This window comes from Lactuca virosa, chromosome 5 (genome assembly GCF_052849685.1).
Source record: "Lactuca virosa cultivar CGN04683 chromosome 5, Lactuca_virosa_CGN04683_v6, whole genome shotgun sequence".
In the NCBI taxonomy this organism is placed as follows: domain Eukaryota; kingdom Viridiplantae; phylum Streptophyta; class Magnoliopsida; order Asterales; family Asteraceae; genus Lactuca; species Lactuca virosa.
In genome coordinates this window covers 462,971,597-463,043,685 of record NC_136430.1, presented here as the reverse complement: position 1 = coordinate 463,043,685, position 72,089 = coordinate 462,971,597, and the positions used below count along the sequence as shown (strand labels likewise).

The 72,089-nt window shown below is 38.4% G+C and overlaps 2 protein-coding genes and 2 long non-coding RNA genes across 7 annotated transcripts; 2 read left to right on the top strand and 2 right to left on the bottom strand.

The window, feature by feature from the left end:
• Positions 1-2,471: 2,471 nt before the first annotated feature.
• Positions 2,472-4,464, bottom strand: LOC145114625 (uncharacterized). Its single transcript, XR_013711123.1, has 3 exons — positions 4,085-4,464; positions 3,500-3,969; positions 2,472-2,877 (listed from the first exon to the last, which is right to left on the bottom strand). It is a non-coding gene; the product is annotated as an uncharacterized LOC145114625 (long non-coding RNA).
• A 34,069-nt stretch (positions 4,465-38,533) lies between these two features.
• Positions 38,534-39,990, top strand: ATOEP16-4 (Mitochondrial import inner membrane translocase subunit Tim17/Tim22/Tim23 family protein). 2 transcript variants are annotated; one of them, XM_079050675.1, is made up of 6 exons: positions 38,534-38,707; positions 38,796-38,847; positions 39,062-39,093; positions 39,304-39,337; positions 39,430-39,497; positions 39,578-39,990. In XM_079050675.1, the coding sequence occupies exons 1-6, from the start codon at positions 38,636-38,638 to the stop codon at positions 39,722-39,724; spliced, it is 405 nt and encodes a 134-aa protein (XP_078906801.1). In that variant the 5' UTR covers positions 38,534-38,635; the 3' UTR covers positions 39,725-39,990. The 2 variants fall into 2 exon arrangements, with proteins under 2 accessions (XP_078906801.1, XP_078906802.1); XM_079050676.1 differs by having other exon boundaries at positions 38,542-38,707; positions 39,587-39,990.
• A 1,611-nt stretch (positions 39,991-41,601) lies between these two features.
• On the top strand, positions 41,602-44,753 carry LOC145114622 (caffeoylshikimate esterase-like). The gene is made up of 8 exons (XM_079050674.1): positions 41,602-41,913; positions 41,998-42,088; positions 42,172-42,204; positions 43,556-43,702; positions 43,920-44,050; positions 44,116-44,253; positions 44,343-44,441; positions 44,499-44,753. Exons 1-8 carry the CDS (start codon positions 41,893-41,895, stop codon positions 44,751-44,753), a joined length of 915 nt encoding a protein of 304 aa, XP_078906800.1. The 5' UTR covers positions 41,602-41,892.
• On the bottom strand, positions 43,890-47,108 carry LOC145114623 (uncharacterized). Of its 3 annotated transcripts, none has more exons than XR_013711121.1 (3): positions 46,965-47,070; positions 45,916-46,157; positions 43,890-44,908 (listed from the first exon to the last, which is right to left on the bottom strand). It is a non-coding gene; the product is annotated as an uncharacterized LOC145114623 (long non-coding RNA). The 3 variants fall into 3 exon arrangements; XR_013711122.1 differs by lacking the exon at positions 46,965-47,070 and having other exon boundaries at positions 43,890-44,513; positions 44,613-44,908; positions 45,916-46,232; XR_013711120.1 differs by having other exon boundaries at positions 45,916-47,108.
• Positions 47,109-72,089: the final 24,981 nt, after the last annotated feature.

The following is a 72,089-nucleotide window of genomic DNA, read 5'->3' as shown; positions in this document are numbered from 1 at the left end:
TGCGTTTAGTTACGGAAAAACAGTTTTCATTTTCCATTTTTCGTTTTCCCTTTCCAGTTTTCGTTTTCTGTTTTCACTTTTCATTGAAAAATTTGGAAAATGCGTTTAATTAAAAATTATTTATTTTTCATTTCCAGTTTTAGAAAATTAGAAAACGTGTTTAGATGTGTATTTTTCTATCGGTTTTCAATTTTAGAAAACGGTAGCGATGGTAGGGTGGGGGCGGCGGCGGTGGTGTTGATGACAGGCGGTGGTGGTGGCGGCGACAATTGTGGCAGTGATGGTGACGACGGTGGTGATGGTGATGGTGATGGCAGGTCGATGATTGTGGTAGTGGTGTTGGGTGGGTGGGTGTGTTTATGTGTGTTTGTGGGGGTGGGGTGGGTGTGTGTTTGTGGGTGTGTATGTGTGTTTGTGGGGGGTGGGGGTGGGTGTGTGTGTGTATGTGTGTGTGTGTGGGGGGGGGGGGAGGGGTTATCGGTTTTCCAAAAATTTCAAACTTCATTGTAATTTTAGAAAACGGAAAATTTTCATTTTCCATGAAAAATTTAGAAAAATAGACGAACTAAACGCGTTTTCAAAATTCTCATTTTTATTGTAAAATATTTCCGAAAAACGGCCAATTTTTTCACAACTAAATACAACCTAAATTTTTTGGTATTTACCCACACCTTCATGAAAATATCTTTCTTAGGAAAGATCGCGAAAATACCCAAAAATTTCATTTTTTTTTTAAGTTCCGCATGTGTTTAAATTTAATTGTCTTAGATCTAAGATGTTTTTTCCTTAGACTTAACATTTGCACAACAAAGACAAAAAAAATTCCCTTTTTTACAATAAATCTTTGTAAATACCAATAATAATAACAATAATAATAATAATATGATTTTCTTCTTTTTCTTTCGTATGTATCTATCCTAGATCCAAGATGATTTTGTTGTAGATCTAAGTATCTAACATTTACATATAAATATTATGAAAACACAACTTATTCTAGTGAAAATGAAATTTTATTTTATTCGTTTTGAAAATGGTTTAATAAAATTTTAAGTTGGACTTTTTGTAAAATGAAGTTAAAATATAAAAAGATTAGGGGTGGGTTTGGTTGTGGAAAATTTTTCAGCTTTCTAGGAAAATTTTCCAAGAAAAATGGAAACTTTGAAAACGCGTTTGGTTCGTTCAATTTTCCAAAGTTTTCTAAGAAAATGAAAATTTTCAGTTTTCCAAATTGTATGTAAGTTAGAAAAGCGAGTTTTACAGTTTTCCAAAGCTTTCCAAATTTCTAAGGTGGAAAATGAAAACTTCACCGCTCCCAACCAAACGCGTTTTTAAAATTTTCATTGAAAACTAAAAATGAAAACTCAACTTTATTTTCTGAAAACATTTTCTAAGAAAATGAAAACAGTTTTCCACAACCAAACGCATCCTAGGTTTTTACGAAAAGGTTGTGTGCCTTTTTATTTTGAATTTTACAAACCATATAGATAAATTAGGTAGACTGGTTGATAGCTTTTCTTATCATACAAATTTAGACAAACCATATAGACCAGTGGTGAGTTTTGTTTATCTCCTATTAGGAAGCCTTTCTCATTTAGAAATTAAAAGGGAACAAATTTAAAATCTAAAAGTATTTCTCATTTTAGAAATTAAAAGGTAACAAAATCTAAAAACTAATGAAATAGAAGAATCCAAAGGGGGGAGGAGAAAGATATTTGTTGTCCCTGAAAATCAAAAGTATGTTATTCTCGTCGGACCCACTGACCCTGATAGGTGTGCCCAACTCGTGTTACATGTTCAGAAAACTACCCATTATTATAATATTAATTAATATTATCAAAAACAAAATCATTAAAGATCGTAAATAAGTGTTTATATCGTATAATGGACTTTATTATATTACTTTTTCTATAACACGAAACGTGAGCAACCTATTCTATAAATAAAGAAAGAAAAATATTTCATATGTTTAAAGAATTTAAAATAAAAACATAAAACACCTCATCTAAACGGCACATATTGCACTCGTCCTAGTTTTGGATGTCTGATATTCTAATGTTAAACTTTCTATATAGAATTTCACATCTCGACCGTTCGACTTTTATCTTATCCTGTATATAATTATTTATGAGTTTGGTAGTAAAAAAAAACTATTCATAAAACAGTTTTGTAAAGTCCATTCAACGAAACAAGTGGTTCTTTTTATGATAAATGATCTAATCATTTCATAACATAGCACCATCAGTTTTAGTATTTTAGTGGTTAACCTTGTTAAATAATAAGAGATACATAATTTAAGTTAAACGCGTTGCGGGGATTAGATGAGTGTTGGACGCTTTCGCAGTATTTCATAGAAACGATAGAAAACTAACAACCTATATGAAGTCAACAGAAGTAACAAATTAGAAGGAAACAACTGAAAAAGAACCTCAATTGAAGCTAATGCAATAGTTTCTTTATGAGTGGAAACTCAATAAAACCCAAGAATCAAATTCCATTAACAAATTGAAAACCCAAATCCGAATTAACATCGCTACACATTCCAAGGTAATAATGTGTATTCACTGTTTTAATCTAAAGTCGATTTCGTGAACACATCCGCTGCAATTGTTTTTCCAAATCTAGTAAAATTACCTAAGAAGACATTTGCTACAATTGTCGACATCAGGTAGCAAAATACTATCTTCATCATAATACACGAACCAAAATAAGCAGCTCCATGGAAACAAAGAAAAAAAAACCTCATATAAATGAGAAAAATCTATATCTATATTGTCTAATAAAGCAGGCGGTGGGAACGCAAGGTGGAGATGCCAACAGAAAAATGGGCGAACAATCATCAGATGGTTGCGGTGAGTAATCCGATGCTCTCATTAATTTCTGCAAACGAAACAAAAAGAGGCAGAACTTTCAATGAAAGTAACAACATGCTACAATAAACAAACAGACGAAGTAGATTGGTAAATATGACAGAGTTTTATCTCAATGACCAACATGAAGGAACTCTAAAATACATGGAATCGAATTACAAAGCTGGAAATAGTTGCGAAGGAAAAAAGTTACAGAACAGGGGCATTTTCGGAATTACACTTACAAATGCTGAAAATAGAAGTGTATTAGGTAAATTTTATGTATTTGTGTTACATTAACAGAAATGGCAACTTACTTTCATTTATTTGTTTATTATAGCAATATACTTTTAATTCCTTCTATTATAGAATTGTAATTCCAATTAGGTAATTCTTTAAAGATGACAGTTTTGCCCCTGCCTGTTCGTCAAATAATGAGCTTCGTTGTGATAAAGCAAAAGATGTAGACAACAATGATAATCACTTGGTGATGACTGATTAAGAAATGATGCTTACCGAATTCTTAATTAACAATCAGACAATTAAGCATCCTTTCATGTTTGTTTAATTCTTAATCAGTTTCAACTCAATTTTTTTTGTCTTTTGGTGATTCTAATCAATTTATATCAGCCTGCAGAGAATCAAGATCTTACAGAATCTGGAATAGACAGAGCATAAGAAAGAAGAAGCCACTGTAATTTTGAAAAATAACAAACTTCAATAAAACACCAGACTCCTCGTTGTTGATAGATCCAAATAGATATATTCGGTTGATGACCTAGATCAGAAAACCGACAGAATGAAAAAACAAATTGAACAACAATGCATCTTTAGAATAAACCAAATATACAAATACACAAGGGTAAAGTAGTCATTTTCTCATATTCATATAGAGTGCATTATAATTTAACAAAATTCAGAAAACGTACCTTGTATTGTTTACAGATAGAAAGGCTATGATCATTATTTACTTGTAATTGAAACATATAAATACACAGAGTCAAAGACAAATACATACAAATACATAAATACATATAAATACATACACATATACATAGAAATAACTATAAAAATCTACCAATGCAAAAACACTGACCTTGTAATTAACCGACCTTGTAATCAACTGCAGTAAAATTGATCAGATGTAGGGTAAAAAACAACATCAAGAAGATGAAAATCAGATATCATAAGTAATGGTGGTTGTCCAAATGTGGATATGAAGAAGGGTGATGTCATACCTGTAGGAGTCACCTGACATATCGGTGTAGACGGCGTCGAGAAGATGATCAACAGTGTGACGTTGAGGAAAGCTGATATGGGGGATTCACTTCATCACATCGACAGCTGCCCTCATCTTCTTTTGTTCGTTTGACCACACAACAACACAAGGGAATCGAGAACCCTTGTGCTTCTTTTACGACAGTGTAATTGAAAACAGATAAGGCAATAAAACGGTGGTAATAACCCCCACATAACAAACGCAACAGGTTTTGCAGACCTCTTGCTTTGGCCTTTTTGTTGAATCATGTCGCTTACCTGATGTTATGGAAAATCAACAAATTACATCGATAAACAAATCAAAAAGCAAAATCAGAAGAAACCTAACAAATGACATGAAGTACAGTTGAATAATCATTGAATGTTTCAATAGAAGGAATTAAGGGAATAATCATTGAATGTTTCAATAGAAGGAATTAAGGGCGTCCACAATGCATTAAACTTGTTAGAGTTTAATGGATTGACGCATCATCATTTTACTTGCTATACAACTCTATATTAATTTCCCTACAATGCATTGAACTCAATAGAGTTCAATGGAATATATATTTAATAGTTAAAAGGTTTCCTTTTTCCCATTGAAGAGTTCAATGGTCATTGAACTCCATATCCATTAAATGCCAACATGACATCACAATGGTAGAGTTTAATCCACTGAATGCCAATTAGACATGCCACCTCATTCAACTCTCTCATTGAACTATGCATTGTTGATGCTCTAAGTGGTGATTATGATTGAATATGTATTTAATGGATTATGAGTGATGTTGTATAGATGTTAATGGATGATATGACAATCCATTAAACTCTATAAAGTTCAATGGATTGTGGATGTCGTAATGCCAATAGATATTAGGAGGTCTGCTAATGAGTTTGGCATTTATTTTGCTACGGTGGCAATTTTTATGTTGAGGTGAGATCTATTATATATGGTATCTACTTCCCAATAAGAAAAACGCATTATAGCAGACATCATGAAGAACCATGATTTCTCCCACATCTCTTTGTCTTCGTCCCTAAATTCACACATCTTCGTCCCAAACCAGCCTCCATCACCCTCCCAACACAGAGAAACCCTAGATTGAAACCCTAAACCATTATTGAGTGTTCTTGAAGCTTGTTGGTGACCTTTTGTGCATTTGAAGTTGGAAGAAAAGAAGAAAGCCTAGGAGTTGAAGGGGAAGCTAATAGATCCAGAGGTTTTGCTTCATTCTCAGTTCATTCAAGGTAAAAAGCTTGAACCTTGACCATCTATCTCCTAGATCTTGTTTTGGAGCTATTTTCTACCTTTTCTAAGCTTTTGAGAGGCTATGTTCAGATTTGATTGTATAAGTGGGTTTGTGCTTCAGATCTGGAACCATTGAGGGTTCCCATGGCATAAAGGTGCCAACTTTATGGCCATGGGAAGCCCATGCACCATATAAACCCCATTTTATAGCCTTTTGAGCCAAAAACCCCATGCATGGACATCAAGTTTGAAGCTTTACGTATAAAATGGGCCCTAGGAGGCCAGAACTATGGGTTTGACGCGTTAAGACCCATTATTATCGACTATAGAGTATTGGACAAAGAGGGACGCGGCGAGTCACTTGGGTGACTCGGCGAGTCGGGACGCTTTTTTCCCCCAAAGTGTCTCCTGGAAATGGTTTTGGTTGAGTGGAAGGAACACTCAGCCTGTTAGGGGTTTGTTTTGGACCTGGAAATCATGGGACTCGACGAGTGTATGAACAGACTCGGCGAGTCCAAGGCAATCTCCCAACCCTTGAAGACGGACTCGACGAGTTGTTCATACAACTCGGTGAGTCATAGACTGAACACGTTCGTATGATGGAGATGAACTCGACGAGTTCAAATGGAACTCGACGAGTCGGTTGAAGATGGTCGTGATGCTATGGATGAAGGCGAACTCGTCGAGTTCTTGCTAGAATCGACGAGTAGAGTCGGGGTTGTATCACTTGAAAGGATAGGGACTCGACGAGTTGGTGGACCAACTCGGCGAGTCAAGTTAACTGGATGTTGACTTTGACCAGGGTTTGACCTTGACTTTGACTTGGATTTGGATGACCCTTGTAAGGGTTATGAGTATGCAATAGTAATCGGAAAATGGTTGTTATGTAGGGATTGGGGAGTAGAGACGAGTCGATTCCCGTGCCGAGGACCTTACAGATACTACACGACATCGAGGTGAGTTGCCTTCCAGTAGGAGTGGGTCTACGGCCACAATGCCGGCCCACTAGTAGGAGTTGTTTGTTAGATGATTGTCTTTGTGATAATTATCTGGTGTGTTGTTATCTGATATGCTTTATGTGCTAGGATGCTATGACATATGTGTTAGTAGTGGTAGGGGTGATATAGCCACTAGTTACCGGTTGAAAGATACCGAAGGGGTAGATAGTACCCATGCATGCCTAGCAGTATGATTATGATATGTTATTATGTGGTAGTGGTAGGGGTGAAATAATCCCCGGTTACCGGTTGAAAGATACCGAAGGGGAAGTTAGCTCCCGATTACCGGTTGAAAGATACCTAAGGGGAGGTTAGCTCCCGGTTACCGGTTGAAAGATACCGAAGGGGAGGTTAGTTCCCGGTTACCGGTTGAAAGATACCGAAGGGGAGGAGATTCCCGGTTACCGGTTGAAAGATATTGAAGGGGAGCCCAGCTCCCAGTTATGCCATATAGATACCGGTTGAAAGATACCGATGAATATGCATTATGTGGTATGTGGTATGATGGGGGAACTCACTAAGCTTCGTGCTTACAGTTTTCATTTTTGTTTCAGGTACCTCTTCAACGAAGGGGAAGGAGCCGGCGTGGTAGCGGCACATCACACTCACGCATGATTTCCGCATTGAGTTTTCTGGGATTGTACTCTGATTATTATTATTATTATTATTATTATTATTATTATTATTATTATTATTATTATTATTATTATTATTATTATCCGATGATATGTTTTTGAGACACGACGTAATGGTTTTATGAATTAATATAATATTAGCAATGTTTGATAAATGATTTTACATGTTACTTAATTAAAAATGAAATTTTTAGCCTTGAAAATTGGGATGTTACAAGTTGGTATCAGAGCCTTAGTTTGAGGGATTCAGATACACTCTCGGGTGTGTCTGAACTCAAACTGAGGACTTGATATGAAATTTTTCAAAAAGAAAATCATTTATGAAAAGAAGTTTGAAAAGAGAAAAAGGAACTTTGAAAAGAACAAGATGTATGATGTGCGCGACCGACCGAGCTCAAGTAAGTTTTCCCCAAGATACCCACACATGTTATGTTATGATTATGAGAACTGCAGGCTAGATTAGGCTAGCGGATCTAGGAAGGATGCCTTATATGCCTACTGTATATGTATGAGAAATGCATGCTAGATTAGGGCTAAGGATCTAGGAAGATGCCTGATATGCATGCTATATGTGTTTTTGAGCTGCAAGATGTTACTGATTAGTTAGTTATATGATAGCTTGGATAGAGTATGATTGGATTGGGTTACTCAATGCCCGAATGTTGTTTCTTTGTGCTTCGGGAGTCCTAGTTATCTTTAGCTAACTAGTAAACGAATACGTTGAGTTACATATTGCGAGGACAAAATAATTCCAGAAGGTTAGGTCTAGCCCTACTGCGCAACTCTTGTTTGAGTCCAACCGTTATGGGGTAGGACCTTTCATTCGAAGAATTATCTGGTCTTAGTAACATGTAATGGTGTTCGCAAGCTAGTTAGGTAAAGGTAGTAGGGGTTCCTTATGCAGCTGATGGCGGAGGGTAGGCCGGAGAGTTACCCTAGGGTAAGCCTAGGATGGGATTGGCAAAGAGAGAAGCAGTAGTAGAAGGGACTTGGTGAAGTCGAAGCAATCCTTGAGGAAAGTACGGATAGATGTGGAAGGTAGTATGGGCCCGTACTACTGAAAGCAGAGGATCCGTACTCGAGTCAAGGAGGGCCGAGATGGAACCAGGAAACTTGTAGAGTGTGTGAAACCTCCCGAGGTTTATGTATGATTCTGACGATTATGTGTTATGTTTCAGAATGGTGATGATTACACGTCATGGAGGGGGAGGTTCAGGATCAGGATCCGGTTCAAGATCGGGTTCGGGGGCAGGTTCCGAGCCAGTGGATGAGGGACTACGTGAGTTCATCGCGTCTGAGATCACAAGAGGTATCCTTGAGTCGACCCCGGTGATTTTCAGGTCGATCAAGGAAGGGATCATTAAGCTGATGGAGGATCGTCTCAGGGCATTCAGGAGCGATATGACACTCGGTCAGTCAGGATCACGCACACTGTCCTTCAAGGACTTCAGGGGCAGTGGTGCGTCGGATTTCCATGGGGATAAGGACCCCATCGTAGCCAAGAGATGGATTGCAGACATTGAGTCTGCACAGCTAACGAGCTTCTGCCCTGAGGGGTCGAAGGTGCAATATGCCGCAGGTTGTTTGAGAGATAGGGCCAGGGATTGGTGGGAGTCGGCTGGTGACTCGTTGGGAGCCTCGGCTATTGAGGCTATGACTTGGTCGGACTTTGTGACCAGGTTCGGGACTGAGTTTGCGCCAGCTGTGGAGCTTCTGCAGTTGGCCATGGATTTCCTTTATATGAGGCAGACGACAGAGACGGTGGCGGAGATTACCGCCAAGTTCCGGGAGAGGGCATTGTTGGTGCCCCAGTATGCGGGAGATGAGGATATGTGCAGGACCCGCTATCACAACATGTTGAGAGCTGATATTCGGGAGCATGTCAGCTTCTCAGCATGTCCGACCCTGGATTCCATGATTGCCAGGGCGAGGGAGAAAGAGATAGACTTAGAGCACATCAGGAAGAGGAAGGCGGAGGAGGGACAGGTTACTGGGGCTTCGGGGAAGAAGCCCAAGGGATTCAACTCTAGGTCGAATGGGCCAGCATGGCCGGGGCCACTGTGGGAAATGTGGCAGGTCACACGAGGGGGTTTGCCGCACTGGGACGGGATCAGGCTGCTATAAGTGCGGCAAGACTGGGCACTTTCGTAGGGATTGTACTGCCCCTGCCCCCACCTTTCATACATCAGACTTGATTTGCTTTCATTGCAATCAGAAGGGCCATAAAAGGGCCAATTGCCCTCAGTTGACAGCAGCAGCGCCAGTGAAGGCGCCAGCTCCAGCGACTCTGCGGATTACTGATGGCCGGCAGGCCATCACAGAGGCTCCAGTGGTGAGGAGCCGAGCCTTCCAGTTGACTACCGAGGAGGCACGCGCCGCACCCGATGTGGTGACGGGTAAGATTTCTTCTCCCTAGCTTTTATTTTATGCCGCTTATGATAATGATGTGCCATATGATATGTCTTGTCTATGATCGTTCCATGTGAACAGTATTCCAGTTCAGGTGTTGTTTGATTCGGGTGCTACCCGATCATTTGTCTCTCTTGCGCTTAGCAATAGGTTCCCTGAGTCTTCAGGCATGTTGGATTGCCTTCTAGAGGTCGAGATTGCAGATGATCGATCAGTGCGAGCTTCAACGGTTTTCAGAGATTGTGTTTAGAGGTTATTCGAGGAGCGCTACCTGGTAGACTTGGTTCCCATTCCGTTGCATGGGAACAAGGTGATTATAGGCATGGATTGGTTGAGCCACAACGGGGCAGTGATCGACTGTGCGCAGTAGTTGGTTCGGATCAGAACCCCGAGTGGGGGAAAGCTGGTGATTCAGGGCGAGAGACCACAACGCGGACCAGCACTGTGTTCAGCAGCAAGGGCTAGGCGCTATCTTCAGCAGGGTTGCGCTGGGTATGTCGCCTATGTTATGGATACCCAGGAGGCGGGTAAGACGACGGTGACAGATGTTCCGGTAGTGCGAGATTACGCGGATGTATTCCCAGAGGAGCTGCCTGGGATACCTCCAGAGCGACAGGTGGAGTTCGGGATCGACCTACTCCCTGGTGCGGCTCCGATAGCCAAGGCGCCATATCGGTTGGCTCCTCCCGAGATGCAGGAGTTGTCTACACAGCTGCAGGAGCTGTTAGGCATGGGATTTATCAGGCCCGAGTAGTTCGCCTTGGGGAGCCCTGATCCTGTTTGTCAAGAAGAAGGACGGGTCGCATCGCATGTGCATAGATTACCGGGAGTTGAACAAGGTAACGGTGAAGAACCGTTGCCCACTCTCGAGGATAGATGACTTGTTCGACCAGCTTCAGGGAGCATCTTGGTTTTCCAAGATTGACTTGCGGTCGGGCTACCATCAGATGAGGGTCAGGGATGAGGATATACAGAAGACTGATTCCCGGACTCGCTATGGTCACTACGAGTTCGTGGTGATGCCCTTCGGGCTCACCAATGTTCCTGCCGCGTTCATGGACCTCATGAACCGCGTGTGCAGACCGATGCTAGATCGGTCTGTGATAGTTTTCATTGATGACATCTTGGTTTACTCCAAGACGCAGGAGCAGCATGAGGAGCATCTGTGAGAGGTTTTGGATACCTTGAGGAGGGAGAGCTTGTATGCCAAGTTCTCCAAGTGCGAGTTCTGGTTGCGCGAGGTGCAGTTTCTTGGGCACCTTGTCAACCAGAACGGGATATTGGTTGACCCGGCCAAGGTGGAGGCCGTGATGAGATGGGAGGTTCCGAAATCTCCATCTGAGATTTGGAGTTTCCTCGGACTGGCAGACTATTATCGAAGATTCATTCAGGACTTCTCCAAAATAGTCGTACCCTTGACCCGACTGACGAAGAAAGCCGTTGTTTTTCGCCGGGGGCCTGAGCAGCAGAGACGTTGAGACAGAGAATGTGCGAGGCGCCGATCCTCGCCCTGTCCGAGGGCGTGGAGGATTTTGTGGTATATTGTGATGCGTCCATCTCAGGGTTGGGCGCAATATTGATGCAGAGAGGGCACGTTATCGCTTACGCTTCGAGGCAGCTGAAGCCTCACGAAGCGAACTACCCGACGCATGATTTGGAGTTGGGGGCGGTCGTCTTCGCCCTCAAGATTTGGCGACACTACCTCTATGGGGTCCGTAGTACCATCTACACGGACCACAAGAGTTTGAGATACCTCATGGATCAGCCGAATCTGAACGTGAGGCAACGTCGGTGGTTAGATGTGGTGAAGGATTACGATTGCGAGATCCTTTACCACCCGAGGAAGGCCAATGTCGTGGCTGATGCGCGTAGCCGCAAGGCAGCGCCGATCTCGGACATCTGCATGAGGATGACCGTGGTGACTCCGCTTTTGGAGCAGATCCAAGAGGCCCAGCTGGAGGCCATGAAGGAGGAACATTGGAAGAGCGAGCGTATTGTGGGTCAGGTTTCCTCCTTCGACTACGACAGCCGAGGGTTATTGACCCTACATCGTAGGGTATGGGTTCCCTATCATGGGGGTGTGTACCAGGTTCTGATGGAGGAGGTGCACAAATCTCGATTCTCGATTCATCCCGGGGCGACGAAGATGTACAGGGATCTTCGACCCGATTACTGGTGGCCCTGCATGAAGCGGGATGTGGCCTGGTACGTACAGCGGTGCTTGACCTGTAGGAAGGTTAAGGCCGAGCACCAGAGGCCACACGGTAAGATGCAACCGTTAGACATTCCCATGTGGAAATGGGAAGATATTACTATGGATTTCATCACCAAGCTTCCCAGGATGACACGGGGAGTGGATTCGATTTGGGTCATCGTGGATCGGTTGACCAAGAGTGCCCAATTTATACCGATCCAGGAGAGCATCTCAGCCGAGAAGCTGGCCGATATCTACATTCGAGAGGTAGTAGCTCGGCACGGAGTGCCAGTTTCGGTGATTTCAGACTGAGACGTGCAGTTTACTTCCAGGTTCTGGAAGAAGTTTCACGACGAGTTGGGTACTCGTCTGCACTTCAGCACCGCGTTCCACCCGCAGACGGATGGTCAGAGTGAGCAGACCATCCAGACTTTGGAGGATATGTTGCGGGCCTGCGTTCTAGACTTTGGTGGTAGCTGGGATACCTACCTTCTATTAGCTGAGTTCTCCTACAACAACAACTATCACGCGAGTATCGATCGTCCTCCCTTCGAGATGTTGTACGGGAGGAAGTGCAGGACCCCGGTATGTTGGGGCGAAGTCGGACAGAGGTTCATGTGGAGCACTGAAGTGGTGCTCAAGACGACAGAGAGGATTCAGCAGTTTAGGAGGAGGCTTCAGACTGCTTAGAGTCGGTAGAAAAGTTTCGTCGACAAGCGCCGATCAGACCTGGAGTTCCAGGTCGGGGATATGGTCCTCCTGAAGGTATCGCCTTGGAAAGGCGTCATCCGATTCAGGAAGCGGGGCAAGTTGGGCCCCAGGTACATTGGACCTTTCAAGGTTGTATCTCGGGTGGGCAAGGTGGCATGTAGGCTGGACTTGCCAGCCGAATTCAGTCAGATTCACAGTACGTTTCACGTCTCCCAGTTATGGAAGTGCCTGGTGCACGACTCGGCAGTGGTACCCTTGGAGGATATTCAGGTGGATGACAGCCTGAATTACATCGAGCGGCCAGTAGCGATCCTCGACAGGAAGTCGAAGGACCTGAGGAACAAGAGAGTGGAGCTGGTTAAGGTGCAATGGCAGCACCGCAAGGGATCGGAATGGACTTGGGAGCCGGAGGAAGAGATGAGGGAGCACTACCCCGAGCTTTTTCTAGAATCAGCAGCAGACTTCGAGGACGAAGTCTAAAATAAGTGGGGGAGATTTGTAGCACCCGATTCCTGGTACGTATTTAATTTCATTGATCGGGGGTTTAAGTGACCTACTCGACTTATGATCGGGGGTTTAAGTGACCTACTCGACGAGTCGGAAGACCGACTCGACGAGTAGGAGCTGTCTGGACAAAACCCTAATATTTAGGGTTTGCACCCTATTTAAACACTTTATCTCGTCCCAAACCAGCCTCCATCACCCTCCCAACACAAATAAACCTTAGATTGAAACCCTAAACCATTATTGAGTGTTCTTGAAGCTTGTTGGTGACCTTTTGTGCATTTGAAGTTGGAAGAGAAGAAGAAAGCCTAGGAGTTGAAGGGGAAGCTAATAGATCTAGAGGTTTTGCTTCATTCTCAGTTCATTCAAGGTAAAAAGCTTGAACCTTGACCATCTATCTCCTAGATCTTGTTTTGGGGCTATTTTCTACCTTTTCTAAGCTTTTGAGAGGCTATGTTCAGATTTGATTGTATAAGTGGGTTTGTGCTTCAGATCTGGAACCATTGAGGGTTCCCATGGCATAAAGGTGCCAACTTTATGGCCATGGGAAGCCCATGCACCATATAAACCCCATTTTATAGCCTTTTGAGCCAAAAACCCCATGCATAGACATCAAGTTTGAAGCTTTACGTATAAAATAGGCCCTAGGAGGCCAGAACTATGGGTTTGACGCGTTAAGACCCATTATATACGACTATAGAGTATTGGACAAAGAGGGACTCGGCGAGTCACTTGGGTGACTCGGCGAGTCGGGACGCTTTTTTCCCCCAAAGCGTCTCCTGGAAATGGTTTTGGTTGAGTGGAAGGAACACTCAGCCTGTTAGGGGTTTGTTTTGGACCTGGAAATCATGGGACTCGACGAGTGTATGAACAGACTCGGCGAGTCCAAGGCAATCTCCCAACCCTTGAAGACGGACTCGACGAGTTGTTCATACAACTCGGCGAGTCATAGACTGAACACGTTCGTACGAGGGAGATGAACTCGACGAGTTCAAATGGAACTCGACGAGTCGGTTGAAGATGGTCTTGATGATATGGATGAAGGCGAACTCGTCGAGTTCTTGCTAGACTCGACGAGTAGAGTCGGGGGTTGTATCACTTGAAAGGATAAGGACTTGACGAGTTGGTGGACCAACTCGACGAGTCAAGTCAACTGGATGTTGACTTTGACCAGGGTTTGACCTTGACTTTGACTTGGATTTGGATTGACCCTTATAAGGGTTATGAGTATGCAATAGTAATCGGAAAAGGGTTGTTGTGTAGGGATTGGGGAGTAGAGACGAGTCGATTCTCGTGCCGAGGACCGTGCAGATACTACACGACATCGAGGTGAGTTACCTTCCAGTAGGAGTGGGTCTACGGCCACAATGCCGACCCACTAGTAGGAGTTGCTTGTTAGATGATTGTCTTTGTGATAATTATCTGGTGTGTTGTTATCTGATATGCTTTATGTGCTAGGATGCTATGACATATGTGTTAGTAGTGGTAGGGGTGATATAGCCCCTAGTTACCGATTGAAAGATACTGAAGGGGTAGATAGTACCCATGCATGCCTAGCAGTATGATTATGATATGTTATTATGTGGTAGTGGTAGGGGTGAAATAGTCCTCGGTTACCGGTTGAAAGATACCGAAGGGGAGGTTAGTTCCCGGTTACCGGTTGAAAGATACCGAAGGGGAGGAGATTCCCAGTTACCGGTTGACAGATACCGAAGGGGAGCCCAACTCCCAGTTATGCCATACAGATACCAGTTGAAAGATACCGAGGAATAGGCATTATGTGGTATGTGGTATGATGGGGGAACTCACTAAGCTTCGTGCTTACTGTTTTCAGTTTTGTTTCAGGTACCTCTTCAGCGAAGGGGAAGTAGCCAGCGTGGTAGCGGCACATCACACTCACGCATGATTTCCGCATTGAGTTTTTTGGGATTGTACTCTGATTATTTTTATTATTATTATTATTATTATTATTATTATTATTATTATTATTATTATTATTATTATTATTATTATTATTATTATTATTATTATCCGATGATATGTTTTTGAGACACGACGTAATGGTTTTATGAATTAATATAATATTAGCAATGTTTGATAAATGATTTTACATGTTACTTAATTAAAAATGAAATTTTTAGCCTTGAAAATTGGGATGTTACACAGCAGCACCCGAGACTGTGATACAGATGGGGACAGAGGAGCTAGATGCCAGGATTCGAGAGATCTTGCATGATGAGGTTGCCGCTATGTTTCGGGCACAGCTACCAGAGATGTCTGGGTCTATCAAGACTGCCATGGTCGAGTACTTTGACGAGCGCTATGCAGTCCTTGCGGAGGCGGATGTCGCGGCAGCTACTGCAGCTGTATCAGCAGCAGGGGTAGGAGCCAGTCGGGCTTTTCAATATCGGGCCTTCGATAACACGAAGCCCCTGACTTTCGATGGGATTCAGGACCCTATCATAGCCATGAGGTGGCTATCGGACATCGAGGGATGCTTTTTCACATGTTCCTACCCGGCTGACCAGAAGGTCAGGTGTGCCCTGAACATGTTGAGGTCCAGGGCGAAGGACTGGTGGAGGTTGATGACGGGGTCTTATTCAGATGAGCAGAGAGCTGCAGTTTCTTGGGATCGGTTTAGGGAGATGTTCTACTCCTGTTACATTCCACGAGTCGAGCGTGAACGGCTAACTCAGGAGTTCTTGGAGTTGAGAGAGGGTACAGAGTCGGTGACGGAGATCACCCGTATGTTCACTGAGAGGGCGATGTTCTGCCCGGAGTTTACTTCCGAGTAGGCTTAGATAACGCGTTATCTGAGCATGCTCAAGATTGACATTAGACAGTTTGTTGCTACCCAACGATGTGATACGTTGCTGGATTTGCAGGAGGCCGCTAGGCGGCGTGAGCTGGATATTGAGTTACAGTTGCGAGAGCAGAGGCAGGCCCCGATGCAGTCGCAGTCGGTGCCAAAGCGGTCCAAGACCGCTGATTCTAGGTTTGGAGGCCAGAGCGACCGCACATGTAAGAAGTGCAGGAAAGGTCACTTCGGAGTTTGTAGGTCTGATGGTGTGTGTCGCAAGTGCGGAAAAGAGGGGAATTATGCGAGGGATTGTCGCCAGTTGGCCCCGATTCAGGACATGAGGATTTGTTATCACTGCCATCAGGTTGGTCACGTGAAGACCAACTGTCTATAGCTGGTTGCTAGACTGGTGCAGGCTCCAGCGTCAGCTACATTGAGGATTACTGACGGGGGTTAGGGTAGAGCAGAGCCCCCAAGGGCTCAGGGACGTGCCTTCCAGCTTACAGCAGAGGAGGCCAGGACAGCGCCAGATGCAATTGCTGGTATGTTTTCTACCTCTTATCTTACTGTTGTAATTATATTGTGAATTTTCCATCTCCTTCAGCATATGACATTAGGACATAGGAGGGTTGAGGAATTTAGTAGTGAGGGGTTGTAGACGGTTAGGATCCAGGGATGTTTGAGAACGGGAAGTTAGGATATAGGCTCACTATTCTAGGGCCAAAAACTGTGAACTGGAGATGTGAAAGTGTCAACTGGGATTCGGGTTTCTTCTGAAGTTCGGTTGCTCCATGCCAGGAGGGTTGTTTTGCGGAGATTATTCGTTTCAGGATTCATCGTTCTATGGTGAAGTGTGGAAATTCTTGGTTTGGATGGTTAAGTAGTGTTTTGATTTCGTCACTACTAGGTAGTGGTTAGTGTCCCAAGTGGGGGAGAATTAGGAATTCTCAGATTGAGCATCAGTCGTTGAGGGCTTTGTTAGCTGCCAGGGTTCGGCAGTATATTCAGCACGAGTATGCGGGTTATTTAGCGTGTGTGGTAGATACGCGGGTCAGGGAGCAGACCACGGTTTTCCGAGAGGGTGAACGATCGTCATGAGGCCTAGGGATAGGTCGGGGGTATAGTCCGCAGTATAGATCATGAGTTTAGATCCCCAAGTGGGAGAGAACAGGCTGCATAGGAGAGAGCATTAGGAGGGGTGGTCCAGGTAGATGCTCAACAGCTTAGAGCGGTCCGGATAGACTGATGGCCGGTGGGGCGTACCAGTCAGGCCGAAGGCTCGGAGAACGGTCCAGACATGTTGAAGGCCCAAAGAGGCGGTCCAGACATGCTGAAGGTTCTGAAAGTGGTCCAGATAGGCTGAAGGCCTGGTAAGGCGATCCAGTCATGCTGAAGACTTAGTATGTGTTTGTAGATCTATATTCGGGTGTTGAGTAGGCTGCTATGCTATAACAATCAGTAGGTCTGTTCCAAATATTGAACCTGTTGCTGGAGTAGGCGGAAGACTCCGGTGTATTTTGGTTGATCGGAAGTTGTTATTAGAGATCGGATGGAGTACAAAGTGTTGGGTTTTGAGCATTCTAACACTCCTAAGGTGTTCATGCAACCCTAAATACCTTGGATCTATGTTTTCACTAATTATACATGCAATGGTGTTTCCAAGGTATTAAACCTATGACTAGCATACAATTGTCATATGCCACACAAGAATCTAGTTAGGATAACATACCGTATAGTGGAGATTGAAGTCTTGATGTATCTAGCCTTAAGAGCTTAACCCCAATAGTGTGGAAGCCTCAAGTGGAATCACAAATCACCATCAACAACTTGGAAGAACTTGAGAGAATATGGAGCTCGCTAAAATCGGCCACTTCTTCATTTTCACACACACTAGTGCCAATTTTGTGAGCCAAGGACCCATTTATATATTATGGAGGATTAGGGTTACATACATGTAAACCCTAATACCCATGACCTTTCATTTACATAGGATCCATGGGTTAAAAGCTCCATGGACTATCCATGGACTTCCACACACTCTTAGTCCATCCTAAATAAACCTTGGCCCATTCTATATATATATATATATATATATATATATATATATATATATATATATATATATATAAGAGTCCATATTTAGTTAGCCTCTTTTGATCACTAAATTAATTCCAAATTAATTCTTGATCAATACTAATTAAATAATATGATTTCATATTAATATATTATAACTTATAATATATTAATAAATCATAAATATCCTTTTCTCATAAATCTATCCATACAAATTGTTCCGGTGAAGTGCAACCCAAATGGACCATGCCGGGTCGGGTCAAGTCATACTAATTATAGTTATGGACTTAGACACTAATCCAACAGTCTCCCACTTAGATAAGTCTAATAACTATTATTTCAAGTACGACTTCATAACCCGACTAGCAATCGTAGCTCTTAAAGCCGCTGTCGAACTCTGAACAAATCAAATGACGCGTCCATTAGATAAGTGATCATATATTCCTTCATTCTAGATATCATATGGAGTAAGACATGGATTATAATCATTCTCTCTATCCATTTGTTGTTTCCCGATTTTCGATTTATGACAAATGACTAATTGAACAAATCAAATCAGTCCAGGCTTGGCCAAACACTTAGGGGTGTCATCACTAAATCATCGAGGGGCCCACAAATATCGCTTTTATCCTTATGAGATAAAAGGAATGGATAAACTTTGACTCATATGCTTGTACTAACTACTTGTTGAATCATACACAAAGGCACGTTTTATAACATCAAGTTACTAATGCGTTTTCGTACAATCAATGTATAACCAACTCATAGTCAACAACTCATATCTCCAGGTTTGAAGAATATAAGATATTATCGTCTCATGATTCACTCGTGATAAAATCCATGAAGTGATTCAAATGAGCGTGGGTTTAATCTAATACTCGAATCTTATTCCAGGAGCACTCATGAACACTGCAGCTAAGTCTATCCACCTAGACAAACTACAGACCCATTCATGACAGTCTTGCCTGAATACCTACTTCCAAAGTATGATTGACTATGGACGGTTTGAATATCCTAGTTATTCGGGAAGTCAAAACATGCAAAAATGAAACACAAGAATAATACTAATCCTATATGGCCCCAACAATTTGAGAGTAAATAAAAAATACCTTTTATCTAAGCACCATATTGATTACTCATTATTCATGTAATGTTTCGAATCATCAACTTAATACTTAAATTAAAACAATAGTCATGCCATGCTTCAAGCATGCACACTATGTTTACCTATGGTCCTTTCTTTTGTGAAATAGATCAATTGAACACGACTCCAATGATGCTCATTTCACAATCCCAATCCCTTTTGTAAATGTAAGAATACCAAACTCTTGCCATTTACTGTAATCTGTTAGATTCTAAACTTATATGCAATGATTCTCTTGTAATGACTGTGCACAAAAGTCACAAAGACTTGGCAACAAATATTACAAAGTATTCCAATGGAGATCAATTCCATGGAAACGAAGTCTCATGTTCAAAGTACATTCCTTTGAACATCCTTCTTTGCATTAAGTTTTCTAATCTTACACAGATTCAGAGAATAACTTCCACCTATGAAGACAATTCCATATTACCATTTTGACTATCACTTCTGAACAAGAGTTACCTCTTTTCAAAATATGTCAATATGGTCCTTTCCGAATTTACATTATACTTCCAATTGTCCACGAGCAACCAATCTTTGGTAAACCTCAGATTGTCCTCGACAATTGTTTAATCATTTTAGTCACATCCGGTTCTATTCTTTTTTCCCTCTTAATGCCCTAAGCATTTGGAAAATTTAGAATGGACCGAAGCAAACTTTTTTATTTGCCATGTTCTCACAATTCGAACTATGAAAAGGGATGCCGTAATCATAATCGAATTTTGAGAACGCAACATATATAGAATTTCATTATGTTGAACCATTCCAACATAACATTCATATATATCCTTGACTAAAGTTGATTAAAATCTCAATCTAAGCTTGTATAATTGGAATGAAGTATAAAATCATCTCCCTTAATTATAGCAAAACAACTTTTCAAAGCGAATTGAAACTTTTGTTTTCTATAATTAACATTGCTAACTTGCAACACTTAACATAATAATTATGCTCCCACTAACATGATAATTATAATTTAAATAGCATAACACTTTATGCTCCCACTAGCTTTGACATGTACCCAGAAACCAGCTGGACTTCTAGAAATCAATACTTTATTGACTTTCTTACCAAAGTTTAGTTTTTCTGATACGAGATGCTTTGATAAGACTTTATCAAAATCATACACCTTTCCTTAGATAGCTCACATGTGTGTCTAAACAATTATGAAGAGGGGTGTCGTAATCATAATGTTTAGACCTTTTGCCATTCTCACAAGTCCATGTTAGTGTGCCGGTTAACCACACGCGCTCCACTAATGACTTTGAGAATGCAAATTATCATAATTGCTATCTACTTAAAATCTACTTAGTGAAAGAGTTTCCTCACCATCATTTTCATGAATCGGAGAGAGGCCTTATGACACTTAGATTTTATGGTGTATGTGTTCCTATCCATGTGAATTTGTCATAACCATAATCAATAGACAAGGTTGGTGACAAATCCAAACTCATATGGACTGAACTTGCCTTAATCTTAATTTCTTGCCACCTGGCAGCACAGGGCCTACCATTGCTTCCAGGTTGTTATGCAAACAATTGAGAACTCATAGAACTCACAAGCATAGTCAACTTTTAACTAGAATAGACACATAAATAAGAATAAGTCAACACGATAGGTTACAAACCTCAAGTCGTGGGCTAGTGATTAACAATACTCTTGATCGGTTCTTGAACCTATCTCAAGATCTTTTAAGACTCCCACTGACCTCTTGACATATAAGATTCTCTTGTCAAGAACCATTCCTTGACAAAACAAATATTCAAGAGTTAGTGTGGATTCTTATCAAGATAAACACTTCTCACAATTGGTCTTAATTGGTTTTTGTCTTTTCCAAAACATCACAACTTACCAATCTCAAATGTACAAGAGTAAGAAACATGTTACTCTACATTTGATAAGTGTTATAAACCTTTCTTAAAATTATGTCACTCAAGTTACAATCTTAGAGTATGACTCTAAGACTTGTTTTGGAACGAAGTATGATTTATCTTTTGATTTGACCATTTCCACACTTCATGATTCCTCTCCTTAGCCAAACAAATGTACTAAGGTTTTCTTAGAGGATCAATTGTGATATGGTTCCATAACCACTAAGATAATCATAAAACAAGATACTCAAGTACTCTCCTATCTCTTCAGATTGGAGAAACTTTTATCTTTCTGCCTATTTTGATTCTTCTTATTCATTATGCCAATCATTGAAACCTTTCCAATGTTTCAGAATTACACTTAAACTTGTAAGCATAACCATATTTACTAAACTTTAGTAAATCATAATGAATAACCTTATTAGCCTTTGTGGTGGACCTGAACAGCGCACAACCTAATGTACTCGATCCTTTATTCCTTCACTTGACTCACATGTACATGTGAACAAGGAATCAGTCTTAATTTACAAAAAAAAAAACAGAAATTCTCATTCATCATACAATACAAGTTGCATGATTCCAAGTTTCTATCCAACTGAAACTTGGGTGATGAGAATCTTTCTTTATTTGGTAAATTATGACACTACCAAAAATGAAAGAATCAAATCCATTTTCCAATATTGTTATCAATGAAATCATATAAACGACAATTTTTCACAAATGCCATTGTAAGGATACTTAAAATAAATAAAATCAAAACTTTTCTTTTATTTTAAAACTTGCGGAAAAAACTTATCCCTACAATGAAAATACATATGAAAAAACATGTTGTTATCTATTCCTAAGCAATCTATCATAACTCTTTAAGCAGCAACTCAAAATTCTGATCACCGAACCATGCGATTGAAATCCATCTTCGCGATCAGAATCAGCATACCCCTTTTTTTCTTTGATTCTTCCAAAACATCAAAATGTAATTACATTACATCATGTATTAAGAATCTCCAAAAGAGACTTCATAGAGTTAGATAATGGACTTTACCTGAAGTAGAGTCAAACTTTTTGACTTTACCATCCTTATGATATTTCAGGTAAATTAGGCAGCTTCGCAATCAATGTCCCTTCTCTTGGACTCTTTGGAAATGGTACACGAGGCTATCTCAGACTTAGCCTTTCTCTTTATCATTAGGTCAAACGACTTGATCATGGCTGATCCCTTTCCATTGGGAAGAGAAAGCTTTTCTGCACTTTCAATGTTACCATTACCAATGTCCATGGAAGCATGGGAAGTAGATCTTCCAATCAAATTTGCTTTACCATTGCTCCAAATGATTGTTGATTCAGTAGCATCGAGCAAATATGTAAGATCATTAAGGGTCATGTCATGGTCTGTCACATAGCAGTCCTTAAAGAACTCACTATATGACTTGGGAAGTAATTGAAGAACCCAGTCAACAGTCAACTTCCTTAAGACTTTGACACCCAACTCTCCCGGCTTGCCAATATGTTACTTAAGTGACCTTGAACTTGTGGGTCAGGGAGAATTATTTGAGGAGGTGGAGGAAGTGAAGCTCTATCCAAAAGGATAAGGAAGACCATAGTTGTCTGAACTTAGACATCTATGAGGGAGAAATTCAAGTTTCAGTTGATTTAAGTCCTTAACATAACACCCAATATGAAATATTAAGGCTAGGACCCAACAAAATATTTTATAACTTGGAAGAGGTATGCCGTAATCCAAGCTACAAAATATTTGAAGGTAGGTAAATGACGATTTACCAATTTCCAGCATGAAAAACAAAATAAATTATTAAGTTTTAATTGGATTGAAACTCCTAGATCTTTTTGAGATTCATTGAACTTTCGATGACATGTTTCAATCTCGATTGTGCCCTCTCAAGTTTGTGACTGGGATGCCGAGGATCACAAACAAGGTGTGAATAACCATGCAAATTGACTTGGTACCCTTAATTTTATCACCCAATCGATGTGCCGGTTAACCACACGCGCTCCACCGATCTATGATAAAACTTAAGTCACCCTTTGCCATACATTGTCAGTCCCATGTTAGTGTGTCGGTTAACCACACACGCTCCACTAACGACTTAACAAGGGTGCAAAGTGTAATTTCATGGGTTAGCACCATTTCACATTTTCCTAAGTAACTAAGATTGGGAATTTATAAGTGTTTAGCTACTTAGTATTTATCATTATACTTTTAATGAAAGGAGAATTAGAGTCCTATCCTACCCGTTCGGCTAACGACCCTCCACCAGTCAAGGAAGCGGTGGGTGAGAGTGGACACCCATTAAACTGCCATTTTATAGGCAGTAACCTTGTACCCTTATACCCCCCTTAGAGACCGGCTTCGTGAATGAGGCCTACTAACGGTAAGACTGACTTTGTTCTTATATATATATATAAGTATTAACTTTTAATATTATAATAGTATAAGGGTGTATTTTACACATTTAAAATACTTGGTGGTTTAATCTTATTAATTAAACTATACTCTTAATTTAATTAAACTTAAACCATGTCATTATGGAACTATTAAATCTTTTAATTAAACACTTTAATTAATTTAATGAAGTCCATAAAGTTTGAATTTTAACTTTTAAAATTCTAGGGTTTGGAATTAAAGCATTAATGTGTGTGAGACTTTACAAATTCCAAAACTTGAGGGCAAGTATTGAAACTTTTCAAAACTCTTGGATTTTCATAACTTATGAGTTTAATTAAAGTTTTAAAGACTTTAATGAAGAGACTCTTGAACATACATAACTTGAGGACAAGTTATGGAGTTCATAAAACTATTTATGAGAAAAAGACTCTTCATTTTGTAACCTATGACACTTTTATGAGTTTTAAGATTCATAAATGTGACTTTTCATATAACTTGAGGACAAGTTACAAAAACACATATTATGAACAACTTTTAGATTAATTTGGATTGAAAACATATTATCACATAACTTTTCTATTAATCTAAATCAACTCATAAGAACAAGATAATTCAAATCAAACACTTTTCATGAAATTAGCCTAACCATTAAAATAATACAAAACATGAATCTATTGACAATTATCATTTATTTGGATGAGAATAAACATTACCATAACATTAAAATCAAGTTTTATGAACAAAAACACTTTGTGGTAATGATTCTAATCCAAAACATGCCAAAAAACTAATTTTTTTTTCACTGAACAGTCACCACCTCGTGGTAAATTTTACCACCTCGTGGTGAACTGGCAGATTCCAAAAAAAAAACGATTTTCCTTGCAAATAGCATCAAGTATAATTGAAAACAAGCCTAGTCTATGATACCACTGTTGGGTTTTGAGCATTCTAACACTCCTAAGGTGTTCATGCAACCCTAAATACCTTGGATCTATGTTTTCACTAATTATACATGCAATGGTGTTTCCAAGGTATTAAACCTATGACTAGCATACAATTGTCATATGCCACACAAGAATCTTGTTAGGATAACATACCTTATAGTGGAGATTGAAGTCTTGATGTATCTAGCCTTAAGACCTTATCCCCAATAGTGTGGAAGCCTCAAGTGGAATCACAAATCACCATCAACAACTTGGAAGAACTTGAGAGAATATGGAGCTTACTAAAATCGGCCACTTCTTCATTTTCACAGACACTAGTGCCAATTTTGTGAGCCAATGACCCATTTATATATTATGGAGGATTAGGGTTACATCCATGTAAACCCTAATACCTATGACCTTTCATTTACATAGGATCCATGGGTTAAAAGCTCCATGGACTATCCATGGACTTCCACACACTCTTAGCCCATCCTAAATAAACATTGGCCCATTCCATATATATATATATATATATATATATATATATATATATATATATATATATATATATCCCCTCTTATAATAAAATAATCCTTTTTTGTCAACGTGTCATCTTCTTAGCCTAAAAATTTACAAAGTAAACTTCCGAATTTGCCCTTCTAACCTTTAAAATCAGCGTTTACGATCTAGTTTATTTGAATTTCGACTCTCTAAAGTAAAACCTAACGCTTCCCCTCGCTTCCACCATCACACACCTCCCTTAAGAATCCTAGATATGTACTTCTCTATCGCTCCACCTGTTGTTGGGGATTCGTCCAATCTTTGACAAATCCTTTTTGATTTTGCATATTCAAATGAAGAAGAACCGGTAAGTTGGTAAGCATCTTTGTGTCGTTTTTTTTACTTTTCTTTTCTTTTCTCATTTATTCTTTTCTTGATTTCTAAGTTCGAGCTTTTGTATTTTGATTTCCCATAAACCATTCTCCCTCTCTAACTGTTTATACATGTTTGTTTTGTTTTACATGTCCTGAAATTGATTGACGATTTCATCTTCATCATTGGAGATATGGTTACAGGTATATCATACGTTTCATTGTTCTTTTTTCACTGATTTGTATCTTGATTTTGTTTTGAAATATAACATCAATTTATTGCAGTTACATTTAATGAAGAACATAGGGTTGTTTCTTAACTCTAAATCTATATGAATTGTTATGTTTTGGTTTTAGAAACACAAAATTACCTTTATATCAATTTATGGTCGTTGTTTATCAGGGGACAACTTTGATATACATATTGTTTTTATGCAATCGTTCAACAACTTGATAAACCCTATCAATTTCATCTTATCCATTGCTTTTAAAATTTCTAATTTGTCTAACTCCTCCATGGTTTTGCTTTGATGTTCCTCTTAAATGCTTCTATTTTTAATGAGGTTTCTATGTACATTATTGATTGCTCCAATAAAGGTTAAAGACCATGTTTAATAGTCTTTGTGTTGTTGTACTATTGTTGTAGGTTTTCATCGATCCCATTAATGTAACTAGATTCTTTTACAAAGCAACAGATTATGAGTTGCCAATAGAAACAACAGTCCAACTGGATAGAAGGAAGTATGCATCAACCAGTAGCATCAACTTTGATATTATTCTGTTTGTAGTTTGTAAATCCAATTCTTTGATTATAACATTTTAATCTCACAAGCAAGAAATTTTATCTACTATTTGTTCAAAATGACATCTTTTTCAAGGTATTCATTACTTTACAGTTTACAGCTTTCTATTCATGGGATGGTTTGAGAATTTTGAATTCCGGAAAATGAATTAAGATGGCACTGAGACAGGAGACCCGATAGATGAAGACATGTGGACAAATTATTTTAAACGCAATAAAGGTTAGAGACCATGTTTAAAAAGATTATTTATTATTTAAAACCAAAATCCTTAGAATATGAATGAACATATGTTTTTTTTGGTATGACAAGTAAAAGCAACTTGAGGTGACTCGAGCACTAATAGACTTTGTTTTGCCCACAGTAGGAAACTGACCCAATTTCAATCGGGCAGGGATAGGAAGTTGTATCATGTATGTATGTTAAGCGAGTTTATCTTTTAGCCTTTTCCATTTCACCTTCAAATTGGTATTTTTTAGATCGTTATTATTACTACTAACACGTATAATATTTTAATTAATGAAGAAATATTGAATTTGATCTTTTGGCTAAATGTTTTGTGATGGAACCTTGAGTTTTGAAGCTATTTGTGGGGTTCTCATTATGATTGCTACTAACACATATAATATTATAATCAAGGCTTTCATCTCATTTGGGGGTTTCTTTTATGTGTATTAATGGCTTAAAAACAATATTGATCGGGTATAAGTTGATAAAGATTTGTCAGAATTTTGCACGGGTATTTGATAGATCTTATATAATACACATTTCTTTTTAGGGGACATAGGAATTTCGATGCTCTGTCATATGGTTTGCATCCACCAAGGTAAAACAAATAGCTTTAAGATCTAAAATCTTACTTCTTTTCTCTGATTTTTTCCATTGACTTATTTTGCAAATTTCCATCTAGAAAATGCATGGAACTCATGGTAGATATTGGTTTCATGAATCTTTGTAATCCTTTTTTTTTTCTGGGTCATCTATGAGCCACTACAATTTATAGCTCTTCATATCCAAATTTTTGTTTGTCATATTATATTTTTTCAAGAGAAAGGTAATTTAACTTTTGTTTAGCTTCCATAGGAGGTATTTGATCAGCTTGGAAAGAACTTAGCATGTGAATGGGGAAAAACAATCTTTGATGGTGTGGGAATGCCAAAGATATGAGAGTAAAAAAAAATTGTTTGCTTTATATTTGCTCCAATGACTATGTTTCACTTGGACTCTTAATTTTTTTTTATAGTTTTTCATTGTATTCTAAAAGATTGTTTTTTTGTTTTGTATGTATTTCACTTGGAATCTCAATGGATTTTATTTTCAGTTTGACCTATAAATAGTAAAACATACATATTAGAAGGTTAATGAGTTTGATGTATAAATAGTAAAGCATCAATTCATTATCCACCTATTTTAAAAATTTTGTACTTTAGCTTTTAAAAATGATCTTATAAAATAAATATGGGATTGAAACTTTTCAAAAAAAAGTCTGTTAGAAGGTTAATGAGTTTGATGTATAAATAGTAACGCATCGATTCATTATCCACTCATTTTAAGATTTTTTTGTACTTCAGCTTTTAAAAATGATCTTATAAAATAAATATGGGATTCGAACTTTTCAAGAAAATACAAATAAAAAATTGGTTGCATTTAGATGCTAAGTTATATTAATTGTTATTTATGATGGTTTTTGAAAGTTAAGTAACTAAACTAATTTTGATTGTTCAATAAGAAAAATAGAAGGGATCTGTATTTATAATAAATTGTTAAATAAAGAGCATTTTTAGCGTGTATTTATAATAAGTTGTTAAATAAAGAGCATTTTTAGCGTGATTTTTTTTTGTTGAATACATAGTTTAATTTAGCACATGGTGTCATTTCTAAAAAAAAGGTTGTATTGTGTTTGTATCTCTTTCATCTCAACTAGAATGGAACAAAATCTGTATTCAAATTTTATATAATCAATATAAAAGTCTAAACAAAACTTATATTATTAGTTTAATAAAATTTTATAAATATTTTACCCGTGGTTTCTACGGGTTGTAACCTAGTGTGTGTGTGTGTGTATATATATATATATATATATATATATATATAAGAGTCCATATTTAATTAGCTATTTTGATCACTAAATTAATTCCAAATTAATTCTTGATCAATACTAATTAAATAATATGATTTCATATTAATATATTATAACTTATAATATATTAATAAATCATAAATATCCTTTTCTCATAAATCTATCCATACAAATTGTTCTGGTGAAGTGCAACCCAAATGGACCATCCCGGGTCGGGTCAAGTCATACCAATTATAGTTATGGACTTAGACACTAATCCAACACAAAGGATCTGGGTGATCTCATCAGTTCAGATTGTCTCCGAGGTTTCGTCTTCTTGAATCGGCTAATACTCCAGTTGGGAACTGGGAGTAGATCCGAATGGGTATTCATCAGCTTTAGGAAGGTTTGAGATTAGAAGGTCCTGCTCTGTGCAGTAAGCTAAGATACCAGGTGCGGGCCGACTGAAAGTCGTAGGCACGGAGGCTCAAGGGGAGCGGTAGGGTTGAGGCGGTAGGCCAACAAACACTGAGAATTTCAACGTGATGGTTGAATTGACTTGACATATTGGTATTCCAACCCGAAGGGGGTGATATGGACTAGTTATGAGTATCGTACTGGTTGACCAGTAGAGGTAGGTATGTTGTTGGTGGTAACCGCTTGCGGGACTGTATTCTATGGAAGTGACGGGCAAACGGTAAGTTGTGGGCACATGGGGTTAGCATAATATGACCCATGGTTCTATTTATGGGTAGAAACCTCAGGTTCCCAGGGCTGAGTAGTTCGTTAGTAGTAATGGGAAGGGAACTAGCACGGGTTGGTATGTGTGGTCTGTTAGGGAGACGGACTGAATCCAGGTTTCTAGATTACAGGTTTTAGGTGGTGAAGGATTGTGTGCCGCATGGGATTGTGGAATCGTCTTCTCTGGAATGAAAAGATTCCCATTGGGTTTTGTCTCCTTCGAAATTCGTCGGATGTCATGGTTGTGGAGGTGCCCCTCAGGATGTCGGGTTACCAGGGATGGTAAGGAATGATTTAGAGGACAAAATCGAATTTAAGTAGGGGAGAGTTGTAACATCCCAAGTTTTGTCATTTGTAGTCCCTGGGGATGGAAGGGTAAATCCATGAAGAGCCTAAGGGCTAAATTGTAATTTTGGGACCAGGATGAGTACGTTGCGCGTACATAAGGGTACGCTGAGCGTACACTTGTGTACGCTGCGCATACTCATAACAGAAGGAAACCCTAATATCTCGGGTTGGGGGCTATATAAACATCCTTATGGCTCATTTTCTCTCCTCCTTCTCAGCCTCCATCTTCCAGAAACGTCCCCAAACCCTAGTTCTTGTGTGTGAGAGTGAGTTGGTGGGTATTTTGAGCTCTTGAAGGTGAAGCCATTGCATCAAACAGTTGAAGAAGGAGATTGGCTTGTAGATATGAAGTTGTGTTGTGCCCTAGAAGCTACAGAAGGTAAAAAGCTTCAAACTTTATGCTTGTAGGTCATAGATCTAGCCTTTCTAGCATTATGGAACCATCTCTTGTCCCAAAAACTCCATTATGGTGCATGATGCATTTTGGACGAGATAAGTTGTCCTTTCTGGACCTTGAAGATGTCTTAAGTGATAAAAATGAGGTCCCAATGGCTTAAGATGTCCCATGCATGTAGTAGAAGGGTCTTAATGGATTAAGACCTTGGATTAAGAGCTTTCTGGACGTCCAAAGTGATAAAGTTCGAGACTTTATGAGCCCTAGGAACATTTGGTCACTGGATCTGGAGTTTGGGCTTAAGTGCTTAAGTCATTAAGCACTTATTAGGGTTTTGGTGAAACCCTGCGTACGCACAGCGTAAGGTTTTGTACGCCCAGCGTACTGAGTCAATGACCCCGTTTTCCAGTCAATGCGAGACTCGTGTACGCCCCGCGTAGCCTTGGGGTACGCCCAACGTACGCCTTCTGTGGCCTTTTGGTGATTTGGGCTACTTTTTGGGCTAGTAGGGTTTGGGCCTTGCTGGACTTTCTGAGTAGATATGTTTTGGACCAGTCTTGGTGATAGTGGATCATGGGGTTAAGCCCAATAAGGAAGTTGGGCCCAATTTAGTAAATTAGGCCAATAATGGGCCTTGCATAAAGACTGTCAAGGTTATGGACTTAGAATTGGGCCTTGGCCCAATAAAAGAGAATGGACATGATGGATTGAGTGGACCTTTAGCTAAGACTGTTATGTTGTGTATTGACTCGGCATATATTATGTGATAGTTCGGGTCTTCCGGTGAGACAACGATTAGAGGTTTTCGGTGCAACAACACTACTTGTGAGGTGAGTTATCCTCACTATATCAACAGGGTCTAAGGCACCAAGGCCGGCCCTTTCTCGGATTGTATACTGGTTTGTTGGATATGTTTATTGATCTGTTAGATCGGCGTTCTGGTAATTAGGACGGTATTATGTTTAGTGACCTGGTTTAGGTCGGTATCCTGGTATATAGGATGATGCTATGTTTAGTGACCTGGTTTAGGTCGGTATCCTGGTATATAGGATGATGTTATGTTAGTGACCAGTTAGGTCGGTATCCTGGTTGTAAGATGTTGCTATGCTATATGATCTGTTAGATCAGTTTGTTTGTCTATAGACTGTTATGTGATTATCTGTTATATGTGCACATGGTTGTTTGATTGGGGGTTGGGTTGAGGCGGGTCCTGCTTTGTGCTGTAGGCCAACATACCCAGGGCAGGCCGGATAGACTGCAGACCCGGGAGGGCACATAGTCAGACCGAAGGCCCGACGAGCGGTCCGGATAGGCTGAAGGCCCCGATAGGGTGGTCTAGACGTGCCGAGGCTCGGAGAGTGGGGCAGATATACTGAAGGCCTGGTGCGGGCGGTCCAGTCATACTGTAGACTCAGAGAGTGGACCAGGTGGAATGAAGGCCCGGTGCGGGCGGACCAGTCACACTGTAGACTCAAGATGCATGGTTGTTCTATATTTGTCGATATGATATGATTATGGTTATATGAGGTTGGTATTTTGAGGGTAACTCACTAAACCTTCGAGCTTACAGTTTCAGTTTATTGTTTTAGGTTCAGCGGACGACCGCGGGAAGGCGAAGGCGTGACCGTACACTTCCTCGATTGATGATTATGATTCTGGGAACTCTGATGCTTAACTATTTTGAAAACACTATGTAATAATTAATGGTATTTTGGATATTTAAAAAGTTTTAAATTGGATTGATTTTTTTTATGGATGTTACACTACAACCAGCATACCAATCGAAAACCTAAAAGTCGCCGCACCCATCAGAAATCTAAAACAATCATCAATCCCACCAGAAACTAAAGTACTCATCACACCCATCATCCTTTTTAATATGCAATTCGAGAACATAAGGAAGAAGGGGCTACGATTTGAATCTGTACAGATGAGAAGAAAGGCGTACAGGAAAAAAAGGGCATCTCAGTCTCGATCTTCGAAAGTGATGGGTGGGTCTAGTTTTCTTGAGGTGTACCTGGTGCTCGATTCACACGAGTTTAAATATGATATGGGCATCTCTCTTTCTCTCTTGTTCTTCATATACTGCAAAAGTGATTATGATTATCAATTTTTAGTTCACTGAAATATGCCCACAAAGTGTTTGTTAAAATGCCAAGGAGAGTTTTTAGTTGTTATGATCCATATTTTCCTTAAACCCTTTTTTGTTATTATGTGAATTTGTGATTTCGTTAATATTTAGGTAAATTTAAAGATAATATTATGCATAAATTAAAGAAGAAAACATAGATTGGTTTATAGGTGGGTGCCGATATGGTCAAAGTTGTGATTTTAACATGGTTCTCAGTTTTAGAAACTATATACTGTATTTGATTTGATTGTGTGTTGTAAACCAATGTGTGATCAGAATTTACTTTCAGTTAAGAATGATATGCTTGGAGAGAAAGATAGAGAGAGAGAGGGAGAAAGAGAAAGAGAGAGAGTGGGACCCCCTTTGCATATTATTTCATTTTTTTTCTTTTCTTTTTAAATAAGTGAAAACATCATAAATGGTCCATGTAGTAGTGAAATGAGAAAATGCCCTTCATTTAACAGAAAAAACTTAACGGAGTTAGCAATAAGGACCAATCGTCAAAAGTTTTGAAAGCACAGGGACCATCTATGATGTTTTTAAACCACGGGGACTAAACTTCAGATCTGAGGAAGCCACAGGGACCATTTATGATGTTTTTTCTTTTTTTTTTATTTTAAAATAATAAAACATTCAATGTATTTTTCATAAAAGATCATCATTGTCAACAATGTTTCAAAAACAACATCAGAGTATCAGCAATTCATAAATGTGAATCTCCAGTGGATGCGACACAATCATGCCATGCCCTTCCCTTTCGAACTGGAAGTATCTGAAAATGTTAAACCACAAAACCGTAAGCACAAAGTTTAGCGAGTTTTCCCAAAATACCACATGCCATACAAATCAGTGGGGCTAGTCCTAGGGTATACTCCAACTTAACATACAATAATGGGCCCAACCTTGGGGTATATTGCAACCCAACACATCATAATGGGCCCAACCCTAGGGTTTATCTCAACACAGACATACAATAATGGGCCAACCCTGGGGTGTATTTCAACCCAATCATACATGCAAGAGCTACAAAGACAACTAGCATTCTACATAGCACAATCCAGTGGACCGACATTGGTCCCTTCGACCCACAAGTACAGTAAGAAAACTCACCTTAATCGATAGCCAGATAAAAACTTACACTCGAACTGTTGCTACTAAAGCTCCTCACACTAAACTTATCCAAAACAACTCCAATTAACAATTAAGGTAATTATCCCAACTTAGCAAGTCCAAAATACCAAGGCAAATCCTTATTTGGTTAAAAGACCATTTTTCCCTTCCAAGTATTAAACCCCTCACAGTTGACCAAAAGTCAATCTGGTAAAAAAGTCAACGGTCAGCCTTTTGTTAACCTACACGCTGTGTACTCTAGCTCTACGTTGGGCGTAGAGTCTTAATCCATAAAAACATGATCAAATCAAGCTACACATTGCGTAGCTAAGATTACGCCATGTGTAATCTTGCTGTTTTCCAACTTTCTTATTAAGACCTTAATGCCTTAAGACCAAACATCCAACTCTCATATCTGAACCTCATGGATGTCTTAAATGATAAAGTCACAACCTTTATTCCTTTGCATGGCTACAACAATCCCTAAGTCCTATAATGACCCAAAAGCTCAAAATATTAAGCATGGATGAATGGGAATGATCAAGATCCTATTTTTATGGATAACTAAGCTTAGTAATGGTAAAAGACACTCCTCATGAGGTCTGGAATTTCTCAAACTCCCTAGATCCAAAATTAAGGGACACAAAATCATAAAAACTCGCAACTAGCTAGATCTAACAAAAGGATCAACAAGATTTAGACTTTATACCTTCTGAAGGATGTTGAGGATGAGTAGAATCAAGATTTATAAGCTTTGGACTTCCAAGTGTTCCTTCAAAGGCATCATTCTTCACCAAAATACACAAAAGGCTACTCAAAATGCTTCAAGGATCACACCAAGGGCTAGGGTTTTGAAATGACTAATTTAGAGAGTGGAGGATGAGGTTAGAGAGGCATCAAGGGGGGTTAAGGTCTTTAAATATGGTCAAAACCCTAAAAATTAGGATTTTGAGTCAGCACACATACGCGTTGCGTACACAAGGGTATGCCCCACGTAGAGTTTTAAATTTCCACATCCATTCACTCTACTATGCCCTGCGTAGTAAGCCACCCACGCACCGCGTAGGACCATTTTTTCAAGAATTAAATACTTTAAGCCAAAAATGAAAAGTACCTAAGAAACGGGTGTTACAACTCTCCCCCACTTGAATCAGACTTCGTCCTCGAAGTCCGCCGCTACAAACAACTCGGGTTAATGCTCTCTCATCTCCACCTCAGGCTCCCACGTCCACTCTGAGCCCTTCTGATGCTGCCATTGCACCTTACTAAGCCAACCACCTTGTTGCGTAAGGTCTTCGTCTTCCTATCAAGGACCACTATCGATATTTCCACATAGTTCAGGCGCTCATCCACCTAAACGTCATCCAAGGGGACCACCGCGGAGTCATCGTCTAAACACTTCCGTAACTAAGAGACATGGAAAGTGTTGTGGATCTGACTGAGCTCATTAGGCAGATCCAGCCAGTATGCAACCTTGCACACCTGAGCGATAATCCTGAAGGGTCCAATATATCGCGGGCCTAATTTTCCCCGCTTCTGAAATTGGATGACACATTTCCAAGGTGACACCTTCAGAAGGACAAAATCCCCCACCTGGAACTCGAGGTTTGATCGTGTCCGGTCAGCATAACTCTTCTGGCGACTCTGTGCAGTTTGCAGCCAACCGTGCACCTGTTGTATCAACTCGGTAGTCTTGAGTACTACCTCGGTACTCATCATAACTCGATGCCTGACCTCTCCCCAACCAACTAGGTTCCGACATTTCCTCACATAAAGCATATCGATTGGTGGTCGATCGATACTGGAATGGTAGCTATTGTTGTAGGAGAACTCGGCCAGTGGAAGATATGTATCCCAACTCCAGCTAAAATCTAGCACACACGCCCTGAGCATATCTTCGAGTGTCTGAATCGTCCGAACACTTTGTCCATCGATCTGGGGGTGGTATGTTGTACTGAAATGTAGATGAGTACCTAAATCCTCATGAAATTTCCTCCTAAACCTGGAGGTGAAGCGAACATCTCGATTCGAAACTATCAAAACTAGAACCCCGTGCCGAACCACCACCTCCCGAATATAGTTGTCAGCCAATTTCACGGCGGAAATGCTCTCGGCAACATGTATGAAATAAGCACCATTGGTTATTCTATCCATGATGACCCAAATAGAATCAACCCCACGTGTCGTCCTTGACAACTTTGTGATAAAATCCATGATGATCTCTTCCCAATTCCACATGGGAATAAGTAAGTGCTGTATTTTTTCGTGGGTTCTCTGATGTTTGGCCTTGACCTTCCGAAAAGTCAAGCACCGCTCCATAAACCATGCTACCTCCCTCTTCATACATGGCTACCAGTAATCCAATCTCAAGTCTCTATACATCTTCGTGGCACCCGTATGTATTGAAAACTTTGACTTATGAGCCTCTTCCAATGATGCCTGTCTAAATCCGTCAACAACTAGAACCCAAACCCTACCACACTGAGTCAATAACCTGTGACTATCCCGGATAAACAATGGAATCTGACCCCTAATCCTCTCATCCTTCCAATTTCCCCTTTTCAACCCCTCCACTTGCGCCTTCTTGATCAATTCCAATAGTTACAAGACAACAACCATCCTTAAATATATATCTCTAATAGGTGCACTCACTGCCTTGAAGCTCAAGGAATCGGCCACAACATTGTCCTTCCCAGGGTGATACAAAATCTCACAGTCATAATCTTTCACCACATCTAACCGCCTTCGCTCCCTCATATTCAAATTCGGTTGGTCCATCAGATATCTCAGGCTCTTGTGGTTAGTGTAAATAGTGCACCTAACCCCATACAATTAATGTCTCCATATCTTGAGGGAGAAAACCACAACCCCCAACTCTAAATCGTGTGTAGGGTAATTCACCTCATGAGGCTTTAGCTGCTTCGAAGCGTAAGCAATCACGTGACCTCTCTGCATGAGTATAGTCCCAATCCTGAGATAAACGCATCATTATAAACCAAAAAATCATCCACACCCTTGGGAAAAGTGAGAATCTGGGCCTCACATAATCTCTGCCTCAGTGTCTCAAAGGCTGCCTGCTGATCAGGCGCCCATCGGAAAGTGACATTCGTCTTCGTCAAACGGGTCAATGGTACATCGATCTTGGAGAAATCCTGGATAAACCTCCGATAATAACCTATCAGACCAAGAAAACTCCAAATCTCAGATGGTGTCCTCAGGACCTCCCACCTCATCACCACCTCAATATTGGCCGAATTGACCAAAATACCATTCTAGTTGATGATGTGCCCCAATAATTGCACCTCGTGTAACCATAATTCACATTTGGAGAATTTGGCTTACAACCTCTCCCTCCTTAGGGTCTCCAAAACCTCGCGTAACTACTTCTCATGCTGCTCTTTGGTCTTGGAGTAGACCATAATATCATCGATAAACACAATTACCGTTCGATCCAACATGGATATGCATACTCGATTCATGAGATCCATGAACGCTGCTAGTGCATTGGTGAGCCTGAATGACATCACCACGAGCTTGTAATGACCATAACGAATTCTGAAGGCCGTTTTCTACACATCCTCCTCTATGAACCTCATCTGATGATAACCGTGCGGTAAATCATTGGAGAACCAAGATACACCCTAAAGCTGGTCAAATAAGTCATCAATCATCGGGAGTGGGTAACAGTTCTTTGCTATTAGCTTATTCAACTATCGGTAGTCAATGCACATCCTATATGAGCCGACCTTCTTTTTCACGAACAGGATCGGTGCTCCCCATGGTGAACTACTCGGTCTAATAAACCCCTTGTCTAACAGCTCCTGGAGCTGCGTAGACAACTCTTGCATCTCTGGCGGTGCTAATCGATATGGTGCTTTGTCTATCAGAGCCGCACTGGGAACCAAATAAATCCAGAACTCAACCTGCCTCTCAGGAGGCACTCCAGGTAAATCCTCAAGAAACACATCGAGAAAATCCCAAATGATGGGCACATCACTCATAGTCACCGTGCCCCCAGCTCGAGTATCCGCCACATAGGCGAAAAATCCAGAACAACCTTGCTGAAGATATCTCTTGGCCCTCACGGCTGAACAGAGAGCTAGTCCGTGCTGAGAACCCTCGCCATGATTAATTAGTGTAAATATAGATAGATATATAGATTGTATGTACCTAAAATTAGGAAGAATATTGTAAGTGGTGGATGTTTGATTAGTGATGGTTACAAACAAGTTTATGAAGGTATATCCTATCTCGAAGTGGTAGTTTAATTTACCGGGTTCGGTTATTATTATAATATAATGCTTCTTTTAAATGTTGTCAAAAAATTGCTTCGGTAGATAATTTTGTTTTTAAGTCATCGTCTTCTTCTAAAATTGATGATTTTATACTTTCATATGCAAAATTAGGCCATGTTAGTTTTTGAATAAAACAAAAAAATATAAAAAGATGGATTAATTGCAACTTTTGATATCAATATAGAAAAATACAAGACTTTTATGTTAACAAAAGTTACAAAACAACATTTTTTATTATTATTAGAAAATAGATTATTTTAGAACTTAAATGACTTCTGTGATTTCCACCATACAACTTCCTTAGAACTGCAACAGATTTGGAAAAGCAAACATGACCGAATTGCCAAAGTATTCGATTTCGACTACCAAATGTCTTTAGTAGAAGGTTCAAGAGATGAACTTGGACTTCATTATTCATATTATTATATTATTGAATGACCCAAAGACCTTTATAGAGGCTATGGAGTCTCGAGATGTTGCTTCTTGGAAAGAAGCAATTGATGATGAAATTTAATCAATTCTTGAGAATAACACTTGGGTGTTATCAGATTTGACTTCGGGTTTTATACCATTTGGTTGTAAATGGAGTTTTAAAAAGAAAATGAAATTTAACAGGTCAATTGATAAGTTTAAATGTCGCTTGGTCATTCAAGGATTTATGCAATAACCCGAAATTGAGTATTTTATACATATGATCTAGTAGCTCGAATTCCAGCAATTAGATTGTTGCTTGGCTTGGAGGCTATTTATAATCTGATTATTCATCAAATTGATGTTAAAACAAAAAATTTAAATGGTGATATTGATGCAAAAGTTTACATAAAACAACATGAATGTTTTGTTACGTTGGGTGCTGACATAATGTATGTAAACTTGTAAAATCTGTGTATAGACCGAAACAATCACCTATGAAATGTCATTGAAAGTTTGATGAAGTTATATTTTCAGGTGTTTTTGCTTTAAACCAACGTGACAAATATGTTTATAGTATATTTGATGTTATTGGTTCGAGTGTTATTATTTGTTTATGCGTAGATGACATGTTGATTTTTGTTACCAACTAAAATCAAAATGAAACTAAGAAGTTGTTGGCATCTAAATTTTATATGAAGGTAGTTGAGGAGGTTGATGTAATCCTTGGTATAATGATATAATGATTACATGGGTTAATGTCATTTTTTTTCATTTTTGCCTTTGTTACCTACCGGGGCAAAACCAACAAAATTTGACAAACTCAAAGACTTTTATGTTAAATTTGAAAAACATATTTATGTTATAAACATAAAAGATTAGTAAATTTAAGAGTTTTTTTTTTTTTTTTGCAAATTTATAAAACATACTTAGGATAAAAACATTAAAAATTTGTAACAAAGACAAAAAAGGAAAGAAAAAGAAACATGCCAAACTTTGGGCATTAATAGAAAAAAAATCACAAAACCAACAAAATTTAAAAAACTTAAACACTTTAATATTAAAAGCCCAACAAAATAGTATTTGTATTATTTTTAGACGTCAATTTAAAATAATATAATTGAGTTGTAGATGGTTTTAAAGGCGACAAAAATGAGTATTTTTTTTTTCTTATTGTCTTTTCGTAAGTGACAAACATTTTTTTATAACCTAAGAAGCTACTAAATCAATAAATCATTTAAAAAAGAAATCCAAAACACCCATCTATTATTGATTCTTGAGAAAGATAATTTAGACAAACCCAAACACCTCATAAAGTTGAAGAACGTGAACGAAATACAATTAGGCAATAATAGGAGGGTTTCAATTGAAATTTTCCAAAGCGACATTCTACCGTGTGAAAACTTGGGCCCAAAAGCGGTATCCTCCGAAGGAGAGAGAAAAGAAGGAGAAGATGGACACAGAGTGGTCCAAAGACGTTCCCTGCTCTTCGATCGCCGTCGAGTCCATCATTAGCGTCGGAACTGTAAGTTCTCTCAAAACGCGTTTTTAAGTGATATACCACGTTAAGAGTTGTAACACTTAGAAATAAAATCAAAATCTTAAAATGGTAGGGCGGATTAATCTGGGGTTCATGTGCTGGTTCCTACGATGCGAAACAAATAGGTAAACCTACCTTATGAGCTATTTGCAGCTATTGATTTGCGTTATCAGTTGCACCTTGATTTTTTACTCAATCATATATACAAACATTTGATATGTTTTGATGCTAAATTGACCCATCGATTGAGGATTTGTTGTTAAAAGAGAGTGAAGCTATCTAATTAGTAAAAAAAAAAAAATCAGTTTCTGAATTGTTTGTTGTGTGAACATGATTTAGGTCTGACTGGCATTCCCCGCGCTTCTTTCGTGGTAGGTTTCTTCCCTCATTCTTTCTTATTTTAGTAGAGCATTTGACCTCTGGATTTCGATTTGAAGAGTTGAAAAAATGACATGAGGGAGAAATGCAGGCAGGCATATGGTGTAACCAATACTGCAGCAGCTTATTGTGATTAAAGAAGCAGAAATGGGTTAACTAAGTTTGTTGTATTTAATAGTTTGGTATCTGATGTTCACTTGCAGGCCAAGACGGTTGGTAAATACGGGTTCCAATGTGGTAATCTCATATTTTTAAAGAAAAAATTAAAGTCTACAAGTTGTTTAATGATGATTGTGCTAAGTTTATGAGTAATTGTGGTCCGTTATTAGGACTGTTTGCTGGAATATTTTCATTTACACGGTGTGGGATTCGAAGATACCGCAAGAAAAACGATTGGGTAATTAATAACCTTACCACACTCTCATTCCTATCTTGTTTGCAAATTGCATGATATGTGGGTTGTTGATTTATTGTAAGTTGGAACAGGTGAATGCTCTGGTTGCAGGTGGGGTTGCAGGGGCAGCCATTGGTGCTGGAACCCGAAACTGGAAGCAGGTGGCTTTAATGACTGCTTTCCTTTCTGGATTTTGTGCCATTGCTGACCAATCAACACCACCAATCTGAACAATCAATCTTCTTCCTTCTTCAACTTCAACAACACCAACACCAACAACCTGCTGATTATTATAACATATGTTGCTCACCAATCAAAAGAGTAGACATTGTTATATTTATAGGCTATAACATGATTCCAACTTTAGATTAGGGAGGACTGAGGAGGTTTAACTCAAACTATATGAAACTGTGGATTGGAACCTATTATGTTATGTTATCTCACTGATTAAACCCCATATTTTTTTAATCAACAACAAAAATATTTATTTAGTTTATATGATTCTATGCTCAACTTGCTTAATTAAAATTAGGCAGGCCTAAGCACATGAGGCAGGTGAACGTTGAAACCCTCCCCTTGGGCCCTGGGTTTGTTTTGGTGTATAATCATATTATAGTTTGTGTTATGTTATCTGCACATTTAATTTTGGGTACCATGCCCTCTTTCTTATCTCGTAATCAATTGTCATTACTGTTTCCCCAACACCGCTCTTACCCATTTATTTATTTATTATTATTATTATTATTATTATTATTTTGGAGGGAACAAATTGAATCAATTCCTTATATTTGACAAAAATAAAACATAATTTTTTTAAAGGGTTAACATTTTTTTGCCCTTCTTTCCAGAAGAGACTTTAGAAACCTTTTGAAGTTACAACAAACCCAAAAAATATTATATATTATAAAAAGGTAATGAATTTTAGAGTTTTAGATCAGCATTCTGGTCAACATATCCAAACTTCTACTTCTGGCTCGGTGCAGCCTGCTATCAGAGATGTCATGCTTTGACTCCGTAACAATGGCTTCAGCATCCTAGCCCTTGCTTTACATCTTTAAAAAATAAAATAGAAATTACAAACCTTTCCAAACATAAATTCATTTATATTGTTGTAACCAAGACTAGAGCTTAGATTCATTTACATCTAGATTATTGTAAAGAAGCAGACATGGCATATGTATATGTTGTTCAACTTTTGGTTTGGTATTTGATGTTCACTTGTAGGGAGGGCACGACCATGACCGTTGGGAAATACGGGTTCCAATGTCACGGTTACATTTTTATTTATTATTTACGTTTTACAAGTTCTCTTAGTCATATGATTGTGTTAAGTTTATCAGCACCAAATTCTAACACCTTTGCCTTATTGTCTTCCAAAAAATTTCGAATGCTAAAGCTATCCATGAGGCATAACCTGCACTGCATATTGCGTATTTGTGTTTTGAAATAGCTGCCTGGCTAGGATGAGAAAGATCAGTGAAGTTGTGTTTTGTTTGAAAAACCTTTGTGATTGTGATTTCGCCAAACCAAAAAAGTTGGGCCTAAGATTTGATCTTCTTCTCATGCTCTATGATCAATCTATGATGATCATGTTATGCGCACATGCTATCTTATCTCATCAATCATAAATCATCATCGATGATGATGATGAGAGAGAGAGGGAGAGAGATTGTCCGTATTCACGCCATGTCTAAGTTGTAATGGATGCCCACCACCACCGCCTCATCTCTTTAACTTTATTTCAATATATATTTTTTTTCTTCAAGGAAACAAATTAATACAAAATGGTTTTAAAACTATCATATTTCGTGATATAATTAATTATTTTAATTTGATGTTCAAAACGATTAAAAAGTTTTAGTAAAAAAACATGAAAATAAAAATAAAAAACGTCCCATTTACTTTACTTTTGATACGTTTCGATTGCCATCCCATTTGTTTGCAAAAAAGAATTTTATTTTATGTTGTTTTTTTAGAAAATGCAATATTTGTAATTTCTACCCCTTTTAATATATTTACACATGTATTATAAACTATTATTACAAGCCTTCTCAACATTTTGTTTTGTTTTGTTTTTGGATAAACTCTAGCTAGGTCTTCTTGTGTTGTAATCTATTATGAAATATAAACATAATTAAATCCGGTGTATATCTATATCTATATATAAAGGAAAAAGATATAACGGGCAGGAGAGATAACAAACATTCTCCACGTCATCGTGATGGCTGCTAAAATAAAATGATGGAAACACACGGTCACAGGGCATGGGTCTGGTGTAGCGCAGAGAAAACAAGAAAGAAGCAAACGTCACTCTTTTTCTCCATAACCATAACCTCTCTTTCCTGAGTTCCTCTTTTCTCTCCTTTGGCTTTCCAACTCATCCTTGCCAACAACATTAATGGAGGTCAAGTATCAAGAGGTTGTTTTAATTTCTTCATCTCTCTCAATCTTTAGCAAATCTGGCATAAAAATCTAATCTTTTTTTAATCAACTTACCTTTCAGGAGTACATAAGGAATTCAAGAGGAGTGAACCTTTTCACTTGCAGATGGCTGCCTGTGTCTTCTCCAAAAGCTCTCGTCTTCCTCTGCCATGGTCAAAACTCACAAAAACGCAACATTCTTCAAACATTCTGATTTTCGGATTTACTAGCTAAATAATGATTCATTTTTTTGTAGGTTATGGCATGGAATGTGGTGACTTCATGAAAGGTTCTTAACACTTCATGACGCTTTTTTTTTTTTTTTTTTTTTTTTTTCTTATTCTTTCTCTTTTAATCCACTTTATGTGTGTTCAATTCCTTTGCATTTCAGTTTCTCGTGACATTTTCTATATCACTATACTATTCTTCAGTTTTGACCATGTCTGCCTGACTGCCTGCCCGCCATCATAATCGCTCCCGACTTTGATTATCCAATGATTCCATATTTTAACTGACAATAACAATTCTGTGTTTGTACTTTGTAGATAGATTAAACTACAACAATATTGTATATGGGTACATAGAATCAAGTTTTTCCATAGAGAGGATGATAGAGACCAGTCTTTTGTAGCTTTCTCATTAAGGAATACATTCAAGTGTAGATGTGGGTGTTCTTTCCATTGTTTTGCTGTTTTAAAAACGTTTTCCTAAAACATGAATCGATATCCATAACTAATAAACTGATAGAACCTACATTTCTCCCTATTTGTTTATGAGAAATATCTTGCTATTTATTAACAAATTTAATTACTTTGTTTTAAAGAATTTGTGAGCAAGAATAAGTTGTTTGTGACTTTATATGCTCTAATTCGGAAAATTATATAAAGGTACATGTTTGACCTTAGGACATCGATGTACCCCCACCAAATGGTGTGTTGGGTGATGTGGCACTGCAGGGGTGGGGGAACACCACCTCACCTCACCTCACCCGGTGTTTTCTCACCACACTCAAACCTCTTTTTCTTCTTTGCGCGCGTGCGCACACACACATACATACATATATATATATATATATATATATATATATATATATATATATATATATATATATATATAGTGAGGAAAAGTGTGGGATGATCATTTCTTAAGTTATGGGAGAGTTAGAGAAAAATAAAGTGACACTGCAGGGGAAAAGTGAGGAGAGTACATCCTCTGGTCTTTGACTATCCACAATTCATAGTTTGATGGAAGTGCTAGAATGAGTTGGAATATATAGTTGGCATTTAATTAATTAAACTCAACCATACTGAGATGTCACATTGACGTTCAATGGAGGAAAAGGAAACACTTTCAAGTTTAAATACATATTTGATATAGAAAAAAATATAAAGTTTAACAAACATAAATAGTTACCGTAGTCAGGTAAATATGGTTTTTGGGAGCGTGTTTGGTGAGTTTTGTTAAGGTTAATTTATTAACATAACAAGCAATTAATTGAATCCAGTTTGGAGTTTTTAGAGTAGAGTAGTATTATTTGACATGGATATTGATTTTTATGGTTGAAAAGTTAGATATGATTATGAAAGTTGTAAAATAGAATAGAGAAATAGTAATTGGAGGTGTGTATTGTATGTATGTAGGATGTGGGACGAAGCTAGCAAGTCATGGATTTGCGGTGTTTGGGATAGATTATGAAGGTCATGGGCGATCCATGGGTGCACGTTGTTACATCAAAAAGTTTGATGACCTTGTCGCCGACTGTTGCACCTACTTCAAATCCATATCAGGTCAGGTCAGCTCATTCATTTTCATAAATCATGATATTTTTCTTCTCTTCACTGTAAACAAATCACCCAGCCTCATTGAATAACATGTTATGGACCACAAATCATGCATTATATATATATATATATATATATATATATATATATATATATATATATATATATATATATATATTTGGCAAAAATAAAATGGCAGGCGTTAATTTTATTAAATTCTCAGAAAAGGAAGAATACAGGAAGAAGAAAAGATTCTTATATGGAGAATCAATGGGTGGTGCAGTTGCCCTTGTTGCACACAGAAAAGAAGCCCATTTCTGGGATGGTGCTGTTCTAGTGGCTCCCATGTGTAAGGTAGTAGGATCTATTAATTTAGATTGATTTTATTAAGTAGTTAATTGGTACATATACATACGTAGATATCTGAGAAGGTGAAGCCCCACCGCGTGGTGATAAGCATACTAACAAAAGTAGAAGATGTGATCCCCAGATGGAAGATTGTTCCTACAAAGGATGTCATCGATTCTGCTTTCAAGGACCCTGTTAAGAGAGAGAAGGTAAGTCCATTACACTATATACATATTTGATATTTCATGAGTGTAGACTGTAGAATGTGAAATTAATTCATGTGTGAATGGAATATTAGATACGCGGGAACAAGCTGATATATCAAGAGAAGCCGAGGCTTAAAACAGCTCTTGAATTGCTTAGAACAAGCATGGCGCTTGAACAGAGCTTGAACCAGGTAGGTAGCAGCAGTAGTAGTCTCCTTGTGTTGAGTGTTTAATTTTGGAAATGGCAGGTGAGGCTCCCTTTCCTTGTGTTGCATGGAGAAGCAGACAGTGTGACAGATCCAGAAGTAAGCAAGGCTTTGTACAATGAAGCAAGCAGTAAAGACAAGAGCATAAAGATATACCCTGGTATGTGTCATGCCTTGACCGCTGGTGAGACCGACCAAAATATCCATATTGTATTTGCTGACATCATCTCTTGGCTCGATGCCCGATCATCATCATCCCATGCTAGACACCTGCTGCACCACCACTCCGCCATGTAAAACAAAATTCAGGTCCCGTTTGATAATTACTGATTAAGAAAGTGCTGATTGGCAAATATCTGTCTGGGTAAAAAATCCTGACTGAGTAAGAAACCATGCTGTTTGATTGTACATCTTACTGAATGTGCTGAATGATGAAAAATGACCATTTTACCCTGCGGATATATACAGTGATGGATGAAGTTGTTGAAGAGTTATAAAAACATATATTTTTAAGCACAAATTTGATTCAACATTTAGAACAAAACATACATATAATATTTTTGTACCCAAAATACCCCTCCTCATGAAAATGCCATAAATAACAAAACAAATCAACAATACATCAATTAGCAATCCAAGACCATTGATCGAACAATTTCCTCTTGACGCAAGATCAAGTTCATAAGGCAAGATTATGAAACTATGATGCAAGATTTCTTCCTAGGCGGATGAAAACAGTGACAAGGACAAACCCATAACAAAATTCAAGATTTCTGCAAAAAAGAGATAAAAACTTGTTCAAAATAAGTGTATAGTGATTGCTCCGAGTTTAAACCCCACAAGAACAACACCATATAGACCATACAATTAGGTAAAAAAAATCCACATAACATCAATAGCAACGAGCACAGCAACAACAACCAAAAAAAAAAAATCACAACAAAATACAAAATCGAAAAAATCACAGCAACAAGTCAACAACAACAAAGCAACAGGTCGGAAGGTACATCAAGGCACAGCAAAATCGAAAAGGAATATTGAAAAAAGATGTATACATACACATAAATAAAAATTCAATATGTTTTTGAAAAAAGATTTAACTGATTGAAACAAAGGAGGAAGGACTTTGAAACGACATCAAAAGAACAACATCAATTAGCTCTCATATTACAGTTTCAGAAATAAATATAATACCCATTAACAATCAATTCTTCCTTAAGTTTAGATGTTGCTGTGATTTTCATAATCTATTATTCTTTTCAGTTTAGGTAATCTGATGTTGGAACAAACTTATCCAGATTTAAGAATCTCATAATGCAAACAATTCTTCATTAACAACAAACATCAACAGATCAGAAAAAAAATCAGAAAATTTTTCATTAACAACAAACATCAACAAAGGAGAGAATTTCGGAAGAAAAACAGAAAACGCAAGTGAAAGAGGAGAAGATCAGCGTACCTGAGGAATGATGAGAAGAGGGGTGTCGATCGGTGAGGGGGTAGGTTCATCAATCTCAAACTCAAGCGCTCAGATCGTTGTTTTCGCTGAAAGAGGAGGAGAAGGTTTTTTTTGGAGGCGCTGAAAAGGAACGTTAGGGCAAGGGCATATTAGGAACACTTCTCAGTCAGCCAATTTTCATCGGTTTTCCCACTTAGATGTCTCTTACCGAGTCAGCCATCCAAATTTCGTTTAACAAACAACTTCAGTTGACCCAGTCAGCAAAAAAAATCAAACAGCCCCTCAGACTTACTTGCATCAATTCAATTATAAAAATATTATTAACATCATACAACCATCCATATATAGGAAACTACTCATCAGAACTGAAGCTACTAAATTAAAAAACAATAACCATCACCATCCCTCTAATTCCCTCTATCTTTAAAATAAATCGATCTCCAAACCATATCGGTATTTGTATTCGTGTGCATGCCTAAATACTAATTAAGATCAGGAAAAAAAAAACATCTTATTAAGTTATTATATACCATTGTTCAAAATTCCATCCTTGTATGCCAATTGCCCATTACCATTAGTATTATTAGCACCATCCAACTCTTGTCATTAATAACTAACTCTTCATTACAACTTTCAATTTTGTTCCAATTAATGTTGTAAAAACTTTACAGCAATTGTTCTTGTAAACTATATACGTCATTCTTAGTTTTTGTTTCGTATGTAATAACTTCAACTGCTTGATTGGTTAAACAATTAACTTCACAACATTGGAAATTGAAAGTTGAGTGAAAATATTTGGGGTTAACTCGGCTCCTTTGTAGTCACTAGATGCATGAAACAATTGCGAGGATGATTATTACTTATTATTAGTGAAGAACTATAAAATAGAAAGAAAAAAAAAAAAAAGGGTATTGTAGTCCAATCCCATCCCATAGTTAGGCTAACCCCGACCTCACAATTCTTATATTCTATTTGTCCATATCTAACCACTTCAAGTCTTGATTGAACTTTGAACCGCAAGTTACCAAGTCATGAAGGAGAGATATTACCTCATATTCAATGTGCGAGTAGGAGTCAACAACAGATCGAGACAACCTGGAGAAACTAGGGTAGTTTTCATGCTCTAGACATAAACCCTAAAATGGTGGCTGTAGATGGAGATATGGAACTAATAGGGTGTCTGTAAATGGTTAATCGATGCCACTAGATTTCACAAAGATTTCACAAAGGATTTAATGTTTTGCCTATGAAGATTTTGGGTATTAATTTTTTAGATAAAATTAGGGAAAACCACAAAAAAAAAACTTATCTATTATTGGTCCATGCTTAAAAAAACTCTTTTACTATTTTTAGGTCCATTTAGAGGGTGTTCGGATAAATTAGTTTATAGTTTATTACCTTATAGTTTATTAGTTTATAACGGTGAGAGAAAGCAACTTTTGTAAAAATGTTTAGATTATAAATAAGCTTAAATGGGGGAATGCTTATTAAAATTAGCTAATTTGGTTTATCCCCATTACAATAAGCTGATTTTTAGTGTTTTCTATCCAAACATTTAAACTTAGCTTATAGCGGTAGAGATAAACAATAAACAATAAACACCATCTTTTTTTCCATATCAAACACCCTCTTTCTTTCATCAGCTTTTCATAGTTAACCGGTTAACAATATCCAACGTGGCTTACGTCTCTTCCTAATCTCCATTTTCAAGAACATGCAGTCGACAATTAGAACAATATCGCTGACTTCACGATCCCTGACAAAATTGATTATTGGAACTAGGGGTGTAAATGAGCCGAACCCGAGCCTGACCAAGCTCGAGCTCGGCTCGTTTAAATTTTTAGGAAGCTCGAGCTCGAGCTCGAGCTTGATTCGAACCTTAAAATGAAGCTCGAGCTCGGCTCGTGAACAATTTAGTGGGCTCGCGAGCCTAAATGAGCCTCTATATGTGTGTGTGTGTGTATATATATATATATATATATATATATGTGTGTGTGTGTGTGTGTGTGTGTGTATATAGGCTCGTTTAAGCTCGTTTAGGCTCGCGAGCCCACTAATTAAAGCTCGGCTCGAGCTCGTTTAATAAACGAACCTCATATTTAGGCTCGAGCTCGGCTCGGGCTCATTTAATTCGATCTCGAGTCGATCTTTTAACGAGTCGATCCCGAGTAGCTTACGAGTAGCTCGGCTCACTTACACCCTTAATTGGAACGTGTTTGTACCGATCGGACTAGGTCCAATTCGTGATTGGGGTCGCCAATTTGGCGTTTGGGATCGCCAATTCGGAGTTTGGATCGCCGACTTGGAGATTGGCGGGAAAACCAGTGTCGACTAAACAAAATTAACAATCCACAATAGACCCTTCGATTTAGGTCCTGATGCTTCAATTAATGCTTCCAATAGATTCAACTGATTATATATTACATATTCCTAAACTCCTATTCTACCATTCCTTCAATTACCTATATCGAAAATCGTCAACTCCAAAATATGGAAAATCAACCGAAAAGAGACAAAGCAACAACAACTACCAAAAGCAAATGAGCAGAAACCATGAAGTCTAGAACCCATATATGTTAATACTTCAAACATCAGACCGGGACCGTGAAGTCTTATTTATGGATTTTTCAAGGGTATAGTTGTCACTCATTATAGGTCTGGAAAGATGAACTGATGCATCAATTAATGAATTAAACAACAATTAACTTAAAATATGAAAAATTACACTACATGTATTTTAAAACAAATTGGTATGAGGTCTGATGCAAATTAAATTGATTTTTAAGTGTAATTGTCACTTTCTTTTGTCACCCCATGCATGGAGTTTTTATATTTTTTGGTATGTACAGATCTGATATGATGCTACCCAGAAACAAAAAGTTGAGTAGAATTTGAGGATTTTGTCCAACTGCAAACATAATCGATTCAAAGAAAAGAAAAATAAAAACATGAAAAATTCTCATATTGCCCCTGATGTGGAAAATAAAAACAGAAAGGAGATCACCATTTTGCCTTTGGTTTGGGTCTTTAGCATACCAGAAAATGGGACAGAATACACAATGCAAAACAAAAAATGGGATTACTAGATTACGTGCATTTGACTATTTTCCCCTTGGTGTGATAAACAAAAAATGGGACAAGAATACACAATGCAATATATAAAACAGTTATACCACTCCATTAACAACATAGCAAGAATATAAACATGTTAAAAGGGGACATACATTACAAAAGGCTAGGAATACTAAGTTCCAAGTATCAAAAAAACATCACAAACGGCTAAAGTTTTGTCATATTCCTGTTCATAAATATATTGTTCTAAATTAACAGGTTTGTCCTGTGTAGATCCACCTCTAGCCTTATCAAAAACTGGGTTTCAGAGCTTGATCTTAATAATTCTTTCAGATGGCTTTCTTGGCTTGAGCTTTGTACGAATAATAGGCACATCAGTTGCTATCCCGCCATCAACCATATGAAATTGATCTTCCAAATTAGGTACACAAAATTTAAAAGTTTTACATTTTATAAGTTTTGACTGTTGGTTTAATCACTTACTTCTTGTGTCTCCAAGAAAATAAGAACTTAAGTATTATGTTCTGAATATTTTAAATACCACCCTTCAGCTTATTTGCAAATAAACGGGGCATTACTTTATTGATTTCGAATCTAGACTCTGCATTAGCAAAATCCTAATTTCTTACAATTCGGCTTCAAAAGATAAGCAAGTTTTGCAAAAGGGAAACATCACCAGGCAATTTGCCATTATTACAACCGAAAATTAAATCTTCTCCATTATTAGTGTTTAGCTTACCATTTTGGTTAAAAAAATCATATGTAGAGAATCAAGTTTGTGAATTGAAAGATATAGGGGATTTAAGGAAGTACATGATGGATTTTGTACTATCCTAACGAAAATAGAAAACTGAAACAATCAGAATTCCAATCCCCTGTTGATGAACAAACAAACGATTATGATATGATTTATAATCAATAAGATACAATTTGTCTAACAACATGTGAAACTAACGTGTAAGAATGTGCCTTAGCAGTTACTTGCCTACACAACTACAACGAGGCCTGAAGTAGCGAGAAGTGTAGAAGATCCAATGGCAACAAGATCGAGAAGGAAAACGGGTGAAAACTCCAAAGCGAACGACGCAAAATCGGATGGTAAACGGTATGTCAACGAGGCTAAACTCAAAAGAAGAAGTAGAAGAACGAGATTGCAGCTTCTGGAAAAATAGAATGAGATGCGCCCAATTTAACCTGTAAAACCACATCATCTATTTAAGGCCATGTCATCTAATATAAGCCACATCAGCCATTTTACCGGTTGCTTAAGGCTAACCGGTCACAAATCATGAAAACAATCCAAGTAATAAGTTGATTTAAAAACTGACTTTTTGGGTTTTTTAAGTATTGAGGTATAATATATAAGGTTTCTCTGAGTTTTTCCCATTAAATTAGGCAAAAAAATGACTTTTCCAAAAAGTCATAACTTTTTGGAAAAGTTAATAAGTTGGTTTAAAAACTTACCCAAACACGCTTTAACATCTGTTTCTGTTGTTCCTGAGTTTAGTGAAAGAAAAAAAAAGGAAAGAAAAATGAAAGAAACAAACAAAAATGAAAAGGACTGGAAATAAATAATGTAGTGTATTACTTCGAAAGAAAAAAAAAATCTAAATTAATATTTGACAAAACTATAAAAATGATCATGTTGTTTATTAAAGGTCACAAACTTAGTTCCTTTTTATTTTTTTGTTTTTTGTTTTTTGTTTTTTTCTTTTTTTTATGTAGATGGTCATTGTGGTTTGCAAAACTTGCATGGATGGTCATTGTTAGGGATTGAATTCGTGAGGGTATTTCGTCTTTTTAGGTATAAGATGACTGAATTCGTGATATTTGGTATAAGAGTGATTGAATTTGTTTTAAAATAATATAAATGCTAGAAAATAAAAGGATGAAGATTCAAATCTGGGACCTCCTCCCCTCTCACTCATCAACCAAAACCCTAACTAATTAGGCTAGGGTTAAACATGTTTTATATTTTCAAAAGTAATTAATATTATCTAAACTCGTAATAACATTAATAATAAAAAATTAAAAAATCATATTTTATAAAAGTAAATTATAGAAATGGTCCCTATGGTTTGATCAAATTTGTAGGTTTGGTTCAACCTTTGAAAAATTGATATAAACCATCCTTATGGTTTGGAGAAATTACAAAAACGATCCTTTCATCTAACTTTGTTAAAAAGATTTTGTTAAAACCTTATAAAATGACTAATATGTCACTAATACCTTAATTTTTATTTTTGTTTTTATTTTAATTTCATATAACTATTTTATATACTAAGGGACCTACCCAACCCAAATCAAAGATACTTAATTGTGTTTCCTAGAACCAAGCATTTTGACAATCAGCTAGAATCCTAATCTAAATATGAACATAACATTGCCCTGTCTCAAAAATTTAAATCTATAATATGACTCTGATTCCTGATTCTTTAAGTAAAACTACATCCAAAAATCCTTCTTTCACCATTCAGTTTCAGAGGATCATATAAGAAAAGGAAAACGAAAAGAAATGTACAGGCTATTATTAAAGATGGAAGAGATCAAAAACTACAAATCCAACTTCTGGGTTTTATAAACCCAAACAAAATAAAAAAAATCGAGATCTAATTTGCATATATTTCGAGTTGAGATTGGGTTCGATTGAGCCGCTTTTTAACAAGTTTTTAGGTTTTGGGAGGTTGAACAAGTTGTTGCTTGTGAAGCTGGTCGGAGGAGCCTGACAACCACCACTTGCATCCATAGGGAGGAGATCAAAGAACTGGGCAGAGACCAAAGAACAAACCCACAACAACAACTAAAATCACCACCTGCATCCAATAAAGGCCGATGAAAATAGGAAACAAATGAAATTCAAATAAACAATCAAATTTTCCCAATTAAGAATCAAAGAATCAAGGATGGGATTTGTGTGTTAGTTTTGGTTTCCTGATCTGGTCTCCACTTCTAATCTGGATTTGCAACATGTTTTTGTTCCCTTCCCCTCTCCAGAAGAAACGATCTTATTTTCACTGTTCACCATCAAGGTTTGAAAACGTCTTTGTTGTAGATCTGTTAAGATGGTGGATGATGGAGAGTAAAAATGAATGTAAGGATTGGAGACTGGAGAACAAAGGGATATGGTATGCTAGAGACGCAACGGTGAGATGAAGGTGTTAACGGGAGACCGAAGGGACGGTGGATCACCGGAGACGCAAAACAGTGAGGGATGGGGATCGTTGGGAACTTACATGGTGTAAGATGAGGCCGAGGGGAGCTGTTTAGGTACAACTAGGTTTTAGATTGAGGATGGAACATGAGCCCAGGTCGTCGGAGGATGCTGCTACTGTTGGATTAGGTGTCTAAGCCCATAACTATAATTGGTATATACTTGAATTGATAGTAGCACAAGTCCTTTTGGGTTGCCTTCACTCTTGCAACTTGACAGGATGACTTTTGGAGAGAAGTTGAATTTATTAGTTGGAATAATAAATTGATATGAATGATTTATTAATATGTTATGAGAATAATATATTAATTAGAAATCATGTTATTTAATTAATATTTAATCAAAAATTAATTTTGGGATTAAATGAATCGATTAAAAGTACAGGGGCTGTTTTGTAAATCATTGATAGTTGTGAAACTGGGCTCTTAGACTCCTTTGATAAGGGTGGAAGAAAATTCTAATGAGCCCTATAAGTTTTCGTCCAAGGCACCTTGATGGGAAGTCCATGGGCTGCTTAGGCCTTAAGCAGGAAATTAGGGTTTCCTTCTAAAAACCCTAGCTTTGGGACTAAGCAATCTTAAGTATTTAAGGAGCCTAACCCCTAAGGATTTCGGCCCCCAATGCTTCTTACCCTAGAAAAGCCGAATTTATTAGAGTATTCCCTCCTCTCTCCTCTCATCCTCTTGCAAAGAGTGTTTGTAAGCCATTAGAGGTGTCACATTTGAGGCACTTGTTTTCAAGAGCTAAATGTCACACCCTGAAATCGGAATGGCGGAATCGTTCCGGGGTGGAGGACGTCATGTTTAGCATCACAACCAGTGTATAATAGCAATCATAGCAACACAACCAATACAATGGATACATATATGAAAAAAAATGTTTACATCAGTTTTAAACTTGTTTTAAATACATCAAAAGTATGTAAAAAAACATGACTCTTATTGCTCCGGCTTCTCAAAATCCAAGAAGTACCTGTCTACTGATTTCCTGAGAATACAAGCAGTTTGAAAGTATATCAGCATAAAGCTGGTGAGTTCATAAACATTTAGTTTTGATTGAAAATGTTCTTTGATCCTTTTGAAAAGTGTTCCTCAAGAAAATCCCATATTTTCTTATGAAAAACATGTTTGAAAACCCATTCCTTCCATGACTTCCAGATCCATACAAGATATGTACTATCCAAGGAATCATGGAATGAATATGAATGTCCCTTTAGATAAATGTTAAATCATCCGTTTATGAAAATGTCGTGTTATCCCGGGAAAATCCTATATCTTCCTTAAAAGTTGATTGTTGGTTATCCGTTCTAAACTGAAGTGTACAAGTATCTACCATACTTATATCGATAAACGTAGTCTCCTTTGAAAAACCATGGTTACTCCTAGTGAGGTATATTAGCCTTATTACATAAATAGAACTAATAAAAAGAAAACTTGTTGAACTAAATCCTGAAGGTATTGTTAATACCCTCCAGTAATCAACCGGTTATTACTTTGAGGTTAGTTCACTTGATCCATTATTACATAAGTAAATCTTTGTTATCTATATTGCGAGTTTTACGACCGTACATTAACTTGATATGGCACGTATCAGGGCCAGTATCCTTTATGACTTTGTCACCCGTAGACCTGTCGGTCCCACTGTAGCTAGCAACGAGGTGCGGGATAGTCAGTCTCGTATAGATCTATACACAACAGTCACGCTCTCCCTACAAGAGATTTTGGTCATAAGTGCTAGTCCTACACTCTGTTTCGGTGGTGAGTGTTACCAAGGACGTGTCTCCAACTTAGACTAACAAATTTACAAGTAATAATATTGAAAATCCTTTTCGTGATTAACATGAATCCTTTATAAAATGATACATTTTACTTCATGATTCATAGGTTCATTGCCCTAGTTTTGAAAACTGTTTCGGCGAGTTGATTTCTTAACCGTTTGGTAAAATTGTTTTCCATGTTAAAAGTATACTGAAAATATAATTATCTTAAACAAAATAATATATTTTGAGCACAATATTCCTTATGCTTTTGCTTGTATTCTCCCCCTGAAAACATGAAAACTCAGAAAAGCATAGGGGTATGAACTCACCTCGGGCGATTTGAATGAAGGATCGATACGGAATGCGGGATGTTTAAGTGAAGCCTTGAACATGATTTGATCCTAAGTAACATGTAATGACACACAAAGGAGTCAAATGAAGGTATTTCACTACTAGATATGATGAAGAACCACTCTAAGAACTTGGGACTACTTGCACTAAGTGTTAGGACCTTAAAGGACTGAATGAGGGGGGTGTATGGCCACCTTAAAGGTGTGTGCGGCCCAAGGGGTGTGCGGCCGTACACTCATGATGGAGGGTGCCTTTGAGGTGTTTTCAAGGTCCATACTTGCATCCATGAAGTGTTCTAGGTCCATACTTAGTGGTAGTACAAGTTAAGGGTCTTAGAAATGGGTTTGTGGTCCTAGGGTGTGTGTGTGGTCGCACAAAGGTGTGTGCTACCGCACAAGGGAGTGTGTGGTCGCACAAAGGTGTGTGCGGCCGTACACAGGGGTGTGCGGTTGTACACCCTTCAAGTTTGTGTCCAAAATGCCAATTCTAAGGTGTAGCAAGGCTATGGTCATGTCTAACTCGAAGGTGGAAGCCAAACTCTCACTTTGGAGGGTCTTTTAGGAGTGTGCGGCCACCATATGTGGGTGTGCGGCCGCACTCCTTCAAAGAGATGAAGAACATGACGGGAATCGATTATTCAAGGCTTAGATCAAGTGGTTCTTCAAGCACAACAAGCTAAGGGATGGATTACTCACGTTTTTGAAGCTTTGGAGGGTTTGTGGTTGAAGAAGCTTGAGAGAAATGGTGTTGTGTGCTGCCAAGGTGTTAAAGGAATGAAAGGAAAGGGGTCTACCCTTTATATAAGGGTGGGTGTGCTGCCTAGAAGTGAGTGTGCGGCCAAGAGGTGAGTGTGCGGCCACACACACAGGTGTACGGCCGTATACTCCTCCTAAAGGTGTGTATGGCCCAGTTTTGACACTATACAGCTTGTCGACTCATTCCTAACCTCAACCTTGGCTATACTCAAGCTTAGAACGCTTAAACGAGCCCTTAAACAACACAAGAAGTCAACAAAACAAGTTTAACATTGATTGGATTGACTAAGTGTACAAGATAGAAGTTCTGGGTTGTCACATCACCCCCCCGTTAGAGGGAATTTCGTCCCAAAATTTAAGAATGGATTACAAATCATGGACTAGGAAAGAGATGAGGGTACTTCTGCTTCATTGAATCCTCGCGCTCCTAAGTGAATTCGGGTCCCCGCTTGGCATTCCAGCGGACCTTCACTATCGGGATGCAACTCTGCTTCGTACGTTTGACTTCCCGGTCCATGATTTCGACAGGTTCTTCCACGAAACGTAGACTTTCATCTAGAGTGATCTCGTCGAGAGGAATCACAAATGTCTCATCGGACAGACACTTCTTTAGGTTCGACACGTGGAAGACAGGATTGACGTTGCTGAGTTCTCGTGGTAACTGGAGTTTGTATGCTACGGGACCGATCCTAGCAAGGATCTCGAATGGTCCAATGTACCTTGGGTTTAGCTTTCCATGCTTTCTGAAACGTATCATGCCTTTCCAGGGTGAGACCTTTAGAAGGACACGGTCACCAACCTGGAATTCCAAGGGTTTTCGTCTCTTATCGGCGTAACTCTTTTGTCTATCTCGTGAGGCTTTCAGTCGTTCTCGGATTTGTACGATCTTTTCAGTTGTCTCTCGGATGATCTCAGGACCAGTGAGAGTGTTGTCAGGGACTTGACCCTTGGCTAGCTGTGTGTCACCCACTTCAGCCCAACACAGAGGGGATCTGCACTTACGGCCATAGAGGGCTTCAAATGGCGCAGCCTTGATGCTGGTATTGTAGCTGTTGTTGTAGGAAAATTCGACCAAGGGAAGATGAGTGTCCTACGACGTGCCGAAGCCGATGACACAGGCCCTCAACATATCCTCCAATGTCTGGATCATTCTCTTACTCTGTCTATCTGTCTGCGGATGATAAGTCGTGCTCATATCCAAATTAGTTCCAAGAGCCTTCTGCAGCGATTGCCAAAATCTCGAGGTGAACCTGCTATCTCGGTCGGAGATAATGGATACAGGTACCCCATGATGGCGAACTATTTCTCGAAGGTATATTCGGGTGAGTCTCTCCATCTTGAAGTTTTCTTTGATTGGCCGGAAGTGGGCGGATTTAGTCAACCGATCGACAATTACCCAGATGGCGCCGTGCCCACTCTGAGAACTGGGTAACTTGGTGATAAAGTCCATGGTGATCATTTCCCACTTCCACTCAGGTATTTCCGGCTGCTGAAGCAAACCTGAGGGCTTTTGATATTCTACTTTTACCTTGGCACAAGTCAAGCACTTGCCCACGAAGGTAGCAATTTTTGCTTTCATGTTCGGCCACCAATAGAGTTGTTTGAGATCCAGATACATTTTATCTTAACCTGGGTGAACGGAGTATCTTGTCTTGTGAGCTTCGTTCATGACAACTTCTCTGTAACCACCATACTTCGGGGTCCAGATACGGTCCATGAAATAGTAAACTCCGTCTCCCTTGACCTCTAAGTTCTTTTCCATTCCTCGCAAGGCTTCATCTGACATGTTCTCTGGTTTTAAGGCTTCCAGCTGAGCCTCTCGGATTTGTGTGGATAATCGGGAATGGATGGTCATAGTCAATGCCTTCACTCTACGACCTGAATACTCCTTGCGGCTGAGGGCATCTGCTACCACATTGGCCTTGCCGGGATGGTAGCGTATTTCGCACTCGTAATCACTGACTAGCTCTACCCATCGCCGCTGCCTCATGTTTAACTCTTTCTGATCAAAGATATGCTGTAGGCTTTTATGGTCGGTGAATACAGTGCACTTGGTTCCATAGAGATAATGTCTCCATATATTTAATGCGAAGACCACTGCTCCCAACTCTAAATCGTGAGTTGTGTAATTGACTTCGTGTGTTTTCAACTGCCTCGAGGCATAGGCGATAACCTTTCCCCGCTACATGAGCACACAGCCTAGGCCCTGATTGGATGCATCACAGTAGACAACGAAATCTTCCGTCCCTTCGGGCAGGGACAAGATAGGTGCGCTGCATAGGGCCTGCTTCAATGTTTCAAACGCAATGTCTTGATTTTCTCCCCAACTAAAGGTTACACCTTTCTGTGTCAGGGTGGTTAAAGGCTTAGCGATTTTGGAAAAGTTTTGGATAAACCTGCGATAATAGCCAGCAAGACCCAAGAATTGGCGGATTTCTGTGGGTGTCTTTGGTGCTGACCAATTCTCAATCGCTTTGATTTTGGAAGGGTCCACGTGTATGCCTTCCTCGCTAACCACGTGACCAAGGAAAGTTACCTTCCTGATCCAAAACTCACAATTTGAGAATTTTGCATATAGTTTCTCCGCCCTTAGTGTTTCTAGCACTAGTCTTAAGTGCTGTTTATGATCATCCTCGCTCCGCGAATAGACAAGCATGTCGTCAATGAAGACGATCACGAACTTGTCTAGGAAAGGGCGACACACCCGATTCATCAGATCCATGAATACCACCGGTGCGTTGGTTAGACCAAAGGGCATTACTACAAACTCGTAGTGTCTGTAGCGAGTTCGGAATGCTGTCTTGGGCACATCATTCTCGTGAACTCTCAACTGATGGTACCCTGATCTTAGATCTATCTTTGAGAAATAACTGGATCCCTGAAGTTGGTCGAAGAGATCGTCGATTCTGGGTAAGGGATAACAGTTCTTGATGGTCAGCTTGTTCAGTTCTCGGTAGTCAATGCACATCCGGAAGGATCCGTCTTTCTTTTTCACGAATAAGATCGGAGCTCCCCAGGGTGAGGAACTCGGCCTTATGAATCCTTTGCTGATTAGCTCATTGAGCTGGCTGGATAATTCTTGCATTTCTGCTGGCGCTAAACGATAGTGAGATTTAGCTACAGGAGTAGCTCTGGGGATTAGGTCGATACGAAACTCGACTTGACGCTCGGGAGGAATTCCTGGAAGGTCTTCTGGGAAGACATCAGGAAAGTTTCAGACTTCGGGGATGCTCTCGAGGTCTTTAACTTTTTGCGTCTCATCGACCACATGAGTTAGGAGTGCATGGCATTCCTTCCGCATGTATCTCTGGGCTTTGATGCATGAAATGATACGAAAGTTTGAACTGAGCTTATCACCGTAAACCATGAGAGCTTCTCCAGAGGGAAGATTGAGACGGATCGCTTTCTCGAAGCAAAGAATATCAGCACGATTGGAGCTCAGCCAATCCATGCCGATAATGACATCGAAACCCGTGATGGATACCGGCATAAGATCGATGGGAAAGGAATGATTGTCTAGGGTAAGAGTACAACCTATGAATATGTCGTTAGTGATCTCTTTCTTTCCATTAGCCATCTCGACGGTGAATGTTTCGGTTAAAGGTTGGGATTTACATTTGATTAGATGTTTGAATGCATGACTAACAAAACTCCTCTCCGCACCAGAATCAAAAAGAATGCATGCATAAGAGTTGTCAAGGAGGAACGTACCCCTAACCACAATAGGATCAGCGATCGCTTCCTCCTGGCCCATCGCTAGCACCCTTCCTGCATTGCCACCTGTTGTTGCCTTAGGACAATCTCTCCTGAAGTGCCCAACCTCTCCACAGCCATAACAGGCTTGACCGGCACCAGCTCCAGGAGCCTGATTGGTTGGTTGGACTGGTCCTTTGCAGAATCGAGTTGTGTGTCCCTTCTTGCCACAGCTGGTGCACGACATCTCCCGGCACTGTCCCTGATGATGGTAGTTGCACTTGTTGCACAGAGGTAGTTTTCCAGCATAGTGACTGGGGTTTGTTGGAGTAATGGGAACTGCTGCAGGAGTAGTAGCAGCGTGGACTGCCACTATTTGTTGTTTATTGGAGGGCTCCTGAGAAGACTGGCCCTTCCGTTTGTTGCGGAACTTCTTCTTCTTCCCACCACTCTCCTTTTGTGGCTTGGGGACGGCTGCCACCTCATCAAGGTCGACTCCATGATCGATCAGAGTCTGCGCCAGATCCTTGCCGCTTTCAAATGTAGTCGGTCTAGCAGCCAAGACATTCCCTTTGGTTGGGGTCGTCAGTCCCCAGATGTACCTCTCAGTTTTCTTGCTTTCTGGGGTGACCATTCCCGGACAGAGGAGAGCCAGATCACAGAATCTAGTGGTGTAGGCAGCGATGTCAGAACCCTTCATCTTCAGGTTCCACAGTTCGTGCTCCAACTTTTTCACTTCGCCCCTCGGGCAGTATTCCGCAAGCATGAGTTCCTTCAGTCTTTCCCAACCCATGGCATTAGCCACTGGCAGGGTTAGGTTTTGATTTAACCATTCCACCAGGTCAAAGCTCTGTCGGTAAAGGTGCAGGCGGCGAACTTCACCTTGTTGGCTTCGGAACAGGCGCAAATTTCGAAGATGGATTCGATCTTCTCGAACCATCGAGTCAGGGCGATAACACCTCCATTTCCTTCGATCTTCTCGAACCATCGAGTCAGGGCGATAACACCATCGGAACAGGCGCAAATTTCGAAGATGGGTTTTGCGGTCATGAAGTCCTTGTAGGAACACTCCTTTTGATGTCCCTGACTTCCGTCTTGTCGTTGGGGGTCGGTTCCACCTCCAGCCCCACTAGAGTTCACTTGTGCCATTGCTGCAATTACAACAGCGGTAACTGCTGCCTGGAACATGGTAGGATCGAATTGTGGAGGTGGCGGTGGCGGGGTGTCGTTGTTCCTTCTGATGGGTCTTCTTCGGGGAGGCATCTTGTTCTAGAATAATAAGGAAGAAGAGGATGATAAGTCCCCTAAATTTAAATCAAGATATATGAAACAAGATATATCTCATCCTGATAATAAAAGTGTTCTACCAAGCGATAAGCAAAGAAAGGTTACTAACGCAAGTAAGTTATCGCTTAAGAAAGAAGAGGTAGCAACACTTGGAATCTATATATTAAATTTGGCTCTAGCTAAAATACTCCTATAGTATTTTATGTTGAATATTTTTGTTCTTGGTAAGTTTTAGGCTTGCTGTAACACCACAGTCACTCCCAAGCACATGTTGGTCATGTCTTGAATGAATATAGTTGATCAGGCTATATTAACCCTAGACATTATTACATAACTGTCCAGGTTTAACCGCAGTGTCCCAACATCCAAATACTTTTGTTTCGTTCTATCTATGACTTTGGTTCTGGTACTCAGGTACACTTGTATACTTTTTATAAAAATACTTATATTTTTGAAAGTATACTTTTAGTTTAGAGCACTTAGGCCCCTTAATTTTATAGTTGTATACCATGTAAGGTTCGATATACTTAGTTCGCTATAAACAAGGGCTCTGATACCAATCTGTCACACCCCGAAACCGGAATGGCGGAATCGTTCCGGGGTGGAGGACGTCATGTTTAGCATTACAACCAGTGTATAATAGCAATCATAGCAACACAACCAATACAATGGATACATATATGAAAAAAAATGTTTACATCAGTTTTGAACTTGTTTTAAATACATCAAAAGTATGTAAAATAAAATAAAAAAACATGACTCTTATTGCTCCGGCTTCTCAAAATCCAAGAAGTACCTGTCTACTGATTTCCTGAGAATACAAGCAGTTTGAAAGTATATCAACATAAAGCTGGTGAGTTCATAAGCATTTAGTTTTGATGGAAAATGTTCTTTGATCCTTTTGAAAAGTGTTCCTCAAGAAAATCTCATATTTCTTATGAAAAGCATGTTTGAAAACCCATTCCTTCCATGACTTCTAGATCCATACAAGATATGTACTATCCAAGGAATCATGGAATGAATATGAATGTCCCTTTAGATAAATGTTAAATCATCCGTTTATGAAAATGTCGTGTTATCCCGGGAAAATCCTATATCTTCCCTAAAAGTTGATTGTTGGTTATCCGTTCTAAACTGAAATGTACAAGTATCTACCATACTTATATCGATAAACGTAGTCTCCTTTGAAAAACCCTGGTTACTCCCAGTGAGGTATATTAACCTTATTACATATATAGAACTAATAAAAAGAAAACGTGTTGAACTAAATCCTGAAGGTATTGTTAATACCCTCCAGTAATCAACCGGTTATTACTTTGAGGTTAGTTCACTTGATCCATTATTACATAAGTAAATCTTTGTTATCCATATTCCGAGTTTTACGACCGTACATTAACTTGATATGGCACGTATCGGGGCCAGTATCCTTTATGACTTTGTCACCCGTAGACCTGCCGGTCCCATTGTAGCTAGCAGTGAGGTGCAGGATAGTCAGTCTCGTATAGATCTATACACAACAGTCACGCTCTCCCTACAAGAGATTCTGGTCATAAGTGCTAGTCCTACTCTCTGTTTCGGTGGTGAGTGTTACCAAGGACGTGTCTCCAACTTAGACTAACAAATTTACAAGTAATAATATTGAAAATCCTTTTCGTGATTAACATGAATCCTTTATAAAATGATACATTTTACTTCATGATTCATAGGTTCATTGCCCTAGTTTTGAAAACTGTTTCGGCGAGTTAATTTCTTAACCGTTTGGTAAAAAAATTCCATATTAAAAATATACTGAAAATATAATTATCTTAAACAAAATAATATATTTTGAGCACAAGATTCCTTATGTTTTTGCTTGTATTCTCCCCCTGAAAACATGAAAACTCGGAAAAGCGTAGGGGTATGAACTCACCTCGGGCGATTTGAATGAAGGATCAATACGGAATGCGGGATGTTCAAGTGAAGCCTTGAACACGATTTGATCCTAAGTAACATGTAATGACACATAAAGGAGTCAAATGAAGGTATTTCACTACTAGATATGATGAGGAACCACTCTAAGAACTTGGGACTACTTGCACTAAGTGTTAGGACCTTAAAGGACTGAATGAGGGGGGTGTATGGCCACCTTAAAGGTGTGTGCGGCCCAAGGGGTGTGCTGCCGTACACTCATGATGGAGGGTGCCTTTGAGGTGTTTTCAAGGTCCATACTTGCATCCATGAAGTGTTCTAGGTCCATACTTAGTGGTAGTACAAGTTAAGGGTCTTAGAAATGGGTTTGTGGTCCTAGGGTGTGTGTGTGGTCGCACAAAGGTGTGTGCTGCCGCACAAGGGAGTGTGTGGTCGCACAAAGGTGTGTGCGGCCGTACACAGGGGTGTGCGGTTGTACACCCTTCAAGTTTGTGTCCAAAATGCCAATTCCAAGGTGTAGCAAGGCTATGGTCATGTCTAACTCGAAGGTGGAAGCCAAACTCTCACTTTGGAGGGTCTTTTAGGAGTGTGCGGCCACCATATGTGGGTGTGCGGCCGCACTCCTTCAAAGAGATGAAGAACATGACGTGACTCGATGATTCAAGGCTTAGATCAAGTGGTTCTTCAAGCACAACAAGCTAAGGGATGGATTACTCACGTTTTTGAAGCTTTGGAGGGTTTGTGGTTGAAGAAGCTTGAGAGAAATGGTATTGTGTGCTGCCAAGGTGTTAAAGGAATGAAAGGAAAGGGGTCTACCCTTTATATAAGGATGGGTGTGCTGCCTAGAAGTGAGTGTACGGCCAAGAGGTGAGTGTGCGGCCACACACCCAGGTGTACGGCCGTCCACTCCTCCTAAAGGTGTGTATGGCCTAGTTTTGACACTATACAGCTTGCCGACTCATTCCTAACCTCAAACTTGGCTATACTCAAGCTTAGAACGCTTAAACGAGCCCTTAAACAGCACAAGAAGTCAACAAAACAAGTTTAACATTGACTGGATTGACTAAGTGTACAAGATAGAAGTTCCGGGTTGTCACACTAAAGATCTACAATGTTTTCTTGTTATTACTACATAACAAGTAAGGTACACATCTAAACCCTATTTTGTATAGATTTCGAATTATATACTAGCTTCTTAGGGTTTCTCTTTTGTATTCAAGTTTGCATGTTCAACTAGCGAAAACCTAGATCCTTAATTATAGGGTTGCATGAACACATAGGATTTGTAGTTATGCTCATAAGCCATCAGTGGTATTAGAGCCTAGGATGTTTTTCAGTTGAACTTGATGCAATTATGAATTGTTCAAAGGAGAAGGGAGCAGAATCGTCATTCCGTTCATAGAACTCGACGAGTTGGCCCAACTCGACGAGTTGGCGTGTCAGATCCCTGATTTTTCAATTTTGATAATCTTGGCTTGATTGAGATTATTACCTTAATTCATTTTTCTGCCTAAAATTGGATTTTTATTAAAGGTAATTGTATATCCTTATCAATTTTTATGATTTGGTTAAATTTTTAGATAAAGACAAAATTAATTTATTAATTTAATTATTTTAAAAAAAATTGATCTAGTATATTTTGAAAGGTTTTAAAAAATACACCCTTTGGTTTTGTAATTTAAAATTTAATTAAATAGTTTAATATTGAAATCTTAAATTTTAGAACCCTACTATTTTAAAAGATTTAAAGTACATCCTTATGGATGTTATTAATAATTTAATTAAGTGTTTAATTAAAAAATATCTAATAAATCCATAAAAGGTTTAGATTTAATCAAATTAAAAGTTTAATTTATTAAAATCTTAAACCCCTAGTATTTTAAAAGTTTAAAATACACCATTGTACTGTATAAAATTAAAAGTTTAATGTGTGTGTGTGTGTATATATATATATATATATATATATATATATATATATATATATATATATATATATATATATATAAGAAAAGTCAGTCTTACCGTTAGTAGGCCTCAATCACGAAACTGGTCTATAAGTGAGTTTAAGGAAACGACCTATAAAATGACCATCATTGGGTATCCACTCTTACCCACCGCTCTCTTGACTAGTGGAGGGTTGTTAGCCGAACGGGTTTGATAGGACACTAAACTCTCATTAAAAGTATAATGAATTATAAAGTAACTAAACCTTTTTCTAAAATCCCATTCTTAGTTACTTTAGAAAAAATGTGAATTTGATGCTAACCCATGAAATTGCACATTGCGCCTTATTGGTTGTTAGTGGAGCGTGTGTGGTTAACTGACACACTAATATAGGACTAATACTGATGTAATGGATGTCTCGTAAATTATCATTGAGGTAATGGAGCGCGTGTAGTTAACCGGCACGTTAATTTCAGATGATAAATGACATCAAGAGTACCAAGCTAATTTGCATGGTTATTCACATCTCGTTTGTGATCCTCGGCATCCCAGTCACAAAGTGAGAGCATAATCGAGATTAAACATGTCATTGAATAGTTCAATGAATCTTAAAAGATCTAGGATATTCATTAGATTGAAACTGGTAAATGCATACCTACCTAAAATAGTTTCGAATTTGATTACGACATCCCTCTTCAGAATTCGAATCGGAAATATGGATCCTAGCCTTAATTTAATTTTTGGGTTAATAATTAAGGATTAAAATCAACTAACTTGAATTCTTTTCTCCCTTTATAGATGTCGAGTTCAGACAAAAATGGTTCTTCTGGAAATGGTTTTCCTTCTGAAGATAATATTTCACAAGTTGATCGAGGTGAAAGAATGTTCCCTTCTTCAAATGGTGGAACTGGAAATCATGCTTCTCTAACTCTTCCTCTACCTCCTCAAGTAATTCTCCCCGACCCACGTTTCGTCAACTTGAAAAGTTCGAAGCTACTCAAGCCCTTTTGGCATTCAAACACCAAGATGGAGATTATGTATGTGCGCATGTTCTTAATTTTATGAAGTCGCACATTGACAGATTGGGAATGTTGGGTGTCGTTTTCCCAAGGGAGCTAGCCGTTGACTTGGTTCTTCACTCGCTTTCTGAATCATATAGTCAGTTCGTTAAGCACTACTATATGACTAATCATGACGTGACCCTAATTGATCTGACATATTTGCTAATTGTTGTTGAAGCAGAAATGATGAAGAGCATTGGTCAAGCAAATGTGTTTGAAGGATATGTCTCCCAAAACTCCATGGACAATAGCAACAATGGTAGTCCATAAAAGGTTTCTCTTCCTAATGGAAAGGGATCGGTCAAGGTCAAACCGTTTGACCATATAGTAAAGAGAAAGGCCGGTTCTGAGATAGTCCCATGTGCTGTTCCTGAGGAGTCCATATGTTTTTATTGCCAATTGAAGGGACATTGGATGCGAAGCTGCCCTGTCTACCTGAAAGATCGCAGAGATAGTAAAGTCAGGTTGTATGACTCTACTTCAGGTACATCCACTATCTAACTCTATTGTATTAAGTTCCTATTCGTAGATTCTTATTACATGATGTGATAGTCACATTTTAATGTTTTGCAGGATCTAAGAGAAAGAAGGAAGCTTAAGAAGAAGTAAGTTGATTTTGATCGTGGGAGATGGAATTCATGTTGGATTAGTGTCTAAGTCCATAACTATTTTGGTATGTACTTGACCCGATGGTACATGGTCCTTTTGGGTTGCCTTCACCAAAGCAACTTGATAGGATGAATTATGGAGAGAAAGGATTAATTATGATTTATTAATATATTATGAGAATAATATATTAAAGGAGAAATCATATTGTTTAATTAATATTAGTCAAGAATTAACTGATAATTAATTTTGTGGCTAAAAGAGATTAACTAAACTGAAGTGACTGGAACTGTAATTATAAGATAATTGCATTTGGGCTATGGATCACCTTGGAATAATAGGTTGGACGAATTCTATGGGGAAACCCATTAGAAATCGCCCAAGGGATATTCTAAAAGGGTACATGGGCTGCTTAGGGCCTAAGCAGTCAGATTAGGGTTTCCTAGTTGAAAACTCTAATAGCCTACATGTATATATAGTACCCTTAAGCCCCAAAAACGTGGCTAAGAGTTCCACCAGGGTTTCCACACGTTTTGGGCAGCCTCCTCTTTCCTTATTCTTCATCCTCTTGCTCTTGGTGTTTGTGAGCCATTAGAGGAGTGACACTTGTGACTCTAAGCTTTCTAAAGCCATTACAAGGAGGATTTGAGATTGTTATTGCTACATAACAATTAAGGTATGATCTAAGCCCTAATTCATATGTTAATATTGATTATCACATGCTAGATCTATGGTTTATAGTCTTGGATGAATGCATGTACAATAGAGAAACCTAGATCCAAGCATTAGGGTTTGCATGAGCACATAGGATGTTCTTATGGCCTAAACCCATCAGTGGTATCAGAGCCTTGATTGGTTTCTATTGTATTGATGCCTTGGTTATTTGTTCAAGCTTCAAAATCGATTTTTTGCCTCCCTGACTGATGAACTCGGCGAGTTCCAATGTGGACTCGGCGAGTTGCTCCAACTCGGCGAGTCCATAGAGGAACTCGGCGAGTTCGAGCGTCAGTAAGAGCAGATTTCGGGATTTCTTGCTATTTTGCTTGAGGATACTTGCCTTAATTGTTTTGGGTCTTTAATATTCGAATTTTATCTTATATTTGAGAATATCCTTGATTAAACAAAAGATAATTACCAATTGATTAGATAATAACTTCCTTATATGATTAAAGATTAATTATTTGTATTAATTGGGTAACTTATCTTGCAAGAAATTGAAATTAGGTCAAATTTAGATAATCATTAAATTAATTGTTTAATTTAAATTATTTGCTATTTGATCCTTGTGTTTTTGAAATGTTTCAAATACTTGCCCTCAAGTTTTGGAATTTAAATTTTGATTAAAAGGTTTGATTTGAAATATTTAAATTCTAAACCCTAATGTTTTGAAATGTTTCAAAACTTGCCCTCAAGTTTTGGAATTTAAAAGTTGATTAAAAGTTTAATTTAGAAATGTTAGATTCTAAAACCCTAGTATTGTTTTTGAAAAGTTCAAATCACACCCTTATGGTTTTATTAAATTAATTAAGTGTATAATTAAAAGAGAGTTAATAAATCCATAGTGATATGGTTTACATTTAATTAAATTAAAAGTATGTTTTATTAAATTAGACCACCTAGTATTTTAAAAGTGTAAAATACACCCTATACTATATATAACATTAAAAGTCTAGTATTATATATATGTATGAGTAAACAGTCAGTCTTACCGTTAGTAGGCCTCATTCACGAAGCTAGTCTATAAGGGGTGTTTAAGGAAATTGCCTATAAAATGGCGATTGAATGGGTATCCACTCTTACCCACCGCACTCTCGACTAGTGGAGGGTCGTTAGCCGAACGGGTAGGATGGGGCAAACCCTTTCCATTAAAAGTATAATGAAGTATTAAGTAACTAAATGTCTTATACAAAATTCCCAATCTTAGTTACTTTAGACAAAAGTGAATTGATGCAATTCCATGAAATTACACTTTGTGCCCTTGCGAAGACATTAGTGGAGTGTGTGTGGCTAACCGGCACACTAAATGGTACTGAGCAAAGGTAGCAAAGGGTGACTCATTGTTTGTCATAGTTCGGTGGAGCGTGTGTGGTTAACCGGCACATCAAATAGGTGACTGTAACATTGGGGGCACCATGTAAGTTTGCATGGTTATTCACACCCTGTTTTGTGATCCTCGGCATCCCAGTCACAAATCGAGGGGCATATCGAGATTTAAACATGCCATTGAAATGTTCAATGAATCTCAAAAGATCTAGGAATTTTCAATAGATTTAAAACTTAAATTTCTTTTTCGTTTTTCATGGTGGAAATTAGTGAATCGTCATTCACTTACCTTCAAATGTTCTGCAATTTGGGTTACGGCATCCCTCTCCCAAGTTGTAGAGTATTGTGTTGGGTCCTAGCCTTAATATCTCATTTGGGTGATTTATTAAGGACTCAATCAATCAACTAACTTGAATTTTTCTCCCGTTTTGTAGATGTCAAAGTATGACAACTATGGTCTTCCCAAATCCCGTGGAACAAGCTTTTCACATGAAGATGATATTCCACGATTCGATAGAGGAACACGAGATCATGCTTCACTTCCTCCACCTCCTCCTATTGTTCTCCCTAACCCACAAGTTCAAAAGGTTGAAAAGTTCAAACTCACTCAAGCCCTTTTGGCAAGTAAACATGAAGAAGGAAAGTCAGTGTGTGCATACGTCCTAGAGATGAAGTCGCACATTGATAAGTTAAGAATGTTGGGGTCTGTTGTCTGTGAGGAGCTGGCTGTTGACTGGGTTCTTCAGTCACTTCCTGACTCATATAGTGAGTTCGTAAGAGAGTACTATATGATGAACCACGACGTAACCCTCATCGATCTCACCTATATGCTTATTGCTGCTGAATCAGCAATGATTTGGCGCACTGGAAAAGCAAAGTTTGATTGGTGGATCTGCCTTCCAGACCTCTATGGATATAGACAATGGCAACGAAAGGCATGCCATGATCGAAAATTTTGATCATAAGAGAAAGGCAAAGTCAGAAGTAGTTCCGTGTGTTGTTCCAAAAGAGTCAATTTGCTTTTATTGCCAAGAGAAGGGGCATTGGAGACGAAGCTGCCCTATTTACCTAAGAGATCTAAGAGATGGGAGAGTCAAAACGTATGGCTCTACTTTAGGTAAAATCCATTAACTAACTCTTTTAAGTTCCAATTCTAGATTCTTAATACATAATGTGATAAGATTACATTTCGATGTCTTGTAGGATCGAAGAAAAGAGAGGAATCTTAAGGGAAGAAGTGAGCGGAATCTAATCGTGAAGAAATGGATTTCGATCGCATTACTTGAAGATTAGAATCTTAAGCTACTACTTGGAGTTAGAATAGATTGCTTAGGAATATTTAACAACATAGTTTTTCAGTTGAATTGCATTGTAAGGACAAATTTTTCCGCAATAATATAAATTTTGATTTTATATTATTTATTTATCCTTGCAATGGCGTGTATGAAAAAATTGATGTAAGTTTCTATTATTAGCAATAATGGATTTGATTCTTAATTATGTTATTTGTGGAAAGGTCAAGAATTTACCAAATAGGGAAAGTTTCTCATCACCCAAGTTTCAATTGGACAGAAACTTGGAATCATACAACTTGGTTGCATGATGAATGAGAAATTTCATATTTGGAAATTAGACTAATTCATTGACAAAGTGTCAAGTGAAGGACTAGGAGATCGAGTACACAAGGTTGTGTGTTGATCAAGTCCACCACAAGAGTAACAAAGATATTCGTCATGATTTACTAAGGTTAAGTAAATATGATTATACTTATGAGATTAAGTGTAATTCTCAATTGATTGAAAGAGTTTCAATAAATAGCAGAACGAATAAGAAGAATCAAGTAGGCAGAAAGATAAAAGTTTCTCTATTCTAAGAAGAAGGGAGAGTACCTTTTTATTTTGTTTTATGATAGGTCTTAATGATTAAGAACCATATCTCAATTGATCCTCTAAGTGAGTCTTAGTGCAATTGTATGTCTGAGAAGAGGAATCAAGAATTGAAGAAATGGTTAAATCAAGAAGTCAATCATACTTCGTTCCAAAACCAAGTCTTAGAGTTAAGATTGTGAATTGAGTGACAAGTCTTAAGAAGGTTTATAACATTCATCAAATGTGAAATTTGAAAAGGTTTTCTTATTCTTGCACAATTGGAAAGTTGTGATGTCTTGGATAAGACAAAGACCAACTAGGGCCAATTTAGTGAAGTGTTTTGTCTTGATAAAAACTACACTAACTCTTGAATATTTGTTTGTCGAGAAATGTTTATTGACAAAAGAATCTTATATGTCAAGGAGTCAGTGGGAGTCTTAATGGTCTTGAAAAGTTTCAAGAACTAATCGAGAATAAACCTTATCGATCATCACTAGCACACGACTTGAGGTTTACAACCTATCGTGTTGACATTATTTTGTTTCTGTGCCATTCCAATTAAGTTAATTATGCATGTGAGTTCTATGAGTTCTCATTTGAACGCATAAAAGGCAAGCACCTTGATCAATGAAAAGTACGTTGATATGAAAGGGTGAGCTGCTTAACTACTTGGAAGACATGGTGGGCACTCGTGTTACCATAAGGCAAGAAATCAAGATTGAGAAAGTTCAGTCCATATGAGTTTGGATTTGTCGCAAACTTTGGTTTTGACAAATTCGCATGGATAGGAACACATACACCATTAAAATCTAAGTGTCATAAGATTCCCTCCTTCATGAAAATGACTGTGAGGAAATGCTTTCACTAAGAGAGATTTTAAGAAGATAGTGATTGTGAAATTGTATTCTCGAATTCTATTATGGTTACGGCATCCCTTTCCATAATTCGATTGTGAGATTTGGCAATTAGTCTGGATTGTTTAGACACACATATGAGCTATCTAAGGCAAAGGTGTATAAGTTTAAGAAGCTTAGATAAAGGATTATCAAAGCATTAGGTATTAGAAATATGAACTTCAGAAATTCAATAAGTATTGTTTTCTGGAAGTTCAGTTGTTTACTAAAACATGTCAAAGCTAGTGGGAGCATAAGTGTTATGCTTATATGATAATAATCATCATGATAGTGGGAGCATAAATGTTGTGCTTGTATGATTATTAAGGCAAGTATTGCAAGTTAGCAATATTAATTATAGAAAACAAGAGTCATACTTTGCAAAGTCGTAAGGGTTGAATAGTTGTTTTGCTATAATTAAGGGAGAGAGTATTGTACTTCGTTTACTTCGTTTCAAAATCTAAAGCTTAGATTGAGAAATTTTAATAAATTTAGTAAAAGGATACATAGTGTGTTCTTAAATTTCGATTATGATTACGACATCCCTCTTCATAGTTCGAATTGTAAGAACGAGACACATAAAATATTATGGCAGAAGATGGATAAAGCATCATATCTTTATGTAAGACATTATGCATCGTGTTCCATACGCTTCGGGTATAGGATCGATTGCAAGTGCTATAATATTTGACCATTCTAAAATTTTCAAAATGTCTAGCGCATTTAGAGGGAAAAAGGACTAGAATCGGTTTTGACTAAAATAATTAAACAACTATCAAAGGACGATCCAAAGCTCGCTGAGGATTGGTCGCTTGTGAGTAGTTGGAAGTATGGTATTGGATGACATTATTATGAATAGATAAGATTCTATTAAGAATGAATTGTCATATGCCAAATATGGAAATGTTTCCATATTGGGAGTTAGATATTAAGAATCTATGTCTAGATTAGAAACTTTTATGCAAGAAGGATGTTCAAAGGAATGTACTTTGAGTGAGAGACATCATATCTATAGAATTGTTTCTGATAGAGATTGGCCGAGTCTTGATGATTTTGAGCTGTGACTTTACGAAAGAATCATTGCATAAAATGTTAGAATCTAGCATAAGTAACAAGAATTTGATATTCTTATACTTGTGATAAGGATTGGGAGTTGTGAAATGAATATGATTGGAAATGTGTTCATTTGATCTATTTCACAAAGAAAGGACCATAGGTAAACATTGTGTGCATGCAGAGAGCATGAGACAAGTGTAGTAATAATTCAAGTAAGAAGTTGATTACCCGAAATAACAAATAATGAGTAATCAATATGGTGATTAAATAAAATGTTTTATTTATACCCAGAGTTTGGGGCCATATGGGATTAGTATTATTCTTGTGTTTCACTTTGCATGTTTTGACTTCCTGAATAATTAAATTATTTCAGAATAATCAAATTATTCGAATGGTCCACAGTCGTTCATATGTTGGAAGTAGGTATGAATGAAGACTGTCATGAATTGGTTGGTAGATTGTCTAAAGTGTATTAGACATAAGCAAATGTTTGCTGCAACGTTCATGAGTGCTTATGAATATGATTTGAGCATTGGATTAAACCCACGCTCACTTGGATCACTTCATGGATTTTATCACGAGTGACTGGTGAGACGATAATATCTTATATTCTTGAAACCGAGATGTGTGAGTTGTATCTTGTGAGTCGGTTACACATTGATAATAT

Excerpts from the sequence above, each read along its gene's own strand:
- LOC145114622 (XM_079050674.1), top strand. The coding sequence starts at position 41,893 with ATGGAGGTCAAGTATCAAGAG. Across the intron at positions 41,914-41,997 it reads TGGAGGTCAAGTATCAAGAG|GAGTACATAAGGAATTCAAG; the intron begins GTTGTTTTAATT and ends CTTACCTTTCAG. Across the intron at positions 42,205-43,555 it reads ATGTGGTGACTTCATGAAAG|GATGTGGGACGAAGCTAGCA; the intron begins GTTCTTAACACT and ends GTATGTATGTAG.
- ATOEP16-4 (XM_079050675.1), top strand. The coding sequence starts at position 38,636 with ATGGACACAGAGTGGTCCAAAGACGTTCCCTGCTCTTCGATCGCCGTC. Across the intron at positions 38,848-39,061 it reads CTACGATGCGAAACAAATAG|GTCTGACTGGCATTCCCCGC; the intron begins GTAAACCTACCT and ends AACATGATTTAG. Across the intron at positions 39,338-39,429 it reads TAAATACGGGTTCCAATGTG|GACTGTTTGCTGGAATATTT; the intron begins GTAATCTCATAT and ends GTCCGTTATTAG.